General features: G+C 42.5%; 4 protein-coding genes across 5 annotated transcripts in view; 3 read left to right on the top strand and 1 right to left on the bottom strand.

Moving 5' to 3' along the window:
- tmem198ab (transmembrane protein 198ab) overlaps positions 1 to 20,094 on the top strand; it is a 22,924-nt gene extending 2,830 nt beyond the window's left edge. Inside the window, exons 2-5 of the mRNA XM_073462500.1 lie at positions 15,274 to 15,535; positions 15,615 to 16,196; positions 17,307 to 17,509; positions 17,852 to 20,094. Coding sequence (XP_073318601.1) covers positions 15,379 to 15,535; positions 15,615 to 16,196; positions 17,307 to 17,509; positions 17,852 to 18,004 — 1,095 coding nt within the window. The 5' untranslated portion in view covers positions 15,274 to 15,378 and the 3' untranslated portion in view covers positions 18,005 to 20,094. The remainder of the gene's footprint in view (positions 1 to 15,273; positions 15,536 to 15,614; positions 16,197 to 17,306; positions 17,510 to 17,851) is intronic.
- A 126-nt stretch (positions 20,095 to 20,220) lies between these two features.
- Positions 20,221 to 29,490, bottom strand: desmb (desmin b). Its single transcript, XM_073462406.1, has 9 exons — positions 28,904 to 29,490; positions 25,712 to 25,772; positions 25,105 to 25,200; positions 24,047 to 24,208; positions 23,840 to 23,965; positions 23,541 to 23,761; positions 23,375 to 23,418; positions 22,905 to 22,993; positions 20,221 to 21,417 (listed from the first exon to the last, which is right to left on the bottom strand). The coding sequence occupies exons 1-9, from the start codon at positions 29,488 to 29,490 to the stop codon at positions 21,376 to 21,378; spliced, it is 1,428 nt and encodes a 475-aa protein (XP_073318507.1). The 3' UTR covers positions 20,221 to 21,375.
- A 4,446-nt stretch (positions 29,491 to 33,936) lies between these two features.
- On the top strand, positions 33,937 to 41,771 carry dnpep (aspartyl aminopeptidase). 2 transcript variants are annotated; one of them, XM_073462613.1, is made up of 15 exons: positions 33,937 to 34,012; positions 34,497 to 34,587; positions 36,014 to 36,102; positions 36,351 to 36,464; positions 36,596 to 36,721; positions 37,132 to 37,256; positions 37,385 to 37,469; positions 37,691 to 37,798; positions 37,961 to 38,038; positions 39,005 to 39,085; positions 39,214 to 39,374; positions 39,684 to 39,723; positions 39,826 to 39,927; positions 40,474 to 40,641; positions 41,501 to 41,771. In XM_073462613.1, the coding sequence occupies exons 1-15, from the start codon at positions 34,007 to 34,009 to the stop codon at positions 41,549 to 41,551; spliced, it is 1,425 nt and encodes a 474-aa protein (XP_073318714.1). In that variant the 5' UTR covers positions 33,937 to 34,006; the 3' UTR covers positions 41,552 to 41,771. The 2 variants fall into 2 exon arrangements, with proteins under 2 accessions (XP_073318714.1, XP_073318715.1); XM_073462614.1 differs by lacking the exon at positions 33,937 to 34,012 and adding an exon at positions 34,055 to 34,155.
- Positions 41,772 to 43,190: 1,419 nt separating this feature from the next.
- ptprnb (protein tyrosine phosphatase receptor type Nb) lies at positions 43,191 to 70,259 on the top strand. The gene is made up of 23 exons (XM_073462543.1): positions 43,191 to 43,269; positions 49,888 to 49,938; positions 54,361 to 54,471; positions 54,550 to 54,646; positions 54,753 to 54,906; positions 55,006 to 55,444; positions 56,332 to 56,475; positions 56,841 to 56,875; positions 57,034 to 57,215; positions 58,962 to 59,041; positions 59,138 to 59,196; positions 61,286 to 61,495; positions 61,833 to 61,944; positions 61,978 to 62,138; positions 62,218 to 62,370; positions 62,478 to 62,561; positions 62,647 to 62,724; positions 64,357 to 64,476; positions 64,552 to 64,718; positions 65,402 to 65,455; positions 65,910 to 65,974; positions 66,570 to 66,643; positions 70,188 to 70,259. Exons 1-23 carry the CDS (start codon positions 43,191 to 43,193, stop codon positions 70,257 to 70,259), a joined length of 2,781 nt encoding a protein of 926 aa, XP_073318644.1.
- The last annotated feature ends 223 nt before the right edge of the window (positions 70,260 to 70,482 follow it).

The raw sequence follows: 70,482 nt of genomic DNA, 5'->3' as shown, positions 1-70,482 counted from the left end.
TTAGAGGCTGTTGTTGAAGCGAGGCCGAGCCGGTGGCCTCAGGAGAGTCTGGAGTCTGTAACGGATCCGGCTCCTGGATTATTCTTCAAAAACAGGATCCAACGCGGCCGAAGAGCATCGGTTTCTACTCACATGTGACTTTATAACTGTTCATGTTGGAGGTAACTACCAGTCATTTTTAATTATCGGTTAATCTGCTTATTACTTTCATGATTAATAAAATGTAAAAACATTCGATCCTAGAGCTCAAAGTGATTAACAAAATGACTCATCGCTCACCGAATAGTTGCCAACTCATTTTCTTTCTATTGTTTAATCGTTGCAGCTCCGTTTTTGACATGAAACAACCTTCAGAGTTTGTTTTGTGACCAACAAGCCCAGAAACATTCAGTTAATGACACAACGAAAGAAAGAGAGAGCTGCAGCTGAGACCAGAGATCGTTCGACATCTTTTGCCTCGTTAAGGACTTAAAAGATGAACTAATTGATTAATTGGCAAATCATTTCAGCAAGCAAGTTAAAAGTTTCCGCCTCAGTCCTGTTGACACTTTTCTACTGAATCAACCAACTTGTTAAATTAATCTTCCAAACATCTTCTCCTCGAGCTCTTTCCTCCAGAGAGGTCGACAGGAAGTGGACGTTTATCTCCTGCCACAAATATAAAAGCGCCGGTTGACTTTAGTTTCACCTCTGCGGCCTCAGCGGAGGTGAAACAGATTCTTTCGAGTGGAAAAGTGGAAGTTACACCGCTCAGGCCGCTTCATTAGTCTGTGCAGCTGAAGCTGGAGATAATTGGGTTGATGGCAGCTCCTCGCGGAGGAAACGCTGCGAGCGCCATCGACCCCTGTGAGGACACGTGGGTTGATCCTGCACGTGGATCGGACATCGATCGGCCCCGTTCGAACAGATAATTACAGCAGTCTTTATTAATTATTGAGGAGGTCTGGTGAGAGCTGATGGTTTGAGGTTGCTGTTGTTTATCAGTGGAGTGTTTTTATCCAGGTTATTGTTCTGCTCAGCGTCTTCTCCTTCCTCGGGATGTTTCTCTTACAGGTGGAGATTTAAATGTTTCCTTAACTTCTCCCCTCAGTTACACAGATTGTAGGAAAATATTGTGATATTGACTTTTTGTTTGGTGAGTTAACGACTTCCTAAAGATCGGATCTTTGGAGCTAAACTTGGTGTAATGGATGTCGTCTGTACAGAGTGAGACAGGACGAAACACCTGTCGCTTCAGGTGCTTGAGGGGAAATGTTACGTGAGACGCTCACGACCCCAGAAAAACATGAGGGAGGGAATTATTCTGTCTTTCAGAAGGTGTTTTTTCTCTGATTATCACAACCCCTGTTTTTGTTTCTGTGAGGAAAAGGCTGTTTTATCCACTTTAATCTCTGCAACAGACAGAAACAGATTAGAAACTGAAGCTTAAAGTTGTGTCTGCTGGAGGAAAGACAAGAACCTGAGGTTAGAAAGTGACTCTACTTATGTAAAAACATTAGTTTGTGTGACCAAATCCCACAGAAGAAGAAAATAAATGTTCCATTCATGAACAGAAAAGCGTCACGAGCTTCTCCTGACTCTCTCTCGTCCTGACTTCACACCTCAAAGATAGCGTGGTAATATCTTTTTCCAGCTGCTCACACTGGAGCGTTCTGGTTCGTCCTCCATGGGAACAAACATCATTGATATTCTGGAGCGGCTCCCTCAGGGCGGCGCTGGACGGGGGGAAACGGTTCAGTCATACTGAGCAGCAGCAGGATGAAGACAGTGTGAGAAAGAGGAGTCTTTGTTGTGGGAGGACGGCGCTGGCACTTATGTAAGAATGCTTTTAGTTCCTGGAAGTCCTCAAACATGCCGCTGCAGCTCAGGACACCTGAGAGGGACCTGCAGGTCGCTCAGGGGGAAACAAAGGTTTCACAGTTGGTGGTTTTTCTGATTGATCGTGCCGTCAGTAACGGTCCTGACCTCGCCTCCGGCCCCACAGCGTCCAGTTGAATCTCATTATCTTTATTTCTGTGGTGACAGACCACACAGGGATTATCGCTGCTGCTGCTGCCGCTGCCGCTGCTGCTGCTGCCGCTGCTGCTGCTGGGACCCTGACTGATGTCAAGTGATCAGTCAGACAAAAGAGGTTTATTTTTCAGTTTATTTGTCACAAGAAGTCTGACTCGGTTAGTGTGAAGACGGCTGTATGATGTCTCCTGGTGCTCTGAAGTCTGAATTATTAACTCTGATATGATCCCCTGATGAAACGGCCTGGTGAGCTGCATCATGGGGAATTTAGGATGCAGTTGTTTTCAGGCTTGATCCATTCGAGAGACTAAAAGTCTGTCATCATTAATTCTTTTCACGCTTAATCTGTAAAATGTCAAAACATGTGTGAAAACTGCTCGAAATGTCCACAACTTTCCTGAACAGCACCTGCCTCCACAAAAACAGCTGGAAATGTTTTCGGGTGAACTTAAAAACCCAGTTTTGACCCTTTCAGATATCTACTGGTGTGACTCAAACTGCTGTTTGTTGCCTTGTCGACTTGTGAAAATGAATGAATTTGCTGTTTTTTCATAGTAAACTGAATATTTGGACCATAGAAAACAAGATATTTAAAGCTGCTGGAACCTGTGACGTGTCTCTTTTATTAGATATTTTAGACTTAAATAGTTTGTGTCACAAACAGCCTGACGTGGACAAACACCTCCTGTCTTCCTCCTCCTCCTCCTCCTCCTCCTCCTCCTCCTCCTCCTTTCGCTGACGATCAGCAGATTCTCCACATTCTGTTCAATCAGGGCAGATGACAGCAGCCACACATGCTGTTGTAACTGGAGCAGCTCATTCACTCGCAGCCTTACGTAACCTGCTCAGCGAGTGTCTGAGGAGGTGTGAGAACGCCTCGGCCTCGTGGCGCCGGCGGTCGTGCCTCAGCTCACCGAGTCGTGCGGCTGTTTGTGGGTGAGAGCCGTCGACCGCTGAGAATAACATTCATCTGCACGAGTCACGTCATGTTGAGATGATGTTGAGTCACCTTCTTCCAGTGAAGATGACAAGTTTCTTGCGATATTTCAAATTTTCTGATGGTTTTGGTTTCATTTTGAGTTCAGCTGCCTCTCAGACAGTTCCCTTCAGACAGGGATGAACCATATTTGGCCACATTTCCAGATGCAACGTGAGTGATAACCTGATATTTCTGTTCCAACAGCCTCCGAGGTAACGTCACTGTTTGCTAGTGTTACATGATGCGATGTAAAAGGTGTAAATGAGCTCTAAAATATAAACGCACATCTTGGACACTTTGATTTGAGCCAGGAAGTGAAACTCGCTGTTGTTTTACCTTGAAACATGGTCTGATGTCCCTTCATGTTTTCTGTTGCTGATCAACTGGAAAGTGCAGAAAAAAAAACTGATACAAACTATATTTTACTAGATTTTAAGTCTCATTGGCTACATGATGCATCAATCATCTGGAGGCTGGCGTGTCAGGGTGGGCATATAGTAATTCCCGGTGTCTTTTTACAGATAAAAGCATGAAAAACCATCCGTGATCGTAGCTTTTTTGCCATTTTAACACCATTTAATGATGGAATACTGTGTCTTGGATCAAATATGTCACTGAAATGGATCTTGTGGACATTTTGGAATAAGAGAAGACACTTTTTGTTTGTTTGATGCTCTACTGAAACACACAGACACTAGTTTGTTAGCTTGTTTGTTTGTTTGTTTGTTGATTGTACCTTGCATATGTGGTTTTATCTTGAAATAGTTTGCATGAATCGAATCACAAGAATATAAACTATATATTACTGGATTTTAAATCTCATTGGCTACATGGTGCGTCAGTCATCTGGAGGCTGGTGTGTAAGTGGCTCAGGAGACAGTGGTCTACACGGTCACTCATTGGTTGTTGTAGGCTGTAGGGCGGGCGTAGACTCATCTCCGGTGTCTTTTTACAGATAAAAGCATGAAAAAGCATCTCCGATCACTCTTTGTTTAGCTGTGTTTGTGTTGTTTGGCAACACATTGTCGTCATTGCATCATCTCCCACATTAATTAAAAACTACACGAGCTGCCATCAGGAAGTTAAAGATCCGGTTTCCTTTTGGGAATCCTCTGAATTCCTTGGAAGGCTGAATATCCTCCGTCATGTCTTCAGCATGTGGACCTGTTCTGTCATGTCGTGTCCTCACCCGTCTGACTGAGACACGTGATGACACACACACACACACACACATCATTCAAACACACATGCAGTGATCCTGCCACCACGGTCACGTTTCCACTGCAACAAGTATTGATCGACATGTGCAGAGGGACGGTGGCGGCGGTCAACGTTTCCAGGCCGATTGATGGCAACCGTCTCTCTCCCGGAAGCTGACATGTAAAACCGGTCGGTGACACACTCGGTCTTCCGCTGCGAGCGGCGGGACGTTGGCAGCTCGCTCCGCGCTCGTCATGAACAGGCCTGTTTCTGGCAGCTCCGCCGGCAGCCTGTTACCTTGGATGGCTCGTGATCAACGCTGAGAGACAGAGAGAGGTCTGTGTGCATCATGTGCTCCGGCTCATTCTCTCATTAGACTGTCGGCGTTCAGACAGCGTGAGGAGGAGAGGGAGGCTGAGGATGAGGACGTGTCGCAGCCGCGGTCACACCGGCTCATTTCTCAGGTCAGTGATGGAGAGAGCAGCAGATTTAACATCAGATTGTGTCTTTGAGAGGCAGAAGTGATGTAACTGTGGACGCAGAGCTGAGTGATACGTCAATACGATTGATTATCAGCTTTCAGCGGAGCCTTGATATGGTTTTTTGTTTGTTTGTTGTAGAGCAGAGGCTCGCAAACGTTACACTCAAAGGTCTGTATCTGATTTTTATTTAAGATCAGGGGTCTGGTGGTTACAAAATAACATCTTTCACATCTCTGGTGTTCAGTAATAGTTATTAAAACAATCAGGCTACGTGGGGACCTGTTGTACGAGAATATGGTTGAGTTTGCTGATAAAAATGTGATTTAAGAGGATATTGTTCATATTTTAGCATCTGTTTATAAAACACGCTGCAGTGAAAGAACAGGAGAGTTTGTTCAAGATGTGTTTTAATGATGGAAAATAAGAAAGAAATGGAAATGTTCCCATTTTAAACACCTTCGTTGTCATTTTAGAATAGATTTGAGTTTATGTGGTGTTTTGTCTCTTGTTTGGCAAAGAAATGACCCTCAGAATAAGAGTGTAGGTGGAGAGACAGTCTGTGACTATAACTTTTAAATAACTACTAAAAGAAGAATTATTATCAACACTCAGATACTAGAAAAGACAAACAGTATCTTGAATATTGTGACATTGCGACACCTAAATATTTTCACCTGGATTTCTTCAGTTTCCTCACGTCAGCAGATGGAAACCAAAGATATTTAATTATAAGGAAAGATAATCACAGTTAAGAAGATGGATGTAGAGATTATTGATGACGAGTTACCAATCAGCTTTCTGTCAGTCAGGTAATTGATTAACGGACTCATTATTTCAGCACCAGTGAAGATAAGAGCCGGTCACACGTGAAGAGTTTGTGTGGTGTGAAGTATTAAAGGGACTGTTTTAAACAAAATCTACGTTAATATGTTTGTTTTTATATTTACTCAACTTGATTTCACCATTTTCATCGTAATCGTGTCGATATCCAAACTTTCATGCTGTTAAATGTAAAGTAAAGATGTGAAGTCATTGTGAAATTGAAAGAAACATTTTATAAACGACTGTCAGATTAACGAACATCTGCAGCTGTGAGGATCTGAACCTTCAGGTGAAACTTTAAAGGAGCAGTCCGTGTGTTTACCTGACGTTTTTTTCCACATCGATGCACCTGAACAGAAATGTCTCCGAACACGTGGACGTTTGTATTTTTCCCTCTTTTGACTCATCGTTGCCAGTGAAGCGGGTTGTGGAGGAGCTGAAGTGCAGTGAGTAATGCTTCATGAGGACGTTACGTAACAGCGCGGTGGGAAGGCTGCTGGCGTTTTTCTCTTTCACTTTGCGTCTCCTGTCCAGAGTTCATCTCTAACAGCAGATGGACGCAACACCAGTGTTTGTTTAGAGAAAACAGTTTCAGAGATTCAGGGAAGAAAATATGACTTTAAATCTTTGAAGGTATTTAGGTTTCTGGCGGTTTAATGGGAAGATGTCAGCTAAATATTGGGATTGTTGGTTTTTATTTTATTCCCACGTTTAGTTTGATACTTTACAGACTCCTTGAATATCCAGTTAAATGTGGTGAGTAACTAAGTACATCTACTTGAGTACTGAACCCAGGCTGCTTGAGTATTTCCACTTTTTCTTCACTACGACGTAGAGGGAAGTATTCTGCTTTTCACTCCCTTATTTGCCTCCTTCTTTGCTTCCTTACTTCCTTTCCCTCGTCCCCTCGTCCCCTCTCTCCTTCTCTGTTTTGTCTTCTGTCGTCTCCTGACATCAGAGACCTCCGCGTGTCTCTTGTCTTTAATATTTGTTGTGATTTGAGGAATTTATTTTTAGTTGTGTTTGTAGTTGTAACGACTTATGTTCGGCCCACGGCAGCAGGTCCAGGAACAGTCACGCTGCTGGTCGGTTGTGTCGTATCACTGCTGTTACTCACCTCCACGAGGCTTCACCGTGAGTCACGTTGTTCATGGTGGAGGAATCTGTTGTGTGACGCAACAACACTTGTTGCAGAGACGTTGTCGGCAGCTGACGAGGGTCGAGAACGTACTGAACTGAGTCCTTTTGGGCTTTACGGTCATTTTGTAGTTCGACAGAGACCTCTAATTTTTTATACACACATTTTTGGCAACGATTCCTCAAATGTGGATATCAAATGCATCTTAACATCTTTAACAGAGGCGGAGATATTTTACAGTTGTCTAAAATGACATTAGTATCAACTGTTATAATCTGTAAAAAGAAGGTTTGTCTGAAAGTGACGTCTGTAAACGTCTTGTTTCGTTCCACCAACGGTCCAAAACCCAAAGATATTCCGTCTAAAACGATATGAAACAGAGAAAAAGCAGCAAATCGTCACAAGAACATTTGACACTTTTGCTTTATTGTCAAAATTGTTGACTAATTGATTAATTGGCTAATCATTTCAGCACCGTCTAACTGCCCACATCAACAGAGCCGAGCGTTGATACTCCGGATTAAAACAAGCAGACAGAAACAGCTGAGCGTAGTAAACATATGGAGGGCCAGACGCTGGCCGGTGAGGTCACAAGAGTCCGGCCGTCTTATTGGCTGAAGCTGAATGACATACGAGTCCGACCCTGAGGGGATTAAAACAGCTGGGTGTCAGTCAACGCACACAAACACACACAGCTGTACAGTAATATGGTAACGAAGGAAATGCAGCATGTGTTTCCTCTGATTTTAAATGTGTTTGTTCTCAATCTGTGGTCTTTCTCCGGCACCACAGGCTTTTTATCACCAAACAGAAGAGCAGAGGAGAATTTCTGGAACAAAAGTGTTTTTAAATAAATGCATCACGAACAGATTTCATGAGTCACAGCTTTATGAAAACCTACACAGCCCTCTGAGCGCCGAGCACAGGCTGAAATGAGGTCGTTCGCGCCGAAAGAAAACGCCGAGCGCGTTGGGAAAATGATCAAAAGACAGAAACCAGGAGTGTGATGCTCAGAAGTCATCGAGGTGACAAAGAAGCTGACATCAAACACAGTTAATGAGTTTGATTCTTCTAACGAGGCCGAACAGAACGAAGGCGCAAATCAAAAGACTTTCCTGAAAAGGCGTCTTTCATCAGACGTTTCTGTGTCTGAGACGGAGCTCGTTAAGATGCATAAAGCTGAATGAATCATGTCTCATTGCTCTGCTTATGTAACGGCTGAAAACAGTTATTTGTTAATCTTGTAAGACGTGATAACAGGAGCAGAAGGCACATTTAATTAAGTTGGATACGATGATTATTGATCCTCCTGAGGAAAAAATGGGACGTTTCTGGCCTGTTTCCATGTTGGGAGTGTCTACTTTTCTCTGCCCAACATTAGCATGTTAGCATGTAGCACAGTAAAATGGCCTCCGTACAGAGGGTAAACCATTTTTAGCCATGCTAGCAGCCAGCTGGTTGAGCAACCTTGACAACTTCTTGATGAGTGTCCTTGAAACCTTCAGCGGCTGAAGTCTTTTTATTCTACCGCCACATAAAATCATTGGTTGTAAATGTCTCAACAACTGTTTGATCGATGTGTCACATCTCCATCAACTCAGCTGTACTTTGACTTTAGTGCTCAAAAGCAAACGTCAGTAGCTACGATAACACGCTAAACTAAGATGGTGAGCAGGTTTTTCTGGTGCAACGTTGATGTGGAGAGAATTAGCAGCATGTGGATTGTTAGCAGGAGCCCAAGTATAGCTGATTAGCTCAGCTCCACAGGTGCTTGTCTTGTTATGATGCACACAGCGTCGCTATTCTTCTCAGACTGACGTCAATGAGAGAAAACCCTCATCAGTAACGAGTTGGTGCAGCTCATTCTGCAGCTCGTTAGCTTTAAACACTGTTTTTGTAGTCTGCAGCACGATGTGTCACAGTTGCCATGATGGACTGTAGTGCTGCTGTCATTGTGGTCCTCTTGGATGAGGCTGAGTCACAGGCAACAGCTAGTGGTGAAATTTGGTATTACCAGTCCGATATTTAGCCAAACCGGTTTGAAAATGTTCTCATCAACCCAACACTGTTCTGCTCGGATATTCAGAATGTAGCATTTTCTGATATTATTCAGGTTTTAGGAGCATTCATTGGACATCTCAGCTGTCTGGTCGAAAGGCAAAACACACCTTTCTCCAGCATTTTGAGGTATTTGGATATACACAAATGTTGCAACCTCAACCTTTTCAAGAACGTGGTTGAAGAAATGAAGGAATAAACTGAATATTTGGCGCATGCACAGAGTCAACATGGAGTCAAAGTTGTTGAAACACAGTTTGCTTTCGATGCAGGAAACATTATGGCCTTTTCCTCGGTGCCAACTTTACCGGGCTGCTGAAGTGGCTCGTCAGTTTTAGGGACATGAAATGGACATGTTGTACAGACAGGAGAAGCTGTCGCAGTACGACATGTGTCAGTCTGAGGAGTCGTGCTCCTTTTCTGAAGCTTCAACGTGCATCGACACTGAGATGATGACAGTGATGTAACCTGATGGGCCGTCTCAACGCCCTCTCTGTGTGGGCATGTATAGAAAACAACAGGAGAGGGTGTCTTCAGTCCAGTGCTCTCAAAGTTATGTTGGTAGAAAGCTCATTTTAAACACAAAGAAATCACACAATCCTTCCACAGTGACCTGATGCATCATGTGGTTTCCCGCCTGTCTGTGTACTTGGTGTATTTATAGCCGCAGTTTTGTTTATTCATGAAAAGGCTTCGTTCAGACTGATGACGTCAGCAGTGGAAGTGTCTGCACATCTGTGTCAGTGTGTTCGGGTCTTCCTGACTGACCCACAAACTCTATGAACTGTCTTTCATTGCATTCCCTTTGTTTAGAGCGGACATTGATCGCTGTGTGGGGATTCATTGTCTGTTAACACAGCGTATCGACCTGCCTGTGCTCTGTGCAAAGAAAAGGTTACAAACAACTTTTAATTACATGGAGATGAGGAGTTGCTCATCAACAGCACGCAGGCTACATTTGGCATTTTATTTAACTTTCAGCCGAGAGCTCAGTAAGTCTTGGATTCTGTCTCTGTCAGATTTTCAGAGATGTCCGTTTATCTGTAGCTGGCGTATCCATCAGCACAAAGTCTGTGGTAGTGTTTGCCAGCAGCAGTGAGCTTTGTACCCTTTGTGAAAGTTTATATATCTGTCACTTGTCGCCATCTTTCTTGCCCACAAAGTTTTAAATGGTTTGGTAATTATTCTTATCAGGGAGCAATGAACACACTGCTCTTATGGAAGGTTGAGAAAGAAAGAAAAATGGAGATGATGGCAACAACTCAGAGGTCTGAGTCAGATTCAAGATAAAGACTTTTTATTTTGGGCAATTTATGCTTGTTGTTGGGTTGCAGATAGCCGAGGTCTACGGGGCTTCAACTGGTGATGTGTCACTTTATAGTTGCCTAGTGGAGTATGAGACTTTCTTGTCAAAGTGAAAAGTGAAAGCACATATCTGGCAAGACTTCAGATTTAAACCCAAATGCTAAAAGGGAACCTGATAACATCAATGCAGGAAAAAGAGTTGGTTACTTTACTGAGAAGTTGGAGGTGTGCCGCTCCTTCTTGTTCCATTCGTCCCACCTGTACTGTACAAAAACTACTTCCTGTTATATTTCAAACTAATCCGCTGTCAACAAAAGCCAAAAGTACAATTCAGTCGCCAGAATAAATGTTAGCAAAGTCTGTTTCTGTGAAACCAAAGATAAGTTAGAACTGAACGTTTCTTTATGTTGCAACTTTAGGTTGCTCTGGTCATGTTTAGGCACAAAAACCACTTGGTTAGGGTTCAGAAAACGTCATAGTTTGTCTTAAAATACCTGTTTTGGTTGCCATGATCACGGTTAGAGTTGGTTTGACTTCTCGTGAAAAACATCCGCTTTTGACTGCACAAATACAGCTGGAAATATCTTTAAGAATATCAAGTAATATAACTGCGATAGGCCGTTTGATGGTCAGGGAGTTTTTTTAACATGGAGACCAAAATAATGTTTCTTTTTTTCATAATTTTCATTTCTTCAGTCAGTTAAATCTGTTGTATGACCTGTTAACTGGCAGTAACTTCAGTCATTTACCTGTCATCCAAAATTGCTTTGATTACTTTGTCAAACACGAAGATTTTCTTACTTTTCTTTATTTCATAAATTCAGTGCTTCTGCCTCACAGACAGAAGAAGCACTTTGAAGACATCGTTCTGTGATATTTTATTTATAATTGCAAGGAGGTTAATATAGGAGCAGAGCTGCACACACACACACACACACACGCACACACACACTGACGTATATGAACACATTCAGGGGGAACATACGGGCCCATTGATTGGCTCTCCTGCTGTTGCTATGGAAGTTTAAGCTGCTCCTCCATTGGTCAGGCTTCGGACCGGGGCCAACTGCCGGCTGTCTGTCAGCATCCCTGCGTCGTCATGGCAACAGACAGGAAGCAGAGCGGGTGGAGGAGAGCCGTGTTGTTGTTGTTGTTGTTGTTGTTGTTGTTGTAGCTGCTGCAGATTGGGACAGCAGAAGAAGAAGAAGAAGAAGAAGAAGAAGAGTTTATTTTGTCTCTGTGCTTTTTTTTGTTTTTGTTTTTTTCCAGAGGATGATCCGTCTGCAAACATAAAAGCTGCACGTTTTGATCTGCAGTACAAAACGGCTTAATGCTCACACACACACACACACACACACACACACACACACACACACACACACACACACACACACACACACACACACACACACAGGGTCACTCTGCAGCAACCTGCTAATCCTCCATGAAAAGATGATTATTAATATGTCATGTTTGGATGAAAATGGGGATGAGGGAACATGTATGTTATTGCTCCATTCATCAGCCTCTTCCTACTGTTACGCACACACAGACACACACACACACACACACACACACACAGACACTCATTAGTCGTCAGAGAGGTTGAATTTGTTTATTTGTCCTTGTGTCGTCTGTGCAGCTCAGTGTGAGAGCTCGCTCCACCACATGTTAGGAGGAAGGTTTGTGTGTTATTGTGCAGATTAACGACAACAGAAGAAGTTCACTGTTCATAATGTCTGAAGACTGATTTCCATTTTGAACGTGGACTATAGTGTAAGATGAATATAAAGCAGCTAAATGTGAAATATGAATAATTTAATGCTTGTTTGAGGTGAAGAGTTGCTTAATTTATAAAGAGAAGAGGCAATAAAGCTGAACAAGCAATGAGAGTGTGGAAGATGCTTCTTTCTTTTTCTTCTTATCTGGAAACATTCTCCTAATTAGGCTTGAGAGAGAGGTCACATCACAGTCAGGTAGAGCGAGGGCAGATTGTCGTCATTCTCTTGAACAGATAGAAAAATGCTGAACTGTGTCTTGTGTGTAGAGACTTGATGTTATCTGCAAGTAGGGGGGAAAAAATCTGTGCGTATATCAGTGTCCATTAGGGAAAATGAGTTGGAAAATATCAGCAAAGCGAAAATTTGTATTTGCATGTGAGCGCTTGAACGTACGTCCCTGTGCCGGGTTTAAAAGCGTCCTCGTCTCTGCACCACATGTCCGTAACTTAGCTCTGCTCAGCCTCGTATGCATTAAACAACGTTGACCGACTAGCCGAGGAAGCTAAGCTAAAAAAACTGTGTTCAAAAACGTCACGACGGAGAGAAACAGCGGCCTGTGAGAAAAGAAACACTGCTGCCACAGATTTAACCGAGTGTCTCTGGTTCAGCTAACTGAGCTGGTTTAATAAGAAAATAATAAACGGGACGTGGAGACGTGATGTTAGCGCACCGAGCAGCAACATACTTCTTCCTCTCCACACATTTCCCAAACAACAACAGCTCTCGCCCTACAGCAACTCTGAGGGGACACGCCGCTTGATTGTGCTCTCTGGTGGGAGCCTTTTGAATCACGATGTAGTAGATTAGTAGTCGGTGCCGTCGTCCATCGGCCCAACCCTGCAGAGAAACATAATAAATAGGATAAAGGTCAGGATTTGGCTCTTTGTTCAACTCTTCAGGAGTCTGTCTGCTTTCCTTACGTATCGTCAAACATGCCAGACCAGTTTCAACCTCCATACCTGACACAAACAAATTATTACCCTCCCCTTCATGACTCAACCCTCGGGGGAGGTAATTAACTCGACTGAGGGAGAAAAGTAGGCTAAGTGACTGGCAGAAAGGCCGAGATCCAAGTCAGGTGAGCGACGGGAAGAAGGTGATTGTAGAAAGGTGAGGAAGTGAAGGGACTGAGACAAAAGAAGAGAAGGAGGGAAGGAAAGTGGGATGGAGGAGCTCATGAATATCAAAGTTCCCCCAGACAGACGTTGCATAAGCACATCTGACCCAGAAACCTCCCGCAGTCGAACTCAAGTCACCCGGAGAGAGAAAGAAAACAGCCAGCGGGGGGAGGACGGAGCGGCATGGGAAGGAGGTGAAAGAGGAAATAAAACTGTCCTCATCCAACTCGGCTGTTTTCTCTCATCAGTTTGGTTCCACTTATAGACATTATGTTTGCTTCCCTTTAGCTTTTCATCTTGAAAATCCAGTTTAGATCACTTAGGTCAGCATTTGAGGACAAAGGACATCAACCTACCTCCAAATAATGCATCTATTCCTGCGTATTTTTGTTAATTTACATGTGGACAGTCATCGTTTAGCAGTACACCTACTTTGCTCTTAGCTTGAAGGTTGCACCGAGCGAAACAGACGGATGAAAGGTTGAGAACAGTGTGAAGGAGGACAGGTAGGAAACAGGAAGACGTTTGAATGACGAAGGGCAGCAGGAAACGAGGTGAAAGACGAGGTGAGGTTTATCAGGGATGTCAGGAATGGCTGTGCCGCTGCAGGCCTCTGACAGCTGTACACTGGCAAAAAACACAGAAAATACAAACAACGGCTCAAAGAGAGTCGAGGCACATTTATTTACCAAGTGCTGTTAAGAGAGGACGTCACTGGAATATAGATGAGGTTGCAGGGAAGGAGGCCAAAGATGAGGAAGGGTTTCTTTGAGCTCAGGTTTTCTGTTTGCATTTTATAGCACATTTGTTGTATTTGTTTGCCTCGTGTGTAGTTTTGTTGTTTTCTGTTGTTTGCACATTGTAACTGTGGTTTTTGCAAGGCAAGAGCTGATGGATTGTTTTATCAATTATGGGACATTGTCATCCAAAAAATAAAAAAACTGTCAGGACAACGCAAGAAATTGCTTTTACAGCCGCCCCATTTACAGCTGGTATTAAAATGTGATCTGTTTTCAGACACGTTATCCAGATAAGGAAAAATGGAAGTAATTGAAGGTGTTTGTGCGTCTGGAGGTCGTCTGGTTCACATTGTGTTCGATGTAAACACAATCCGCACAACGTGGTGGCATCTAACATTGATACAGATACAAGTATTTGTTTTTAAAGTAAAAAGCTAAGAAAGCTGAACAACATAAATACTTTAAGGTCTTAACTCCAAAAAAGACTGAAGGAAGAGAAACGACGCAGATACAACTGCTACTAGAAACTACAGATGGCATCAGATGGAGAACGTAATCAAAGTGAGCAGTTGCATTGTGATGTAGACACAAAATAAGACGAAGACACATGGGCGGATGTGATAAAGCGTTGAATACAGATAATGTATGCTCACTTAAAATGGTGATTAATGAAGCTGCACAGCAGGAAGTAAAGAATAAATGACTGGTGGTGTGAGAGCTGATGTAGCTCAGGAACTTGAATAAACTAAAATACTTTGAACTACTAAAAAACCCTTCACACATGCTGAAAGTATGAATAGTCTGAATGAAACCGTAACAGTGCCTGGTGATAATACTGTGCACTGAACAAGGAGGAGAGCTTTAGGATTATAAAGGAGCATCTATCAGATATTCATCTTATACTTCAGATCAGATTGACCTCCTGTGATTGATGAAAGACTGAAAGGAGCCATTAAATAAATGTTTGTTTTGTGCTCGAGTGGCCTGAAGGACGTCATTTCTTGTTCAGCTCCTGATCAAACACAGAGCGAGTGGGAGGCTGTGATCGTCCTCGCTCCGCCCACCTGCTGTTTTCTGAGCTATTATTATCCACCGTTTCCGCCATCGGGGGATGCCAAACTGTGTGTGTGCGCTTTTGTGAATGTGTGCACCCAAAATAAAATCTGTTTAACGCTGCTGCAGATTTGAAAGCCACTTTATTAACAGGGTAACAGGGTTTGTGGTTGCTGGCAGTGTCGTTGATCCTTTGGATCATGCTGCTGGTTTTTCATGTTTTAGCTTATTGAATTTAAATCGCTTTGACCTGATAGACCTGCCAAGAATATTTTAGATTTTACCATCAGTTTGATTTATTGATTTCTAGCTGTCGAGGCAACCTTTTCTGAAAAATGATCAATCATTCTGAACATTTCCTGAGCTTTTATCTTTTGTAAAACTTCCAGCACTGAAGTTCATTCAAACTTTTCATGCCGATGCATTCAAGGTCTGCTCTTCATCGTGGATTAGAGAGAGGTCTGCATCATTGGAAAATCACTTCATATGAATGTGGCTGTTTGTTGCATCGTTGCTGGAATTCGACAACTAAGTCTGAATCTGTAAAACCTTTCAGTTAAAACTCCTCTTTCCTCTTTCTGCAGGTGAAACCATGCGGCTGGGTGGAGCTCCCTAGCCTCCCCCGTTCCTCGCCTCCCACCTGATCACCTCTCCTCCTTCGTCTAACCTTGCCACCTCTCCCGTTCACCATGACTACGACCCTGGAGACGCTGCTGGGCCAGCCGGACCAGGAGCTGGGCCCCGAGCGACTGGATGGCTGCGAGGAGGTGGCCGGCCGCTATAAGGTGGTTCCTTCTGTCGTCTGCTCCATGTGCTGCCTCTTCGGCATCATTTACTGCTTCTTTGGTGAGTTGGTTAGAAGAGTGATCAGTAGTTTTTGGTCATGAAGTTGCAGCCTGGTTAATGTTTCTTCCTCTTATTTCAGGCTACCGCTGCTTCAAAGCGGTGATGTTCCTAACAGGCCTGATGTTCGGCTCCGTCGTCATCTTCATGCTCTGCTACAAGGAGCGCGTTCTGGACACCCAGCTGAGCGTGGAGGCCTCGGTGGGCATCGGCCTCGGCATCGGCACGCTCTGCGGCCTGGTCACCATGCTGGTCCGCAGCGTGGGCCTCTTTATGGTGGGCCTGCTGCTGGGCCTGCTGGTGGCTGTGGCCACCCTGGTGGGCATGGAGGAGCTTTCCGACAGCCCGCCGCGCTCCGTCTGGGTGCCCCTGGGCGTGCTGCTTGGCCTGGGCATGCTGTTCGCCGTGCTCACGCTACAGTGGCAGCGACTCTTCACCACGCTGTCCACGGCGGTGTTTGGTGCGGCGGTCATCACTGTGGCGCTGGACTACTTCATAGAGCTCTTCGCCCTCGTGCTCTACATGTACGAGCGACTGAAAGCGGCGCCTGGAAAGCCGGTGTGCTGGCTGACGTGGGTGGTGCTCGGGGTGTGGCCCGCCCTCACCCTGCTGGGTGTCATGGTCCAGTGGAAGGTGACCGCTGAGGGATACTCCCATACAAAGGGTGAGGGTGGTGCATGTCTCTGAAACTATTAGTGTGTCTTTAATCCTTGACAGTTTATGAATTTGAGGAAAGAAATGTAAAAGATTTTGAAAGTAGACTGAAAGTTCATGAATTCACACAGTTTGTGCTCGTTTGTTTTCAAAAGCAAATATCTTTGTGTGCACGTCATGATGGAAAATACAATAACGTGTAATTTAACTTAACGGTTGTTGGATAAAAGCCAATCAATCACACAACGGCACAATAATCAGTTCTTTGGTTTGCAGCTTGCCTCAGGCCGAGTAGAGAAGTGTGTGATGGAGTTTGAAGGGAACAGAAGTGAAGACAGTCTGTTGGTTTTCTCTTCACTACTTGACTGACACTGTTGTTTGACAGATACTAAAAGGGACAACAATGAGGTTTCCAAATATGCTACAACTTTTGTCAACAAAAGTGGCAGAAGTTGCATATTTCACATTTAAAATGGTAAATAAGGAAAAAAAGAAAAAAGCTGCACAGAAGGAAATAAAAAAAGGAATGGCTCATGATGTGAGAGCTGATGTAGCTCAATAACTTAACTGAAAGTTAAAAAGTCTGAATGTTATTGTAATAACGTCAGGTAATTCTGTGTGAAGCATGAGGATTATAAAGGATCTCACATTATGGGCAACTATCAGATGTTTTGGTAGAATTTTATTTTTATTTTATTTAGGATTGAGCTTCATCAATTATGTTTTTCTTGACATTTTTTTAGTGATTTAAAGAGTCAAAAGTCTAAACGTCTTTGTTAAACCTGAGCTAAATATGTTTGTGACCTGTTTTGTTTTTAAAATAAAGGTTATCAGTGGAAATTTCTTACAAAATGTCATTTTTTTGGGAGTTTCTTAACATTTTCAACCATATCTCTAAATGTTAAATGTTACGTATTTAAGTAGTTTCATGAACCTCGAGGCACCTTCATGAAAGTTTAAGCATTATTTAGTTCATAATATGAACAATACTTGTTGTTTTGTGGTCGTTATTGGAAGAACTGGTTCTGGTGAGGAGGGGATGCTAACGTGCCACTAGCTCAACCCACAACATTACAAGCATACACTAGCTAGCTTCTGACTTTAGCTCTTCGCTCCGCAGTAATCATTAGCCGGCAGCAGAGGAGGATGCAGGTGATGCGGATTCGTCAGCGAGACGACCGCTATCGCAAGAAGAAGAAGAAGCAGCAGCACGGCTCCACCTCCTCCCACCATCACCACCAGGCCAAGCAGCTTCACACCGAACCCGCCTACCGCCGCAAACCCAACCCCATCCGCCGCTACGACACGGACGTCCTCTCGCCGGTGAGGAGCCGGGATCTCATTTTTCTTTCTTGTCTTTGTGGCCGTGGCTTCTGTTTTCTTCACACATCTTTTTTTTTTTTCAAGCTTCCCACAATGTGTTTGGTCATTTCTTGTATATTGTCGTGTGGGTTTTGAAATTCTGCTGCTTTTTCTGTAAACATTTGTCTGACGACGACGCCTACAGATTAGCGGAGTGGGTTTTGGTGATTATCATCAATGAGACAATTTTAAGCCTTAAGTCTTTGACAACTGTTTGCTTGTTTTCTATGTGTTAATGTGTCTGTTAACGACTTTCCTTCATCTGACGACCGATGTCTTTCTCTCTTCTCGTCCTCCGTCCAGAGCTACATCCAGAGTTTCAGAGAAAGGCAGGTGCAGGCGCAGCCCTTCCCGAGCCGGCTGGTCGGCAGACCCCACACTGTGGTGGATGTGGGCTACGACTGCGGCTCCACGACGCCCCTCACCGGAGCTGCTGGACCTTCACTACGGGTCTGACCACTCCCTCACCTCCCAGAGGCCTGAACACACCCCTTAACCAGGGAGACACATGACTCTACAATCACTCCCCCACCTGGGTGTAATCACACCTGTGCTAGAACAAACCACCGCGTCTTTCAATGCAATGATTCTGGGTTCAAACATGATCTGGGTTCAAGAGGATGAAAATATGTTGAGGGCTGGATTTACCCAAAATGCAAAATATGTTTAACCCTTTACAAAGTAAATTCTGGATCATAAAGCTCCGCCAGCTGGAGCCATCAGTGTGGTGCCGAGGTTTGACCTCTTTTCACAGTCTTCAACTCAATGCACAAATGCATGCATGCACTTACACAAACACCAACCGCAGCTACAATCGTAAGGGTCGACGTGGGAACCTGAAGCAACCTGCTGCACGTCACCATCTCAAGTCAAACCGATCAGGGATCGCAGATTCAGTGCAAACCCGCCTCAGGTTCAAACACAGGCATTGTATAAAAAAATCAAAATACAACTTCGCCCACGTTCAGCGAGCTGTTTCCACCGCTGCTGTCGTTTTTCAACTGATGCTGCAGAAGCAACTTCCTCAACCTGTAGACGTCTTAAAGTCCAACAAAGATCATCTATAAAGGGAAGTACGGGCCCTTAAATGCAAACCGAGATCTTTTATTTGCTTTCTGTGCCATCCGGACTACACAAACCGTCCTTGAACAGGACAGAGACGTCTCTAATGTGGTTTTTAAACGGGGAAACCCTTCGTCACCCTTGGTGCTGGACGATACACCTCTTCAAGCGTCAAACTGCTCTCCGATGGCCGGGGAATCTGTTGTTAACGGGTGCCTTGCCCCTCCACGGACTGAACCATTCAGCAACAGGAGGGGGGTTACTGGCAGATCTCCCATCGATGGCTTGTTTTTGAATTAAATGTGATCACAGAAGGATTTTTCAAAGGGGGTAGCCACGGAGCTACGATAAGCAGGGTAATATATATATATATATATATATATATATATAGGGAGTGGAGTTGGCTTGTAGTCTTCACAGATGCCTGGATATATGAGGACGATTTGCTTTTAGCTGACAGCCAGAGAGCCACATTTACACTGGCACCTCATCTGAGACTTGAAGTGGAAACCAGAAACCTGAATTTCATCCCTGCAGTGCGAACTGTTCGTTCTCCAAGACATTATTTACGCTCACTGGTAAAGTAGTTATTTATTCCATAAGAAAAGCTGAAAGATTTGTTTCACTTGTCTGCCAGGCTGTGAAACTTTAAACTTCACAACATGCTCTCGTTGTTCTGTGCTGCAAAACAATCCAGCAGATTTTCTCCTGAATTCGGTCGTTCAAAGTGTAAAGTCAGACTGAAATTAAACTAAAATCAGTATATACTTAACTTCTTGGAGTTTATTTTGACTTGAGAGCCTTGAAGCTTCGACACGCTTTGCACAAAATGTGTCCAAAAACATTTCTATCCTCGTTTAAAAAAGTTGAAAACTGTGCAACAGCTGCTGTTATTACAGTTTATATTCCCTCAGACTCAAAGTTTACTTAAACTTTAAAAATGTGACTGTGACAAACGCTGAGGTGCCAGTGTGAAGACGGCGAACAGAGAACGAACTCGTGGACTCGTGGCCATACCAACTTGTACTTAGACCAACAACTCCTTCCATCATGTGCATTGATTTTCTTTATTTGGAAGATTTTTTTTGTCGCCAGTGAAAATGTGAATATTATCGTCTTTATGATGGAGGCGAGGGGAGGGGGGGGTGTTTATGGTACGTTTTTACTCATCTGTGGGAAATGCATGATCTCACCCCTCCGTCTCCGTCCCCGATCCGCCCTGCGGGGCTTCTTTCTGGGCTCCCACCGAACACCCTCCACCCTCCACCCCTTCATGTGCATCGATGTGAAATTTGTACATAAAACACAGCACTTACTAACTTTATTTGTTATTTTTACCAGTTTCTTTTCAATTGTTTTTCATTTCTTAGGTTTCTAATTTGAAGTTCTTCTCCAGTGGGATGTATTTATTTGCTGATTTATTTATTTCTGTAAAGGAGAGTGCAATGTCATCACTGTAGGCCAGTAACGCCATGCTTTTTAAAAAAAACAAACAAAAATGAATTATGACTATGATTATTAAAGCATGTGTTCCTACGGGCCTGTATACGATCCATGTGTGCGAGTCGTCTTTGAGCTGGAGGACATACAGACACCAATCAGCTGCAACATGAAATCCACTTTACTTTATTAGCAAATAATGTTTGAAAGTCACAAGAGATTAACAGCCTCCTCTCTCTCTCTCTCTCTCTTTCTTTCCTGTGTTCTCTACCTCGCTCGACCTCTTCTCTCCCATCTCTCGCTTCATCTTTTTAATCTCCTCCTCCGTCTCTTTATCGATGAGCACAAACACACATACAGTTCACCTCAATCTCGTTTGGACAAACCTCTGACCTTGATGAACGGGATATAATCTGCTGCTTGTGGAAGAAACCAGAAGAAGAATCATGATGTAAGACAAAAAAACAGTATTGTTGCATTTTCAGTGTAGATTTGGATCCAGCTGCAAATATTTTGTGGTGTAACGTTGGATGCAAAAGCAGGATTTGCTCAGTTGATGTGAAACGGTAGATTTTCTGCAGTGTTTCCCACACGTGGACTTTACGTGTGCGGGCCACCCAGGTGTCGTTTACCACGTTTAGATAGTTTGGATAGGCTGGTGGTTGTCGTCAAATATCATCATCCACCCGCCGAAGGTTCACAGTCGTTCTGTGGGAAACACTGAGACATTTAACTTAAATTGAAGAACAGGAAGTGGAGACGGCACCGGAGTGTCTCAGTCAGCAGGCCGTCTGAATGCTTTTACCCTTCTGCAACCTCGTTCATCCGGAGAGGACTGAGAGTTGATGTGACAAACGATTCTTTTATAATAGTGGCTCTAATCTTCTTCCGTACTTTAGGGTCCAAAATATAATTATCTTATTATTTAAAAACTTCCATCTTCAGTCTTCATCACTATCTGTAATTGTGTCTTTTCTTTATTCCACTGCAGTGACTCACATAATCTATATTTTTCCGAGAGACAAACTGAGAAAATAAAGTTTTTTGGAGTCAGTTAAACAGAAATGTGGATGGTTGGATGGAGATGTTTTGCAGGGCAGCTTGTGCACCCACCTTTACTGTACGTGTGAAAAAGCAGAGATAAATAACTCTCAGTAACGTTAAAGATTCACATATGACGGTAACTTTAAAACAAGAACAGTACAGGCCATAATCTGAGTTTGTAAAGTCTTTTTACTTTGTTTTCTTTGAGCATCTTTTCTTGATTGTTGTCTTCATCCGTCAGTGAAGGACAGATTGTGTTTCTTCTTATCTTCTGCACATCGTTACATGATGTCCTGCTGGTGCTGCGTCGACTCGCTGACGACCTGCAGGACAGAAACACATGCAGTTATAAAGATACACTGAACATGAGATCTCTGTCTGTCTGTGTCCTGTTCCACACCACACACTCCACCACAGCGTGTCTGCAGTGTGTGACAGATAATTGAGCTGCTCACAGCCAATTAAAGATAATTGGATGGTTGTAAATCAGCTCCAGGACCAAGTGAAGTGTGTTGGTGCTTCTGTCGTCTTTCATGTCCTGGAAGTTTAATATTTTTTATAGTAGACTTCCTGCAGAACAGCCTGCAGGAATTTATCTTAAATCACTTCAAACATCTTCTAGCAAGTCTTTTTTTTGTCTCTAATTTTGTCCTACAGATTAATTTCTCTTCTTGTCTTTTAATTGTTTAATACTCAGTAGTTAGTTTTTACTCTTTACCTACAGATGTGCCCACAACCAGCTAAATTATCTGTGTTTGTATCCTCGGCAGAATCTTAATCCTGAATAAGTGTGAGATTAACTGGAAGTTGTTAAGTTAAGCCTGAAATTGATGATGATGGGTTGAGAGTTTTTTTTACAAACTTGAATAAACAAACTTTGCTCGGCTGCCCAACAAGGATTCTCCTTCCTTTTCCTTCCCTGCGGGACTCCAACACAGACAGAAATAACTGAGTAAGAGCCTCGCAGTGGTTTTGGGGCACTGAAAGCATTTCGTCTTTGCAGGAGGAGGAAAAAAAAGCAGCGTGTCGGCTTCAACAAAGTTATCAGGGAGAAACCAGACGAGACGGTACAGTGGGAACGAGGACAACAATGACTTGTCTCAACGCGTCTGGGACGTTTGTTTTCCCAGGAGGCTGCGGGTGCAGCGTGCCTCCACTCAGGATATTTGTTTGGCACTCGTTGGCTGAACAAGTCGCTGCATGTGTGTGTAGGTGTTCGTTTACGTAGAAGCAAAGCCTCCTGAATGAAGTGGAAAAGAGTCAGTGTGGTGCAGCTGTGTCCTCACTCTACCCTGCAGAGGATTATCAGAGCTGCAAGCTGGTAGCTCTGCTGGTGCAGCGTGTGCAGAGGCCGAGGGTTCAAACCTGACCTGTGGCTCCTTGTTGCATGTCATTATGTTTTCTGTCATCTCTCTAAGCTGTTCTGTCCAATAAAACCATGAAAATATTAATACAATATTAACAATAATCAAATCAGTTGGTAGAGCGTGTGCCACATGTGCAGAAGCTGTGTCCTCGCTGCAGCTGCCCAGGGGTCAGATCTGACGTGGCTGACAGAAAACGTTTAGAGGTAAAGAGCTGTTTCTTCAGTGTCGGTGCAGAATATTGATTCTGGATGTTTCGGGCAGAATGAACTAAAAGCGAGCGCTGACCCGCTCTGAATACTGATCGATCCTGATGTAAGCCCATTAGTTTAGGTTCAGAGACGCTAAATGAGTCAGTTTGTGAAATCCTCGTTCCTGTCAGGACTTTGTTGTTTGTAGTTTTGTCCTGTGGATGATGAGAGTCGTGCTCTCCTGTGAAGGTTTACCTCTCCGTCGCGGGTCTCGATGGTCTTGATGAGGACGGTTTTCTTCGAATGCGTCTCAGAGGAGCGCTGCTGGTGCTCGGGGCTGGTTTCTGTTCAAACACAGCCAGAAAATATCATCAGCATGAGAGAAGGTCAAACTACCGAGGGATTCTTCTGATATAATAATGATCATTTAACTTTTAAATGAATTTCTGACGTATTAGAAGCAGAATGTGAGACCGTGTGCAGCACATAAACTCCTGAAAACCACAGAGTGTCATCATGAATGAATAATCCAGTCTCTTAATCTGCTCATCATGTTATGGACTGTATGTCCATTTGGTATTTAAATAATGAAGCATCATAAATCAGGTTTAAAAGCTCCATCTGCAGGTGAACTGCATTATGGGTCAGTTCAGGCTCCAGACTGCTGTTTAAAGAAACGTGCGCCCTCTAGTGGTGTGTTCAGGGAACAGCAGGTGAGTTTGTACCTCTGAAGCTCAGGGTGGAGTAAGTCTGCACAGGCAGGGTGATCCTGTGGCACAAAGGAAACATAAATTAATATGCATCATATATTTATGACTAAATCTTAATTCACCTTCAGTTGGATAAAAAAAAGAGGTGTTTATATCCTTTAAAACCTTTCAGGCTCCTCACCTGCTCTCCTCCCCTTCCAGCAGCTTCCTGTAGGTGGCGATCTCCACATCCAGCGCCATCTTGACGTTGAGCAGGTCCTGGTACTCCCGGAGGTGCCGCGCCATCTCGTCCTTCATGTTGGCGATTTCCGCCTCCAGCCGGGCGATGGTGTCCTGGAAGCCGCTGGCCTCCAGTCCGTGACGGTCCTCCATGTCCCTCATCTGCCTCATCAGGGACTCATTCTGGATTCAAAGAGACGGGTCTGTTGAGAATCGGATCGAACAGCACGAGCTTCAAATCTTTACGTGTGTGAGACGTACGGTGCCTTTGAGCGAGTCGATCTCGCAGGTGTAGGACTGGATCTGGTGTCTGAACTCCATGGTCTCCTGCCGGGCCTGCTTCAGGGCCTCGTTGTTCTTACTCACCGCCTGGTTCAGGTCGGACACCTGGAGGGACAAAGGTCAAAGGTCAGGTATTACAGGTATGAATGTGATTTATAATCTAAACTCCGGTCGACCCTCTCTCACCTTCGACTTGTACCAGTCCTCGGCCTCGGAGATGTTCTTGGCGGCGATGCCCTCGTACTGGGCTCTGATGTCTCTGAGCGCCGCTGTCAGGTCCGGCTTGGACATGTCCATCTGGATCTGCACCTGAGTCTCCTGCATCTGCGCCTGCAGCTCGCGGATCTCCTGCAGGAGGAGGAGGAGGAGGGAGGTCAGGTTAGAGCTGAGGCAAACATCAGGAGGGAGGCTGGACGGGATCAAAGGGACTAGTTCTCGTACAGTATGTGCACAAGTCCGACCAGTAACAACTAAAACCCAATGAGCCCGGAAGTGACACCCACCAAGTCAGAACTTAAGACGCTGCGCACACGTTTAAAGTAGAATAAAATGGGAATAATCAAGTAAAGTACAAGTACTTCGACTTGATACTTGAAGTACAACTACAAACCAGTTGTCTGCACATTTTTGGACTCTGCTGAGTCACATCAACATCCACTTCACCACCCAGCAGCAGCAGCGCTTGTTGTCTCTGATGGCCTCATATCAGCCTGACAAGACACTGCAGCAACCACTCGGCTTCGGCGTCATGTAGCTTATCAGTCTCAGGATGGACACACACACACACACACACACACACACACACTTCTAAGCTTACAGGCCGGTGCTGCTCAGACTCGAGGACGTGAGCTGCTGGTACACGGAGTAATTTTAGCCGTACATCTGCTGAGGGAGATTTCAGCGCTGTGCTGAAACACTGCAGGCCGGCTGCCAGCACACAAGCTTTGTGTGTGTTTGTGTGTGAAACTGTGTATTACTAACCCAATCCTCTACACACACACACACACACACACACACACACAGATGTAACAACACATGCCAACAGACAAACAAAGACACAACAGACAACAAATGAACTCTTTGAGGTTTTGCATGAATTGAAATGTGTATCACAGTTAAACTGATTGTTCCCTAAACTTTGTCATTTTTACCCCTAAATTACTTTAAAATAACCAAAAATAATCTGAATAAACCATCATATGTGTGTTGTATGAACAGAGAGACAGAAACAGAAGAAGAAGAACCTCCTCGTGGATCTTCTTCAGGAAGGCGATCTCCTCCTGCAGCGTCTCGATGCGTCGCTCCAGGTCCAGACGGGCCAGAGTGGCAGCGTCCACGTCCTGCAACAGTTCAGTCAATCATTTTAAAAACTGTGGGAAATAAGATGTAGTAGTTTAATTTGTCAAACCTTTTATTTACTTTTATTCCTGAGTTTCAAAGATCATTGACATTTTTAGGTCAATTTTAAAGCCAACATGGACGAGAAGTTCTCAAACAAACTTTATCTGCTGAGAGAGATTGTTTAATACGATCGAAGGCTCCAGAACAGGTACCAACAGGACACTGAGGACCGTCAACTGTATCAAAATAGTTCATATCCAAATCTAAATGAACCTGATGGGAGTGGAGAAGATTCAGACTAGATTCATGTTTTATAAAGTCAAAAATCCACTGAATTCAACCCAAACCATCCCGTTATGTCACGATTTATTTATTATCAAGTACCCAAAGATAGTAGCGGTAATGTTCAAGCTTGTTTTTACAGAGAAATAGTAAAATATACATTATTAATGTCATGTAAATACCTTGTGTATTAACTTACAGTACTGACAGTAACACATGAGGACTCACCGCTCTGAAAGCAGCCAGGTTGTTTTCTGCTTCCTCTTTTTGCAGAATCTCTTCCTGAAGTCTGCAGGAGAAATGTGTGGAAATATAAATGTAATTATGTACTTGCAATGTATTATTGAATACATCAGATGCTCCAGTATATTCTCAGTATATACAGTATCTGTGTGTATATGTTGGTATATATATTTATATATATTGATATATTGACAAATTATACCAATAATTGCATAATATTACCATCATTACCAGAAATATATTAACTCGTATCATCTGCAAAATATATTTTAAAGTCATTTTGAGTTTTTTTGGAACAGGTTATATTACCAATGTATTATTTAATATATAAAATGTAACAGTATATTATCTATATATTGACAAATATACCACATATCGACATGTTTCATATATTGTAAAACATATTACCATAAATATATTATTATTATATACATATGCAAAATATATTTTATGTTTAAGATTAAAAAACACACATCAGTATATATTTCTAATGTATCCTAAGATAGATTTTGTTATATAATCTTAAAGCAATATATTGTCAAATATATGCAGACGTATTGAAATAGATTTTTTTTAACATATTACATTTTTCTTTAACTTAAAAACAGTTCACATAAAAAATAAAAAAGTCGCAGCCTCGGTGTTGTCAGGAGTTTCACCATTTAAAGTTTTAAACCCTTGTTGGAAAATGATTTTGCCTGTAAAACATCTAAAAACCAAAAAGAGAAAAGTGAGCGACACATTAACGGCTGTAATAAAAGCTCTCACGTAACACCAGATGTTATTGTAATCCTCTCCTGCAGTGAGCAGATGCTCTTTTTATTTGTTGAGCCAGAGTCACAAAAATCCTGACAGGGAGTGAAGGAGATAAAAGCTCCATTTATGTTTTATTCTAATAAAAAACTATTTAAACGTCTGTGAAGACATCTCCCAGTTATGGTTCGATATTTAAACTGTCGTCTCTCTGAATCTGACACTCGACATGTAAACCTCAGAGCCAGAAAGAGAAAGAACAGGTCGTTAGAGATGCTGCAGATATGTGGGAGCTCTTTCCTCTCCTTTTATAGAAGACCACAGCGTAAACATGGTGTGTGTGTGTGTGTGTGTGTGTGTGTGTGTGTGTGTGTGTGTGTGTGTGTGTAATGAGCTCTAACTTTGGTCAGATCGAAGCAGCAACACACACAAACGTCATCCATCGTTTTTATAGTCCAACACCCCAGAGATCAAATCAAGTTTAACAACAGAGACGACACTTTCTGTGACATTTGTGTTTTTTGCAGTTTGGGATTCAGCGTCTTGCTCATGGGCACTACAACAGGACAAAGCTGATCATGTGCCTGCTCCAAGCTGAAGCTCATTGTCAGGTCTACATTTAAAGCTGTGGCACTCGTGTTATTTATAGCTGCAGACTTTGGAAATAATAATAATTAATAATAATCATCAGACTATTTTAAATCCAATTCTTCATGCTGAACTTTGAATTCAATAAAACATGTTTTAATTATTATTTTAAATGTAAATAAACTGGAAACATTTTGGTTTGTTTTGATGCGTTAATCCAAATGTGTCACATTTAAGGTCAGCTGAGCAATAGTATCAGGAGGAGTAATCTTTCAAAAATAAATGAATATGAATGAATGTTTCTCTCTTAAATGTGGTGGAGTAGAAACATAAAGCGATATATAATAGTTCCTGAAACTGTAACGGGGGCAAAAACTCTTTATTTCCTTATTTACACTAAATTTGTGTTTACACGATCACTCATTGGCTGTTGTCGGCTCTAGGGCGGGCATACGCTCATATCTGCTCAAATGAGCTGTCAATCAAACAGCAGACATCTCAGGATTGACAGAAATACTAGTTTTAATGTTTAATAACAGTATTTTTTAATATTGTTGGTATTTTCTGGTCCAGTAGAGGGAGTGAAGCTGCTGTCAGTGACACCCGGTGTCTCGTTATGTAACCGTCCAACACCTCCGTGTTTCTGTTGCTGACCTCTCTCAGTCTTGAGTTTATAAGTCAAATAATCTTAATGATCCTCTGCATCATTTCACATAGTCTTCCTCCCTCCTAAAACACAGTCTATAAGAAGCGTGTAGGCGAGTTGAACCTCAGCTTGTTTAAATATAATTCTTGTCCCACTGCATCAACAATGAGTCATCCTCCACCTTCTTCCTGTGATGTGGGGAATATTTTGAGATCTTATTTATGATAAGCTGAGACACAAACTCAGGATAAAGACAAAGACCAGTAAAACTTCCAAAAAACTGTCCTGCAGTGTGGTAGAATAATAATAATAATAATAAGAAGAAGAAGAAGAAGAAGAAGAAGAAGAAGTAGAAGAAATCCTGAGAGAAATATGTCTCTAATGCCTCGATTAGTCTGTAAATCTAAAAATTGAATAATATACAGTCAGTGATTGGATGTAACTAAATACATTTACTCAAGTACATTCATTTAATAACTTTAGTTACTAGTTACTTTGTAGCTAACTTTAAATTCACCATTTATTAATGATGCTTTTTAGAAAGGGAAATAATAATAAATGCCCAAAAAGTACCCAAAAGACACACTCGAGTAAAAGTAAAGATACGGTGTTAAAATATCACTTTGGTACAAGTGTAAGTCGACCATATGGATAGTACTCGAGTAAAAGTCTTAAAGTATCTGAAACTGCATGAAATTAACTGAAGTATCAAGTACATTTCTGGCAATAAATGAACTTAAGTATCAAAAGTACAACTAAAAGTAAATTATCCTGCAGCAGTGACACATGATTCACTAATATTAAGTCATTTTCTTCCTCAAACTCGGTCTTTACTTCTTGTGTAGTAGAGATGTAAAGTATGTGAGTGGTCTTTAAAGAACAAACCCACCAGTCAGGCAGTAAAGACGCTTCCTGTAACCACAACAAACAGCTGATAATGCGACACTGACTCGTCTGTGTGTCATCACAGCTCTTCATCCACACGATCCTACATGTAATCTGCGTAAAATCAAACGTTTTTATCATATTTATTATTTTTTTCTCCCTCTGAGCTCCACAAACTCTTCTGTCTTTCCTGTTTTTCGACATTTTTGTCAGTTTTCACTCAGATTTTTCTTTTTCCGCCCGACGACACATATACTCACACTTCCTCTTAAAGAAACACACACATGCCGTCTGGCCCCTCCCACCTGAGTTTCAGCTTGTCCAGGTCGTCGACCAGGTTGTCCCGCTCCACCTCAATGCGCGACCTCTGATTGGTCAGGATCTCCACCTGCCTCCTCAGCTCGCACATCTCCTCCTCGTACAGGTCGGCGATGCGCGTGGGCTCGCGGCCGCGCAGACGCTCCACCTCCACCGACAGCGCCTGGTTCTGCGTCTCCAAGTAGCGGACCTTCTCGATGTAGCTGGCGAAGCGGTCGTTCAGGTGCTGCAGCTCGACCTTCTCGTTGGTCCGCGTGGTCAGGAACTCCTGGTTGAGAGCGTCGGCCAGGCTGAAGTCCAGCGTCTCGCCCATGCCGGCGTAGGAGCGCCCCATGGAGACGCGGGAGGCCGACAGGGGCTTCCCATAGTAGCCTGAGGAGGAAACGCGGTAGGTGGGCGTCGCGCTGGTCCGGGTCACCTCGTAGACTCTGGAGGAGACGTGGCCCCCGCCGCCGCCGCCGCTGCCCCTGTGGCCCAGCAGGGAGCGGTTCAGGGAGGGCGAGGCGTAGGCGCCTTGGCCGAAGGCGCGGCGGTAGGAGGAGGCGGTTTGGGCGGAGGAGCTGTAGGAGGCCATGTTGGAGGACGAGGAGAGCCTGGAGAGGGCTGCAGCAGAGGGAAGCACTGAGGGAGGACTAACTGCCCCGGGCTATTTGTAGTTACCCCCTCCCTCGCTTCTTCTCACCCCCTCCTCCCTCTCAGCTGCCCTCCCTGTCTCTCCTCCATCGACGCCTCATTCTCTCATTTTCTATCACTCGTCTCCTCTTCCATCCCTCCTTGCCTCCTTTCCTCACCCCTCACCTTCTCCGTCTTTCATCATTTTCCATCTTTATGTCTTCAAAATCATCTTAACGATCTGTGATGCTGATGCTTTGCACACAAACTGATAGAAGCAGCTGAAACATGACTCAGAACATCACAGATTCATGTCTCTGAACATTTGGATTTTAACCCTTCAGGTCCAACCCAACACAAAAGCTGGATAACGCTGGAAGAAAAAGGTTCAAAATGTAACTTTATTAAGGGAAAATAACCAGAATTACAAAAACTTAAGTAGATTATGGAATGTAACTAAGTATAAGTTTGAGGTACTTTTTACTCCACCACATCTATCCAGTAACTTAAGTTACAAGTTACTTAGAAAACATTCAGAATAAAAATGGTGTTATTGCAGCCAAACGGCCGACCTCAGTTTGAGTCACACCACTGGATATTTTAAGGACACGTGGAGACATTTCCAGCTGATTCCTTGGCTGCCAAAACCGGCTTTTTTTCACGGGAAGTCTGACCTTCTCCATCCGTGATCGTGGCGAGTAAAACAGGTATTTCATGCCAAACCACGGCGTTTTATAACCCTGACCAGAGCATAAGAACAGCGTTGTGACAAGAGAGAAACAGAAAATTCAACATCAACAAACATAAAGAAACGCTCAGTTCGAACTTATCTGTGTTTCTGCAGAAACGAACTCAGCTAACATTTATTCTGGTGACTGGGTCGGTGCTTGTGGGGGAGTATTGCTGCAGGAAGGCTGCTGAAAAGGCGTTTCCTTGAGTTTGAAGGCTTCTCAGACACCAAAACACTGCACAGAAACAGAAATGTGTGCATGCATGTTCGATTTGACCAGTGTAGCAGCTTTTCCTGCACCGGAAACTGAGCTAACACAGCATCTCATTGAAGTGAATGAGAGGAGCTGAGTTTTTCGTCGGGGTCGATGAACTGATCAGCAAAGCGTGTGATTGTCCTGTTTTCTGTCATGATCACAATGTTTCTGCAGCGTTAACCAATTCATTTTTGTTCCTAAATCCTCCTCCTCTGTGATCTCACGACATAACGATGTGAGGATGCAACGACGGACGGTGGCTTTCAGCCCTCTGCGTCGTCCTCACATGGCGAGGTGGCGCAGGTTGTTGATGACGGCAGGCGTGGGGGGAAGAGCTTCGACCAACCTGCCTTTAAAAGGAAAACTATCCCATCCCGAGAGACACACAGTGAACAGCGTGTGACTGCAGAGAAGGAGAAAGCCCACATTCCCAAACAATATGTGCTGTTAATGATGATATCATTAGTGTGTGTGACAGTGAAGTGGATTTACAAGGAGGTTTCCTCTGCCAGCAGACTCACTGGAGTCCTGTTGGAAACATGTTTAAAGGGAAAATCACTTAAAAACCACTGATAGAGGTTTTTCAGGAATATAATTGACCTCATTTTAATCCTGGAAGATTAAGTTTTTATACTTTCTTTGATGCAAACATCAGCCTGCAGATGAGCGGTAGCAATATCTCTGAAAATCAACACTTAACACCAGGAAATATTCAGGCACCTGGCAAAAAATGTAATTGTGTGACCTAAAAATACCCTTAAACTCATCATAGTTCTTTATTTCTTTATTTACACTAACTTTGTGCTGATAAAAGAGTCAAAAACAAGTGCTGAGGTGGAAAAACAGCCTATAAACTTGCATAATTTCCAAGTTCAGGGCTTTAAAAACTGAAATAAACTATATATTACTGGATCGGGAATCTCATTGGCTACATGATGCATCAATCATCCGGAGGCTGGTGTGTAAGTGGCTCAGGAGAGAGGAGGAAGAAGAGAGAGGGTCTCCTGTCTACGTGATCACTCATTGGCTGTTGTAGGCTGTAGGGTGGGCATAGAAACTGCTGGTCCCAGTGAGAAAACATCTAAAACGAGTCTGAGTTTCAGCCTCGAGAGTCAACTGGAGGCACAGAAAGGTTTTAGTGTCTTTAATCCTGCGGCTCTAAAGGATTAACAGACCTCTCTACCTTGATTAATTAAGGCTGCAGTTCATTGAGGTGCCTCAGTTCCAGCTCGGTGCTGTGACTTACACTAAGTGCTGCTAAGTAGATTTTAATGAGCCATTGTTTGTTTTATCGGGGCTCAAACACCTGCGGCAAATGTCAAACGTCAACCGTGAGAAGCATGGATGGATGACTGAACAGGTATCTGGGCCATAACGATATACGAGTGATATCAAGACAATGTAGCTCCATTAACTCCAAAACTCTGCAACTCACTCCAAAGTTATCTGGATGGATGAATAACAGGTGAGAGGAGGATGTGTGTTTTTGATTTTGGGGTGAACTGTCCCTTTAAAGTGACTTTCAAAGGAGATGTATTATGCTTTTTTATTTTTTTCCTTTCATCGCTGTGATGAAGAGGTTCTTGTGCATGTAAACGATCTTCAAAGTTCAAAAGGTCAAAGAAGCTCCTCTCTCCCGCAGAAAACACTGCACCTGAACGCCTCGTCAGTAGTCCCGCCTTTAATTCTGTGACTTTGTGACATCATACTCAGTCACTCGGTCACACATTTGCAGACATTATGCTAGTCTGGGGCGTAAGCATTGATTTAGCACAGCTGCTCTGGTGTTGTTAGCGGTGCTGGCTCAGGCGTGTGTGAGCCGACCAATCAGAGCAGACGGGATGTTCAGGAGGCGGGGCCTTAAAGAGACAGAGCGTTTCAGACAGGAGGGGAAGAATATAAATGAAATGATGAGCCTGAAAATGAGCAGAACGTGTCTCCTTAAAAGCTTCTTGGAAAAATATAATCACAAACACTGTTTCCTGTATAAGACCTCGTGGTTTGGACACTTTTTTAGCTTTAATTTCACAAATTTTGACTTTAGTCTCGTGCATAAAACAGAACATGGTGTTGTCTGCAGGACAGGTTCTGGTTCCCAGTTGGTCGGACCACTGAACCATTAAGATGCTGTTTTATCCCAGTATGTTCAACACTCTGCAGCCTGTTGCTCTCACATCTATTATTAGAGAATGACGCTAACGTGTGTGTGTGTTCGCTCCCCTGGGCTTCCTCAGCAGCAGGACAGACGTTGGGAGCTGACAGCTGATATAAACATCTCTTCATCGTCTTGTGTCTCTCCTCCTCCTCCTCCTCCTCCTCGGTCCCCCTCCTCCCTCGTTGTTCAGGACTATATATGGCCGGTTCCTGTGGTGATAAATGTCTTCATGGGAAACGGAGAGTAAATTTACATGAGTGAGTCAGAAGGAGATAAGGAAGGAAAGGTCCTCAAACAATACAGTGAAATCAGGAGGAGAAAGAGGTGGATTCAAAATAAAAAGCAGAGTTCAGCCCCAATGTTTCACTTTAACACATGATGGAGAACTGTGCAGTGTGAACATGTACATGACTCGTAAACGCCTGAAAACATTCAGTGAATGCACCTTGACTACCTAATATTTCTTGGCTTTGCATGTTGACAACGATCACGCAAACTCCCCAATAAACAAATGAATCCTGTGCAAGGAATTGTGGGATATCAACAGCTGCAGCTGCGTTTGAAGGAGCCTTTAACATGTGACACATCTGGATATTGAGAAAATGTCTGTGGCAGGAAACAAACAATCAAGTAGTTGTCTTTGATTTAATAATTCTGACTTTCATCATAACTTTTAATGTTTATTTCATAATTATGACTTTTTTAATCATAATTTTGACTTTTTATTTCACAATTTTGACTTTTTTATCATAATTATGACTTTTTATCATAATTTTGACTTTTTATTTCACAATTTTGACTTTTTTAATCATAATTATGACTTTTTTATCATAATTTTGACTTTTTATTTCACAATTTTGACTTTTCTATCATAATTTTGACTTTCTATCTCATAATTTTGACTTTTTATTTAATACATTTGACTTTTTATCTCATTATTTTCTTAAACTGGCAGGAATGTGCTTCCATAGTTATGACAGGGGGCTGCCACCATGTGAATCTCTCCCTCTTTCTTTATTGCTTTTTATTTATTTATTTATTCATTTATTTATATCCACCTCTAAAATCACTTATTTCTCAAGGCCCTCACAAAGTTAACTAAGACTCATCAGAAAGAATAATGACGTGAACATTCAGGATTATAATCAGATTAAAATAAATGAAAAGTGTCTGAAGCTCCTGTGATGACTGATGGAGTTGCAGTTGCACCGCCCGGCCGCTGCGTGTCGCTGTGGCGCCGCGGCGCTGTGTGTGACAGCAGCTGTCAGCTGCTCCGTGTCTTCCTGTCAGCTGTGTTCGGTGTCTGGACTTCAGAGTTTGATCAGAAAGTGTCATTAATGCAGGTAAGTGTCATAAAAACGACCAGAGCCGCTGCTGCGTGTGGAGGTGCTGCTCCGGCGCTGACTGCTGCTTTGACTTTAGCCAGAAGAAGAAGAAGAGGCGCGAAGAAGAAGAGGCGGAGAGTTGTCGGGTTAAGCTAGCAGAGGTTAGCTAAGTAGCGCTGCGTCCTTTATCGGACAGGTGTGGCTTTTGCGCGGTAATGTCGTGGTTATAATAAAGTTTGTGGGTAATTTGTCATTTTATGATTTATGATTTTGCCCGTCGTTACATGTTGACTCTCTCTGTCCGGCGTATCGAGAAGTCGTAAGTGTAAAAGGCTGAAATCTCGCGATTAGTGTCCGAAGTTTGAACTCGCCGGCGGGGTCGCGAGCTGCCGGCGGTGCTGAGTTTGTGCAGCTGAAGCGTTGTTGTGATTGTTTGTGATTGTTTGTGATTGTTTGTGATTGTTTGTGATTGTTTGTGACTGTTTGTGACTTGTGTCTTCAGTCTGCGGCCATGAAAAGCTCCAAGGAGGCGGTGCAGGCTGCAGCCAGGGAGTTCCTGCAGTTTGTCAACAGAGGAGTGTCTCCATATCACGGTGAGGGCTGAAAAACTGCGGGTTGAACCTTTAATGTACCAACATTTCCTTTATTCACTGTTACGACCACAAACACTGACATTTAATACAGTAAATGAGGTGAAATGCACCTTATGCATGAGATATAACATGTATTTTACATTTTTAAAGTGTATTTTGTGCTGAAATCTCAGTCATGAATATAATTGTAGGACAAACTAAATAAAGATGAGCCAGACTTTATCTTTAGGATGAAGTTTCTGCCTCTGATTTACATTTCTGTACATTTTTTGTTAAATTTAGAGTCACTTTTTTTCCTATAAAACCCACAAACAGTCCAGATTTAACATGTTCATTGTCTCTCTGGTTCACTCACTTCACAGAAATGGTGAATTAGTAAATAACTGTAATTATAATAATACAATAACAAATAAAGAGTTTGCAGAATAATAATACAGGACAGCAGGGTGGTGCATGTGAATATATCTGTACATGTGCACATGAGGCGTAAATATAATTACAGAATGTATTGTGATTGATTGATTGATTGATTGATTGAAGGTGCAGCAGCGATGGCGGCAGTCAGGTGCATTAAAGTCGTGACAACATTTGTGTTTTTATTCTAAAACTGAGCTTTTACACATTTTGAACTTCTGCTGAAAGAATCGCACGTCTTTTATAATTTCTACTATTTGAGGTGAAGCGTTCAAACAAAGGTTGTGTGTGATAAGAGAGACGGCAACAACGCTGCAGCTGCTCGGAGTTTAATATGAGAACAAAGTTTAAGAAGATAATCAGACGACTTTGAGCTGGAGATAAGATAACGTCTGCAGATGGAGCGGAGATTTTATAATGTCTCCACCTTTAGACTGTGATCTCGAGCACGAGAGAGACAGAAAGACTTTAATTTGTTCCAACAAGTTATATGACTATTTCTTAAAAGTGACAACGAGTGGTTGGAGTAAAAACAGAGAGAAACACTCAACGTTTCTGTTAAATAGCCACATAATTAACAATCAGACGATGTTTTCTGCAGTGAAAGTGTTTTTATTTGAAGACTTTGCTGCTGTAAAATGTTATTTGTACAAAAACAGATGTAACTGACTCAGAAAAGCATCAGGCAGCTTTATTATACGTCCATTATACAAACTAACTGAATTAAAAAAATCAAAACGGTTACTGCAGTGCAGAAATATGTACAGGTGCATCTCAAAAAACATTATAATATCATGGAAAAGTTCATTTTTTCCCTGTAATGTAATCCAGAAAAAAATCCAGTATCTCAGTTACTAGTTACTAGTTACTAGTCCTGCTGGAAAAGGACAGCAGCATCTCCTTTTCCAGCAGGACTAGTAACCGGTTTGCTGACCATGATGTTAATAAACGTCAGTGCGGCGGCGAGCAGAGAGACTCCAGCCTCAGTTTGTCTCGTGTGTTTCGTCCGTAGTGGTTGAAGAATGCCGGCGGCGTCTGCTGGAGGCGGGTTTCATCGAGCTGAAGGAGACGGAGCAGTGGGACATCAAACCGTCCACGAAGGTCGGTCGGAGTTAACGGTCCTCCGGTTCCCTCGTTTCAGCTGCTACATACAGATTTTATCACAATGTCAGAATATTAAAGCTGAGATTTCAAGTGTCATCAGATTCTTTAGACGTATTTTTTCAAATGAAGTCAGGAAGTGATGAGTGAAGGATTTAAAAATGAAAATATATCACCTCCTTTTCTAAAGCTGTGCACATGAACATAGAATATCATCATTTATTTAAATCCCGTCCTGCTGTTTTCAGTACTTTGTGACCAGGAACTTCTCCAGCCTCATCGCCTTCGCTGTGGGAGGCCTCTACCTGCCAGGAAACGGCTTCTCCATGATCGGAGCCCACACAGACAGCCCCTGCCTCAGGGTGAGAGCCCGCCCCCTCCCACCTGTCCATCACAGTTTGCCTCTTGACGTTTCTTTACATCCCTACGAAGAGACAGAGTCCGGCTGTGTGTCACCGTAGATCGCTGCTGAGGTGACGTGTGTGTGTTTCAGGTGAAGCCGAGGTCGAAGAGGACGAAGCAGGGCTGCCTGCAGGTCGGGGTGGAGTGCTACGGCGGCGGCATCTGGAACACTTGGTTCGACCGCGACCTGACCATCGCCGGCCGCGTCATGGTCAAGGTACCAGGAGGACTGACGGTGTTCATTAATCATTTACAGATTTAACAGCTAATGTTCAATCATCACAGTCGTAGGAGCTGAGGTGTTGTTGTTGAGACTGATGTTAGAAGGAGATAAAATCCTGTTTCCACTCTGTAGTTCATGTATTTATAGTTTTCTGCTCTGATGGAAGCTGAGTGCAGTTTCTGGGCTCATTTTATTATTAAAGACAGATGAAACAAGACAGTTACATTTAGAGTTTACTTTGGTTTTAATGGGAAATTCTTGCCTTTGCTCTGATGTTCATTGACAAATCAGTCACATGTCTTTAAAGTGAACGCATCATCCAGACTTCATCTCATTGTCTCACATTAATATATGGGATCAACAGTTGTCCGTCCTCCTCATCCTCCTCCTGTTTGTGTCCACAGAGCGACAGCCGGCTGGTTCACCGGCTGATTCACGTGCCCAGGCCTCTGCTCAGGATCCCTCACCTGGCCATCCACCTGCAGAGAGACATCAACGACTCGTTCGGCCCCAACAAGGAGAACCACCTGTGAGTGACACCTTAAACAGTGTTAGATTTAGATACAGAGTTCAGACACACATGAGGCGTCACAGAAGGAAAACACGATCCAACATTTAACAAAATCATACTGAAGTTTGTGTGTGTTTGTGTCTCAGCGTGCCGATCATCGCCACCGCTGTCCAGGAGGAGCTGGAGACGGGCTCTGCGTCCTCCGGAGACGCCAGCTGTGCCACCAACACGGTAAAACACACATCTGATTATCTGACGTCTCAGTTTCACCGTGGAAACTATGAAACACTCGTCTCTCTTTACTTTTTCACAGATTACTGAGCCTCTTAAACCCAGAATGCAGAATATAGAGAATCAAGAACAAAATGTTTAATATCAGCTTAAATTAACACCAACGAAGGTGATCGAATCAAGCGACTTCAGAATGACAGCTGTTGTATTTCCCTCCTCAGGCAGAGAAACACCACCCGGCGCTGGTGAAGGTTCTGTGCTCAGAGCTGGACGTCGAGCCCGAAGCTCTGCTGGACTTTGAGCTCTGCCTGACCGACACTCAGCCCGCGGTGAGTCTGAACATCAACCACTGACCTCCTCCACCTCCGAGTGTCGTATTATGAATGATGCAAAGCTTGTTTCACTGCTGAATGCTTCAGTGTGTCCCCCTCTGTTGTAGATTAGCAACATGTATCTGTGTGTCTCACGCTGGTCTCCTGTCCTCTCTGCAGGCGCTGGGTGGAGTGTACGAGGAGTTCATCTACTCTCCTCGCCTGGACAATCTCCACAGCTGCTACTGCGCCCTGCAGGTCAGACTCCTGTTTTATCTGCACTGTCAGAGAAGCGACAGTCTGCTCGTTTCTCCTGCATGATTCAGTTTCTTCTTCTGGTTCTTTAGTCTGTTTTCTTGTTTTCACCTTCGCCCTGTGTTTCGCTAAGATTTGAGGATGTCGGTCGACTTCTCTGCCGACTGAAAGTAAAAATAACTGCCAGTTAGTGGAAAGTCAGGAGCACAAGTCACAAATAATCACTAAGATGTCTCACTGTGTCGTCTCTTCCTGTCTCACTGTGTCGTCTCTCTTCTGTCTCACTGTGTCGTCTCTCTTCTGTCTCACTGTGTCGTCTCTTCCTGTCTCACTGTGTCGTCTCTTCCTGTCTCACTGTGTCGTCTCTCTTCTGTCTCACTGTGTCGTCTCTCTTCTGTCTCACTGTGTCGTCTCTTCTGTCTCACTGTGTCGTCTCTTCCTGTCTCACTGTGTCGTCTCTCTTCTGTCTCACTGTGTCGTCTCTCTTCTGTCTCACTGTGTCGTCTCTCTTCTGTCTCACTGTGTCGTCTCTTCTGTCTCACTGTGTCGTCTCTTCCTGTCTCACTGTGTCGTCTCTCTTCTGTCTCACTGTGTCGTCTCTCTTCTGTCTCACTGTGTCGTCTCTCTTCTGTCTCACTGTGTCGTCTCTCTTCTGTCTCACTGTGTCGTCTCTCTTCTGTCTCACTGTGTCGTCTCTTCCTGTCTCACTGTGTCGTCTCTCTTCTGTCTCGCTGTGTCGTCTCTCTTCTGTCTCGCTGTGTCGTCTCTTCCTGTCTCGCTGTGTCGTCTCTTCCTGTCTCGCTGTGTCGTCTCTTCCTGTCTCGCTGTGTCGTCTCTTCCTGTCTCACTGTGTCGTCTCTCTTCCTGTCTCATTGTGTCGTCTCTTCCTGTCTCACTGTGTCGTCTCACTGTGTCGTCTCTTCCTGTCTCACTGTGTCGTCTCTTCCTGTCTCACTGTGTCGTCTTCAGGCGCTGGTGGAGTCCTGCTCTGGAGACTCTCTGGCCAAAGATCCCAACGTCCGCATGATCACTCTGTACGACAACGAGGAGGTGAGTTGGACTGAACTGAACCGCTCAGTAATGAAACCATCCTGGAGCAGAAACACTGGACTGATGATCTGTGTGTGTTGTGTGTTGTGTGTGTTGTGTGTGGTGTGTTTGCGTTGTGTTTCCTGTAGGTGGGCTCAGAGAGCGCTCAGGGAGCTCAGTCCAACCTGACGGAGCTCATCCTCAGCCGCCTCGCCTCCTCCGCCGCCAACCTCACCGCCTTCCAGCAGGCGGCGCCGCGCTCCTTCATGATCAGCGCCGACATGGCGCACGCCATTCACCCCAACTACCAGTCAGTACCAGCACACACACAGTATCTGATGCCGCAATATTCACGATAACGAGATGTGTTTTCATGATACAGATATGATGTGAGAGGACAAAGTGTGAGGAGTGAAGTTTTATTTATGTAAATTTGACGTCTTCTTTTTCCAAAATGTTAAAATTTTGTTTGATAAACACTGAAGTTTGAAATGAAAAGTTACATTAAGATGATTTTATGTAGGAATGTGACGTTCTCTATTGTAAACTTTAGCGTCTTCAGCAGAGTTTAGCTGATTTCTGTCTCATATTTTATCTAAACTGTTGATTTTCTTCTCAGAGAGAAGCACGAAGAGAACCACCGACCGGCTTTCCACAAGGTGAAGACATTTCTTTATTCATCCCTTCATTTAAAAAAGTCTAAACACAAAATCACAAACCTGTTTTTCTGTCATTTATCATTAAACTAATTCTCCTCTCAGGGTCCAGTGATCAAGTTCAACAGCAACCAGCGCTACGCCACCACCGCCGTCACCGCCTCCGTCGTCAGAGAGGTCGCAGGCAAGGTCGGGGTGCCTCTGCAGGTAGTGTGTGTGTGTGTGTGTGTGTGTGTGTGTGTGTGTGTGTGTGTGTGTGTGTGTGTGTGTGTGTGTGTGTGTGTGTGTGTGTGATAATAGATGAGTTGTTTGCAGATGGAGGCTCGGCAGCTTCTCGTCTGTTTTGTGTGTCTTGAGTCACTCGCTGGCGAACACAGATCTCCTAGCAACACAACGTGTCGCTGCTCCAGGACGACACAAAGAGGAAAAGAAAATAATTCATGTTCAAGATAAGAAACATATTTTTGTTTCCAGCTGCAGAAGAGGACGAAAATACACAAAGAAAAGATTTGTATCATGTGAAAGATAATCTGCTTTTGAATAATTCGGTTTCCATCAGGATCAACATCACATTTCATATCTAGTCGATGAAAAGGAGCAAAAATCTTAATCTCAGTTGTTAGAAACACGTCTGAAACAAATAACAAGTGAAGCAAAACCATCCAAGTGTGAAAGGGAAATCATCATCTGTAAATAATTAAAGGAGCAGTTACACCATCAGGACAGTTTGACGTGCACGTCCTCCTCCTGCAGGACGTGATGGTCCGTAACGACAGCCCGTGTGGAACCACCATCGGACCCATCCTGGCCGCCCGCCTCGGCGTCCCCGTGCTGGACATCGGAGCGCCGCAGCTCTCCATGCACTCCATCAGAGAGATGTGCTGCACCTCCAGCGTCCTGCAGAGCACCACCCTCTTCAAGGTAACCCCGTCTGTGAAACAAGCGCACCCTCCCTCTCAGACACGTCTCTGACAGTCAGGAGGGTTTGAGCAGTAAATCATTAACCAGGTTTTGAACTGTTGGTCAGACAAATGACTCTTAAACTCTGTAGTGGCTGAATCTCGACGCACTTCAGGATTTGATTCAGTTTAATTCAATACGATGATGAAACGATTATCGCTGCATCTTAAATGACGACTTTTATCCACTTCTAAGTGATGCAAACCAGTTTTTATGATCTGATGAACTTTATTTAGAAACGAACTGAACTAAACAGGATGAACGTGTTACGTCAGCTGTGAGCAACGTGCAGCTTCGTCTTACAAATTATAAGAAGTGATCGTGGCAGGAATTGGGATTTAATTTCCTGCATGGAGACAAAATCATTCAGAGGAGAATCACTGCAGCTAAGAATTGATTATTTCCTCACTCTCAGCAGCCTGTTGAGTTTCTGACCTGGACTACGAAATGAAACGTCCCCTGTTGTGTTTCTAACGTGGGTGGTGTGAGTCACTCGCTGCGACTTGTTTCACACTATCCCATTGTTCTGACAAACGGAGGCCGGCGACGACGGAGGATTCAAGATTAATACTCGGTTAACAAAACTCGTGTCGCAGGTTTTCAGATTTAACATGTAAAACATCAACATTTGTGTGTTTACGCTCATTTTCATCAGAATATGTCGGCTTGTATCTGTTCACACGTTTTCATCCCTCTCTCCTCAGTTTCTCAGGAATTACACACTCGGCTGACTCGGTGTAAATTCCTCCACATGAGTTAGAAGTAGTTTGTTGTTTTCATCCCTCATCTCATTTTTCTTCCTGTGTGCTTCCTCCTGCAGGGTTTCTTCGAGCTGTTCCCCACAGTGAGGCGCTCGCTGGTCGTCGACTAGAGCCGCAAGAACCCCGACGGGACGGAACCGAGGATCTCGCGTCGTTTTCAACGTTTCAGGAATCAGGAAAAGTGTCGATCGAGACTCATGTTGATGTTGAAAATGACTGAATGATGTCGTCACTGTGCCACCAAAGAAGAAGTCACATCACAGCTCACGAGCACTTCTTGATCTTTCTTAAGAACTGAAATTGTTTAGAAAATAAAGATACTGAAAAGTTTTTCCTGAGTCGTCCTGTTCATTCATCTCTGGTCTGCGTGGAGCTGATGTGCAGGTTTCATCCTGCAGGAGAAGCTGCTGTAATTGATTTCCTCCTCACTTTTAATAAAACGCTCTCAGGGGCTCTGCCAGAGCGTCCGGACAGTTTTTTGGCAGAATGAGTCGACTTCTCATTGTCTCGAACACGTCATGATGCAGCGAGAGAGGGCGACTCCTCCACACTGCAAGAAATGGCTGTTATCACACTTAACTTTTGAGTTTTATCACATTATTTATCTGAAAGTATCAGACACATTTATTACATCAATAAAAAAAACAAAAGGAGGCAAAAATAACAGAAGAACTGACGAGTAAATACAGGAACTTGTTCTTGTGTGTTTCCATCTTCTGCTGCCTTCTTTATCCTATTTTTTCATGGCTGTAGATTTCACTTTTAGAAACATGACGAACCTTTTTAATGGGATAAATTGTCAAAGATTAAACCAGTGACTCCCAACACGTGTTGACCTGTGACCTCTTACAAGGAATCTGTCTTGTGCTTCATTGCATTTCAGATGTCCTCGATGTTAAAGAGATATCTGCCGTCAGATAACTGATCAAATCCTTCAATATGTCTCATAAAGGATGTAAAAATGAATCAGATTTTTTGTTTAGCTTGAATCATGTGAGGACCCTCAGATGAACCTGGTGTCAGTCTGGAGGCACTGAGCCCGAGGCCGGGAACCACCGGACCAAACATAAAAACAGTTAATCTGGTTTCAGCTTCAGCAGCTGCTGCTGTCGGTGTGATAACGTTGTTGTGCAGGTGTTTAAAAGACTCATCAGCCAGAACAGGAGACATTTTGCATTGATTTTTTAGAGTTACACACTTTGGATTAAAAATATTAATACAAAATATTTTTAAAAAGGTGACGACACCACAGTCAAGTAGTTTATACACACACGTAAACTTCAGTTTCATTTACTTTTGATACTTTAATGCATTTAAAGACTTTTCCTCCAGTACTTTTCTTATAGGTGACTTTCACTTTTACCAAAATAATATTTTAACACGACATCTTTACTTTGACTCGAGTGTGACCTTCATGTACTTTATGCAACACTGATTTTAATATTTTAATGCAGGTCTGTGCAGACTGATCTGTTTCCTTCCTCCCCCTGTGTGAAGCTGAGTCTCTGCTCAGCTCGTGTTATTTCTTGCAGTGTGGCGCCTCCTGCGGTTCACCGACCAGCCCTCCTCTCTCACACACACACGCGCTCACACACTTCCTCTCCATCAGTCCCGAGCAGCAGCAGCAGCAGCAGCAGCAGCAGCCTCTCCTCAGACATGGAGAGCTGCTAGAGGCGCAGCAGCTCCTCCTCCTCCTCCTCCTCCTCCCGCGCTGCGCTCCGCTCCGCTCCGGTGGGTGTTGGATGTACCATGAGGTCTCCGCGGCTCCTGGCAGCTCTGTGCCTCCTCCTCACCGCCTCCTGTCGGCTCTGCGCGGCCGCCCGACACGGTAAGAAGGCGGATCAGGTTTGATCCGGCGCTGATGGAGACGGATGCGCCTCTGCCGCGTAATGAACCCGCTGCATCCAGGCGGCAGGGCGGCGCGTAAATCACGACGTGCCCGGCGACAAGCCGCTGTAGCCGGGTTCCTATAGTAACTGTTGGGCTGAGCAGTGAGTTTGAAATGACCTTACAGCACTTTATGTTTCTGGTCGTTTCTTCTTTACAACATTTCTGGAGTAGATTCTAAAATCTGCAGTTTTTCTTATGAGGTTTGGTTGTATTTCTGTTTTTTCTTAAAAAAAAAAAAAAAAAAAGCAAGATTTGTGGAAAATTAATGCTTTAAAGTTGCTTTAAACTCTTTTTTTATCCTTCAAATGGAAGAGGAAATAGTTTGGATGTAATAATCAAACAATAATCATACACTGAGTTTCATTTTGTTGTCACAATTAATGCACATCTGTCTTCATGGTGCAGCAGACACACGGTGCTGTTTGGTACATTCAGAGCTCTCTGACCTGCCACACTTTATCCTCTATGTGTTGCATTTCCTGCGTCCTCTGATCTGTTTACATGGGGCTAAATTGCGTCACTGATGCAATCGCTCTGACCGCGGGTCAGCTCGGATGTGTCTGTCTGCCCGAGTGAATCATTCTGTCGTTCAGCCTGCAACACAACAACAAACAGCAGGAGAGCAGCCCTGGAGAGGACGCTTTGGTTTGTTGTGGTTGGGAGGTACTGTGAGCCAGCGTGGAGCCGACATGATCCAGACACAGACACGTCTGAATGATGCACATTGAGGAGATTTTTAGGCTACAAGGGCTTCAGTTTACAATTATTCTCATTGTCAAGCTGTCTGTTGTTTCTCGGTCGACCGGCTGGTTGTTTGATAAAATATAAAATGGTGAAAAACGTTGACGAGTGTTTCCCAAAGCACAAGAAGACGAGTAGAGACACTTCAGCTGCAGACGTGTCGAGGACTTCTTGAGGTTCAAAATGAACTTAAATATTCAACCACAAGAATTTCTGTATGACGGCCAAATTTACTTCATGCAGCAAAAGCTACGGGCGGATCTGAAGCCTGAGCCTCAACCTCAGTAGCTGCATGAGGCGTGAACTTTACCTGGAGAGCTGCTCATCAGCTTTATTAAACATCGTGTTGTGGTCATCCAGCCGTCATCAGGCGGGCTAATACCCCACGGTTGGATATGACTTAAGATATTCCCAGTGATATTTTATTTTATTTAACTGACAGTCTGTAGATTTATGTGAAATTATCCGATATGTCTGTCTCAGTCCAGCCCACAACTGAAATCACTGAAAATGACACATAACACATGTTTTTCTGAGGAAATATTCAGACACCTGGGGAAAAAAAAGCTGTTTTATGACCTCAAACCCTCCCTGTCTGAGAGTGACAGGAGCAAACACTCATTATACTTCTTTATTTCCTTATTTACACTAACTTTGTGCACAGAAAACAGTCAAAAACAAGTGCTGAGGTGGGAAAACAGACTATTCAAAGAGCAAAATGCGTAAAACTACATACATTTCCAAGTTTAGGGCTAATACTGAAATACCCAGACACTTTGTGTGAGTATGTAGTAGTTTGTTTGTTGATTGTATCTTACTGGTGTGGTTTAATCTTGAAATAGTTTGCATCAATACAATCATGAGAATCTAAGCTTTCTAGCAACGCGTATGGTGTGGAGCCTCTGACTGGTTTGGTTTGGCATTACAGAGCGGGAGAGTTAATCGAGCTCTGTAGCGAGCTGTGTTATAAATGTTTTCACAATAGCTCATAAACTGATAGATATAATAACGAATAACAGAAGTACAGACGGTCAGTAATGACCTCTAATCACTCACAGACTGTAAGATCTCACCTGAGGGTTTGGTTTAACGTGGCAGTTGGATACGAGGGGAAAGACAGATTTTTGTTTCCAAATTAAATCAGGAAACGTCACAGAATCAGAATTAAAGTACCTTCAGTTATTCCTCCCTATAGTGAGATAACGGCACAGTATAGTGAGTCGTACGCACAGTTATGAGTCATAACTGATCTCCGGCTTCCTGTCTCCAGTGTTTCAGCACCATGGAGAGCGAACAGCAGAGGATATTAAATCCTGTTACAGATTTTTCTTCTCTAAACATCGTTAGAACCGAGAAACAAAGGAAAACATCACTCACGGAGACTCCTGAGGGACTCCTGCGGGCTATTATTGGTTCAACAGCGGCTTTATAGCCGACTTAAAATGGTATTTTAATGCTCTGTGTGTGGAAGTTCAGTGTACTGCTGTGATATTTTTACAGGGATTTAAAGTTTCCTGGTGTCATACTCGTATATCTACTGCTGCTGATGAAACAAATCATCGATTCATCGACTGAATAGGTGATAAAGTTCAAGTTTATGCTTTATTTAGAGTATTTTCTCTGCTTTACCTTCCTGTCCGACAGCACTGTCTGACAGGAAGTGTATCCATTTATGCTCTATTCACAGCCACCAGACTCCATTGAGAAAAGCAGTAATTTTACTTCCACAGAGTGCAAGTTGCTGGTCTTCTGCTACCTTGATCGGTTAGTTTGTTTGCGTTATTGTGTGACTTTGGTGTCCGTACTAACTTGTGTAAGCATGAAAGTCACACAATAACACAAGCAGACTGATGTATTGCTGCAAAGGTGAACCAGCACCTGCGAGGTAAAATTACTATTTTTGTCAAGGGAGTCTGGTTGTTTTGAAGAGTGATATAACAGTTTTAGTACCCTGTCTGAAAGGGCTGTCTAACAGAACGATAAATCAGTGAAAATGTTATAAATATGCTCTCTTCACAGCCACCAGACTCCATTGAGAAAAGCAGTAATTTTACCGCCACAGTATACAGGAGTTGCTGGTCTACTGCTACCTTGATGGGTTAGTTTGTTTGCGTTATTGTGTGACTTCTGCGTCTGAACTAGTGTCTTTAAACACCAAAGTATCAAGAAAACACAAATAATATAAGTGATCACAGCAGCACACGACCAGCAACTGCGAGGTAAAATGACTGTTTTTGTCAATGGAGTCTGGTTGCTTTCAAGAAAGCATTGTAGCAGCTTCAGTTCACCGTCTGACAGCAAGATAAAGCAGTGAAAATATTGTAAGTATAGCTTCACTTTCACTGATATTAAACTATAATGTCCCCGACAACCTCTGTAGTCTCATTTAGCACCTTGTTAGCAACCGCCATTTTTAAAGACACGTAAGAGCTGTATGATTAAAACGTGTGGTTTTTACTGGTGCATTTTATGTCACAGAACAAAATGTGTAAATATCTGAAGCCTGCGTTTAACCACAGACCTTATTTACGACATTTAACTGAGAGAGACGAGGGAACAGGAAGTGATTATTTGCTAACTGACAGTCCTGTAGTCAATGGAGGTCGAGTCAGAGCCTGAGACTAAACACAAATCAGCCTGAGCTCCACTTTATTATTGGATTTGTTGATGAGAAGGAAAATAGAAATATCACCAGACTTATCTTCCTGCATGTAGCCGCAGTGAGCTCCAGTCAGAGAGATGAGTGCGAGTCGGTCTAAAGTTAAAGGTTTAGAGGTTAACCGAGCTGAGGAAGGCTGTGACCTCGCTGCCTCCGCTGCCACTCAGCGACGCCGCGGCCCGGCTGACTCACTCCACCTCAAACATCCCCGTCAGCCTGCAGGCCAGAGGACGAGCTCACACTCAGCAGCAGCAGCAGGCACAAATGCCAGCAGCACCATTATGAAAATGACACTGGATTCAATCTGGCGGGGCAGTTAATGGATGATAAAAGCGAGACGCGGAGGCTCTGATGATGATGACGATGGGAGGATGGAGTTCAGTTTCAGAGCTGGTGATGAGTCAGCCTGATTTTGTTCCTATAACAAATATCAGAGCGGGAGTGCTCCTTGTTTTTATCCCGGAGGACGTCTGCGGCTACAGGACACAGGAAGTGATTCTCTCCAAATTATGTTCATTTGCTTATTTTTCTGTCCGGTGAGATTTTAATTTAAATGTTTAAACTTTTCTTTCCATCAACCTGTGACCTCACACAGTCCCTGGTTTTGTTGAAAGGTGTCAGGAATATCAGCAACCGCTAACTTTAGCTGCCGTTAGCGAGTTAGCTCGGTTAGCCCTGCATCTACCAGCATAGGAGTGTTGGACAGGGGCAGCTAGCTCACAAATAACTGATATGAAATAAATGGCGATTAGCAGGCGACTCTGCAGCCGATCACACAGCGATGCAGCTCTGATCTTGTTCTCCCGAGCCGACACCTGCTACAAATCATATTCAATTTACTGAAAACAAGTGAAAAATCTGGCAAAAATCAACTTTTCTTGATAATTTTTTAATTAGTGTCTTGAAACAAGGAAGAAAAAAGAAATGTCGCTGCTTGATTTCGTAAAAACAACTAAATTATTGTTCCTGCGTTGGCTGAATTTTTTCATGTTTTGAGAAAATAAGACTTTAAAGCCTCATTTAAAGACAAAAGTGACTCTTTTCTTCTTCTGTTTGATTCAATTTCACCATAAAAACACATAAAAACACTGAACTCAGAGGTGTTTCCAGCCGCAGCAGCAGCTCTTTATGTTTCTCGGGGGAAACTCCTCCAGCGTTTCACTCGCAAACTTCTCTCTAACGAAAACTAATGAAAGAGAGAGAGTAGGTGGTGTGGAGAGCCTCCGTCTGGCTCTCCACCCTCCATCACATATCAAGTTTCCTCTGTGGTTACACGCAGCGCCGGCTCCATTTTGTTTTCTGTATTTCAGTTCATTACATCATTACCATGGAGAGGCTTTAGGAGGCATTTTAAAGATCTGATTTGCTGTAATTGTTTTTTCTTCTTCATCCTCCGCTGCCCGAGCGAATCCATCCAACGATCACTTCCTGTTTCAGTATCTCCGTTCACTCCTGCACAACACTCAGCGACAAGGATCTTTAAGATAAATAAGATAAATCAGCTGAAAACAGGCATGAAACTTTTTTAGAGACATGTGGATCTCAGATCTTATAAAGGTTTCGAGCCGCTGCATCCATCAGTCTGCTCGTTAGAAACTCAATCACAGGGAAACGTCTTGTAATGAATCAGTGATGTGTGTGTTAGCAGACGTGATTGAATGTGGTGTGATGATGACAGTGATGGACAGTCTGCGGGAAGATGAGATCTTCTGGAAACAGACAGTGGAGAGAAGAGATAACAGAGGAGGGAGGAGGTCTGTGTGGGTGGAGGAGAGGACAGAGCGGAGATTAGTCATCATGTGGAGTTTGGACGGAGGAGGCGACGGAGGGAGGGATGGAGAATCTCTTTGGTTCTATGTTTAGCAGCTCGCTCGTTTAATGGAGATTCCCCCTCTGATAGCCGCTCGCCGGCACTTTGTTTTGTCGTCATGTGGTCGATAATCTGTCCGACTGTTTTATAGATTTCAGGTAAAAGAAAAAAACATCAGTTGAGTCGTCCTGAGGCTTCGAGCCGACTGTTCGAGGAGGAGAGCAACAGAAACTGAGACATAGCTGAAGGATGCTCTGGTTTACTGACATCAAGTTATTTTTGTCTCCAGATTGTATTTTTCTGCAACGCTGTCGACCGATCTGCGTTTGTATTCAACTCTTTTGAGTTAATTCTTCTATTAATCAAAGATTGACAGGAAACACCAGTTTTCAGCTTCAGTTTGGCACACGGGCTGGGGCTAGCTAGTTAGCATGCTAACTTCAGTTTAACGTCAAAACTGTTGTTTCTTCACATTCTGTTGTTGTTATGTTTTTTATTCTTACATATTGCACCTTTAATGTCTTTACAGTCCTACAACTGTGATACTTTTTATAGTTATGATTTTTTTAAGTTTGGCCTTCAGAGCTGAATTTCATCAAACTGCCTTTGGATGGAAAACAGGCTCAATAGGTATCACACAAAGATGAACAAATTTGAAGTAAACACAGGGTGTTTACAATAATTGAGCTGGATCTTAACTCAATCATTGTGAAACTGACCCGACATAAAGGAGATTTTTGCAGTTTTCTTGTGCTTGAACATTTTGCTCGGCCACGCCCCACATTAGTGATGTCACAGTCCCACTTCTGAGGACTGAGACCAGAGTAGAAACAATCATTAAGGTTGAACAAGAAGCCCGTTCAAACAGCTCAGGTGAAGGAAGGTGTGTTTCCTTAAGATGTCACAGTAAAAATGAGTAACAGCAGCGTTATATAAATCCTTGATGAAAACCAAACAGAGCCGAGCGGAGGGCTTCACATCTGCTGCTGTTTACTGCCTCGCAACTGATTAGGACCTGGGAAAAGGTCAACTGTAACACACACACACACACACACACACACACACACACACACACACACATATATATTCCCATCTCTTAGCAACAACGCATTGACATCCAGTGCTGTAGCCTGTTCTGATGGGGTTTCCCCGGACTCATTTCTACCTTTGTGTCCTTTATTTAACTTAATTCGTACGTTAGGTTGAAGTCAAAGGTTCATAAGGTGCAAGTAAAGTGTTCAAAAAGTCAAATAATGAGACCTTTAGGTGTCAAATTAAGACTCAAAACTGTTAAATGTAAAGAAACACTGTCTCAGGTTTTCTCTGTGTGTTTGTTGTGTTCGCAGGTTGTTTGTTTGAGAAGAAGCTCTGTCCCAGAGATCAGCTGTGCAACGATGGTGAGTGTTCAAGTTCGACCTGTTCTGTGCGAAAACAAAAACACAAGCTCAAAATGGCCGCTGTCACGGGCAAAATAAACACATTCAAAACTGCTTTAACAAAAGTACAGATTTTGTGGTCTTAAATAAACTATATTTAAGTGATAACAGTCCAGTTCCAGATACACTACAAAAACACTTGTTTTGTGTTTTATGATCTTTGTTGAACCTCTAAAACATTTCACTATACACACTTTGATTCCAGGCTGCATTAAAAAACGAATAATATTCATCGTGCCATAACGATGTAAACCACTTTTCTAAATTGTCCAGAGGACGTTTATTTCTCGAGCTCTCAGCTTTGATGTCTTCATCAACATTTTAAATCCTCACAGCAGATTCTGCTAATTGGGACAAAAGCAACAGTTTGTTCCACAGAGAGCCGTCGATAGCTTTAAAAACAAGACTGAGCTGAATGCGAAGAAGGGATGAACGTCATTAGTTTCTGAGCGTGTAAGAGACTGAACACCGAAATCACACAGTTTAGAGGAGAACGATGTGGGAAAGGGAGATGAGCAAGGAACAAAGATTAATGACATTTTAAGAGCTTATTTACAGGCAGAAAACTACGTTCAAACACAAATATTCAGATAAGAAAATGAAACGGATTTGAAACATTTTATAACATAAAACATAACATTTTATTTCAGACGCTTCGTCTGACCGACTCGCTTCACGTCCTTGAACATCTGTAATCTTGAATATTTGGTTGAAATCATTTTAATTGCAGACTGCATTAAAAAAACAGCTCATTTTGTGTCCTTGAACATCTAATCTGTGTTGAACCTTTATAACATTTGGGTTCCTTTAATTCCAGACTGCATTAAAGAAAGCGTTAATTTTCCTTGAACATTTGCAATCTTAAATATTTGAATAAAATATGTTTACACCAGACTTCATTCAAAAAACGACCCGTTTTGTCCCTTCAAATATCTGTAATGTGTTCAAGCTCAAAATAAACACATTCCAGACTGCATTAACAAAACTACTAATTTAGTGTTCGTAAACATCTACGATCTTTGTGAAGCTCTCGAACATTTGAGTAACTTTCATCAATAAATAAAAAAGAAAGAAAAAAAGGAGAAGTTTCAGTTTTATCAGCCTGTTTCAACGGAGGTGAATGAAATTTAATTTGAGCTGTTGACAAGAATGACATTTAAAAACTCCACCATCCTCAGTGGATCTAGTTTGTACTGTGACTTTCTGTGGGAAAGGCCAAACAATCACAAGAACAAGAAGGAGAGAAAAGATTTTTTGATGATTTGTTTCCTCTCGAGTTAAAACGTCTCAGACTCCTCTGAGAGACTGACGTCAACGCTGTCTTCCCCCGTATGAAGCTCTTATTTACAGTGCCTTGAATGCAACGTGACGAGACTAGTAAATCGACCAATAGCGAGCGACCCCAGGGGGCTCCAGTTGCAGCGACACGCTTCGGGAAGCCGTGACGTGTCTTCTGTCCATCACGCAGTCAGGAGCTGGCTCTTCGTCACGGCTCAGCCTCCGTTAACGCAGCCGTCTATAATCCCTCAGTGGGTTTCCTGCTTCCTTCCTGCTCGTTCAAACATGGTTAGGATGTCATTACAGGAGCGTGCACGTGTGTGAGCGTGCACCTGTCTCAGCCTTCAGAGGCAGCTGTATTATTGATGGATGTGTGTTTGTGAGTTTGCCTTGAGGATGTTTTGTTCCCTGTATCCAGGGACGGGAACAGGAGCTACGTTCAGGCCTGATGACGCTTTGAGGAAGTGAATGTGCTGAAATGCAAGAATGAGAGTGTGTGAACGAAGGCAGAGAGAGTAACAGGCTACATGTCAGACTGTATTACAGCAATATGTCGCCTGAAACATCTGGAATCTGTGTTAAACCTCAATCCAACTCCAGACTGCATTAAAAAACAACCGATTTGTGTGAATAAACATCCAAATATTTGCATGAGAACATATTGAATTCCAAACTGTAGATAAAAACTAGAGTAGAGTATTTTATTATATTGAATTTAATTCCAGACTGTTTTAAAAAAACAGCCCATTTTACGTCCTTAAACGTTTGTAATCTTGAATATTTGAGTAAAATAGGTTTAATTCCAGACTGCATTCAAAAAACTGCCCGTTTTGTCCACTTAAACATCTGTAATCTGTGCTCAACTAATTAAACTAAACTTAATTCCAGACTGGGTTTAAAAACAAAACATTTCGTAGCCTCAAACATCTGTAATCTGTGTTCAAACACTCGTGATACTGAGCAAAATAAGCACATTCAAGACTGCATTAACAAAACTACCAATTTTGTGCCCTTAGACATCCAGTCTGTGTTAAACCTCTAGAATATTTGGGTAAAATCAATCCAATTCAAGACTGCACTTCAAAAACAGCCCATTTTGAACATTTGTAATCAGGAATATTTAAGTAAAATATATTTCTACCAGACTGCATTCGAAAAACTACACGTTTTGTGTATTTAAATATTTGTTATCTGGAATATTTGCATACAAATTTTTATAAATCCAGTCTGCACAAGAAAATGACTGATTTTGTAGCGTCAAACATCTGTAATCTGTGTGTGTCCTCTGAGTCCTCGTGCTACAGGTGGAGTGTGTGTGTCACTATGACGTGTGTGTAATTGTGCTGAAATGCGAGTGTGTGAAAAACGATTGGTTTGTCTATGAGGTTCTGCACAGCGGCGGCATGAAGGAGACAAAAGAGAGAGATGGAGTCGAGAGTGCAACGTAAACAAGGTCTCCCTCCGTCAGCCGCTCTCGGCCAATCGCAGCTCGCCCTGGCCGTCTCTATGACAACAGTGACATCACTTGCCTGACGACCGTGTGTCTCCCTCGTGTGCATGTGTGTGTGTTTGATTAGAGACTGAGGGAGACAGAGGTGATGACTCACCACGGCCCACGCACACACACACACACACACACACACACACACACGCACACACAACACAGTGCTTCACTATGTGTGTGTGTGTGTGTGAAGTTGAGTGTGTACTTGCAGGCCTCTCTATATGATTATGTACATATTTCTGTGTGTGTGTTGTGTTTATTGTTTGTGTACGTGTGTGTAAATGTACACTGTGTGTTTCTGGTGTGTGTGTGTGTGTGTGTATGTTTGCACACACTATATTGTACATGAGCCTTTAAATAAGCGTGTTGTGTGATTGTGTGTTGGTCTTGTACATCGTGTCCACATCCGTGTTCATGCGTCTCCTGGTGTGTTTTTGTGTGTTTTTGTGTGTTTTTGTGTATTTTCTTCTTCTTGGTTTTTCCTTCAGTGAACATCAGCTTTGTGCCGGTTCGTGTAAAATAACTGAGCTGCTATTTTGGTCAAAATTGAGTCAGGACTCAAAATATGACGTGTGTGTGTGTGTGTGTGTGTGTGTGTGTGTGTGTGTGTGTGTGTAAATGTTTCTATTTATTTACTTGTTTGCTTGTTTTCATGTGTGGCTCTTTGAACCAGAGCTCTGAGGACAGCTTGTGTGTTTTCACCTGCGTCTGGTGGATGTTAAGCTGCTTTGGGTTTTCATTTAAAGGAGCAGTTCACCCAAACAAAAAGTTAAAAAGGCAAATATCACACAAATATAAAGATAATGTGTGTGGTAGTGATTGTTTTATGTCCTTTATGTGTTTAAACACTGGAATATTTCAACAAAAGAAACATATACCAGACTCCATTCAAAAAAAGCTCGATTTTGTGTCTTGAAACATTTGTAATCTGTATTGATACACATTCCAGAGCACATTCACAAAACGACCCGCTCCTCTTGGAAGACATGAGTCGAAAACTTTGCACTGCATTTAAAGACTGAATTGAAACGTCTGTAATCTGTCAAACCTGGAACATCTGAGTAAAATAACACATTCCAGACTGCATTGAAAAAACAGCGGATTTTGTTTCTTTGAATTAGTTGTGTGATGATGGACAATTCTTGGCTTGTGACTGTTCAAAATGAAGCAGTGACACTTTGAGGAGGGAAAACTATCAAGTATTAATATTAAAGAGGCAAATATCAAATAAAACATAAACATAATTTGTGCAGCAGAGATTTCTGTCTTATTTTTGAATCATATTGCACCTCGTCATCTTTATCTCGGGAACCCTTGTGCAGTGTGAGACCACAGACGTCTGTACGTGTATCACAATGTGTGGTTTTGTGTTTCTGAACAGGACGTTGTGTTGTGTTTGACAGAGCTGCAGCCTTCTTCTCCACTTCATTCACACTTTGCTGTTGCAGACGTCTCGGCAAAGACAACAGAGTTGAAACTGACTCAACTTTTGCCGCAGTGCAGTCAGACGTCATCCAGACACATCCGTTCAGATCAGGTTATACTTTAAAGTAAACTTAAGTTTCAGCGCTGTTCTGACTCGTTGGTCTCTTCCTGTGCAGACGGTTTGTTCGGACAGTGCCAGTCTCCTCACCAGGAGCCCGTCCAGTACCAGGTGTCTGTCCAAGTCCTGCACAGACTGCAGGAAGTCCTCAAAGACCTGATGGTGCAAGGTGAGTCTCCTTTACAGTGACATTTGAAGCTTCAGGATAATTAAGCCGTGGAGGTTCTGGCTGACGTTTCTGCCGCAGGTCTGACCTGGAGGGACGACGTCACCCAGGAGATCATCAGCCGAGAGCTGAGTCGCGTTCCCACCGTTGGCTCGTCCTCCAGAGTTAACGAGAATTCGCCCAGACAGTAAGAAAACAGTCCTGTAGAGAACAACACAAGAATTGAGAAGAATCTAAAGGAGGTTTTGAATTGAGTGAAAAGTCTTATTTCCCAGGATGTCCAGGCTGCCGGGCCCCACTCAGCGGAGGGTTCAGGGGCCTGAGGATCCATCTGACCCCGAGATGATGCAGCAGTATGTGGACTACATGATCCTCGACCCCTCCCGGTCCTCCGTGCACATGCAGACGCCCCTGCTGGACCCTTACACCTACCACCAGGTGGGGCACTTCTTCTTATGTCAGAGATGTGTTTTTCAGGTAGTTGTGGAGTGTTTCTGCCCCCTAGTGGTCATAACGCTTGGTTTGTTGTCGTTGCAGCAGCAGTATGGCTACCAGGAGGAAGAGGAGCGCTCCCTCAACTCTCTGGATGATAATCCAGCCTTCCCGCTCCTCGCTGCCGCCTCTCGCTCCAGATCCCGAGGAGACCCTTTGGACAGAGACCGGCAGCTCCTCCAGGACCTGGTCTCCTTTTACCTCACCTCCCCTTCTTCTTCCTCCTCCTCCTCCTCCTCCTCCTCCTCTTCCTCTCCTGTGCAGTCCCTCACCCGCCACAGAGGGGCAGTCGCTGCAGGATTCCCCTCCTCCTCGTCCTCCTCGTCCTCCTCGTCCTCCTCCTTCTTCCCGGACCTGGACTTCCCGCTGGACTACGGCGAGGACTACGTTTCCCAGGTGGCTCAGCTCAGAGAGCAGCAGCAGCAGCAGCAGCAGGCGGAGAAGAAGGCGAAGGAGGAGTACAACGCCCTGTCAGGACTGGATGGTGAGACAGGAAATAAAGATTAATCTCATAATTTACATTTTTATCTCATAATGTTGGCTATTTTTCTCAGAATTTAAACGTTTTTTCTCATAATTTAGATTTTTTATATCATAATTTTAACTTTTTATATCATAATTTTTTTCTCAAAAAAAATATTTTTGTTCTCATAATTTTAACTTTTTATATAATTTTTTTTCTCAAAATTTTAACTTTTTATATCATAATTTTTTTCTAAAAAAAATTTTGTTCTCATAATTTTAACTTTTTATATCTTTTTTTCTCAAAAAAATTTGTCATAATTTTAACTTTTTCTCAAAAAAATATTTTTTTTCTTATAATTTAAATTTTTTTCTCATAATTTTTTTCTCAAAAAAATATTTTTTTCTCATAATTTTAACTTTTATCTAATTTTTTTTCTCAAAAAAAAAAGATTTTTTTCTCATAATTTTAACTTTTTATCTCATAATTTTTTTCTCAAAAAAATATTTTTTTCTCATAATTTTAACTTTTTATATCGTAATTTTTTTCGCAAAAAAATCTCATAATTTTAACTTTTTATATCATATTTTTTTTCTCAAAAAAATATTTTTGTTCTCAAAATTTTAAATTTTTATCTCATAATTTCAACTTTTTTCTTTAAACAATATTTTTTTCTCATAATTTTAACTTTTTATATAAATTTTTTTCTCAAAAAAAATTCCCATAATTTTAACTTTTTTCTCAAAAAAAATATTTTTTTCCTCATCATTTTTATTTTTTTCTCATCATTTTTCTCTCAAATTTTTTTTTCTCAGAATTTTCATTTTTTATCTCATATAAATTCTCATGTAATCTATAATAAAGATCCAGTAAAGACCAGAGTCAGTGTGTGTGTGTGCTGTCTTCAGAGCGCTCTCTGCACAGACTGGCTCTGCTGCTCGATCACTACGGCCTGGACATGAAGGATCTGTCCCCCGAGCAGAAGGACAAGCTGCCGGCCGCTCTGAAGCAGCTGCAGCTGGAGGGCTCGTACGCCTACAAACAAACCAAAGGTCGGTCGTCTTCAGGTCGCAGACAAACATCGTTTTTACTGCTGCTGTTAACCTGATGCCTGCTGCTCTCAGAGCTGTCTCCTCACTCGTCTCTCAGGTTTTTGGTCCTTTATTCTTTTGTGCCGACAAACATTTGATCTCACGTGCACAAATTAATAAAAGCAAGACAGCTGAGGTGAAAACAAGTTCTTAAAATCAGCCATGTCTCTTTAATGTCATACAGACAAGACACACACTTCTTAACAAGCCCCTCAGTCTCTGCACAAGACCCAAAATTATACAACAAAAATGTCATTTAATGTACATGTAAATATAATTTGTCTTGAATTATTGATAATTAAATTCTGTTTGTGTTTATTGTTCAGATAAATATGGAAGTAATGCTGCTCCAGGGAAGAAGGTGAGCGTCGTGACAACACAACACAAACATCATGACATTTATTCTAAAAGTACAAAGTAGCAGCAAAGAAATAAGTAAAAGTACTTAGTTACTTTCTGCCACTGTTCGCCACTACAATACAATTTAATCTAAAGTCTTAATTAATGTTCTCCCGTCAGATCACAGAGGGCTCCATGGCGTACAAGATGGCCGCCCCCGAGGCTCCGCCCTCCTCCGTCAAGACCCCCAAACCAGAAGGAGTCCAGAAAGACTCGCCTGCAGCAGCCAATCAGGACAAACTGAGGAAGACCGAACCAGCGGCCAAGAGCGAGGAGTACGGATACATCGTCACCAATCAGAGGTGCAGTGTGTTTGTTACTTCCTGCTGCTCGACCAATCAGGACGTCCTCGTGTGTGAGTGAATGAGTGAGGTTTGTTTGTGTCGTGTGGAAGGAAGAAAGGAAGGAAGGAAGGAAGGAAGGAAGGAAGGAAGGAAGGAGGGGAGGAAGGAGTGTGTGTGTGTGTGTGTGTGTGTGTGTGTGTGTATGGTTTGTATGTATATTTTTTTAAATGTTCGTGTTTTTGTTTTTCTTTAAGTTTGTGTCTGTTTCTGTGTGTGTTTATATGTGTGTGTCTGTGTGTGTGTGTGTGTGTGTGTGTATGTATGTGTGTGATTATGTGTATGTTTATGTGTGTGTGTGTGGTTGTGTCACTCCAGCCCCCTCAGTCTGAACGATGGGGTGCGTCTGTTGCAGCGTCTGTCAGAGAAGATCGTTCTCTCCACCAGCGCCTTCATCAACATCAGGTATACAGACTGTGACCTCCCTGAGCTGCAGGCCTGAACATCCTCCTGCTCCTGCTCCTCCTGCTCCTCCCTCTCCTCCTCCTCTTCCTCCTCCCTCTCCTCCTCCTCCTCCTCCTCTCCTCCTCCTCTCCTCCTCCTGCTCCACCTGCTCCTCCCTCTCCTCCTCCTCCTCCTCCTCTCCTCCTCCTCTTCCTCCTCCCTCTCCTCCTCCTCCTCCTCCTCTCCTCCTCCTCTCCTCCTCCTGCTCCACCTGCTCCTCCCTCTCCTCCTCCTCCTCCTCCCTCTCCTCCTCCTCCTCCTCCCTCTCCTCCTCCTCCCTCTCCTCCTCCTCTCCTCCTCCTGCTCCACCTGCTCCTCCCTCTCCTCCTCCTCCTCCTCCTCCTCCTCTCCTCCTCCTCTCCTCCTCCTCCTCCTCCTGCTCCTCCTCCTGCTCCTCCTCCTCCTCCTCTCACTTTAAACCTTTGAGGCCATATTAAATGAAATACTTTATTGAGGAGAGCTGATCTGCAACTTTACACAAACAGCTTATTCATGAACATAAAAAGTAAATGTAGACAAACCTAAAAAACACAAATATGTTCGTGTAAAGATGTAAGAGAGGAAAGAAAGGGGGGAAAAAACACATTATCAAACAAAACAGGAAGTAAGTGAACTGATTTTACTTTTTTTTTTTTTAAAAAAAAGGGGAGGCAGCAAAGAAAAAGAAAACAATAACAAAAAACAGTTCAAATTAAAATATCACATAATAATAAACAATAAAGTACAATAATTTCAATCCAGTTCTGTTTACTTTATTTGTTCCACAACGCTGCTTCACAAACAAACAAAGGCACATTTCTCACAAATATAACAGATAATCAAATATAATAATAAAAGATGATAATGATAATGAATAAAATGACACAGTGTCAGTGTAGTAAGAAAATACAGAAAGGTTAAAAAAATGATGAAGCTAAAACAAAAAACATAAAAATAAATAAATAAAACAAAATTACAAAAAAGCTCAAATAAAAATAGTTAAAAAAAAAAAGGTCTGCAAGTTTAGTGAGGAAAATGACTTAAAGTATTAAAAGTATTAGCAACAATAAAAACTAAAGCAAACAAATAAATATTAAAGATAAATTAGAAGAGTTAAAAGATAAAAGCAGCAAATCTTCACATGAAAAACAAAACAATGAACACAGCTCCTATAAACTAGTGTGTTGGTAGTTTAATCAATAAAATCTTAATTTGTAAAGTAACTGGAGTACTTTAAATGTAAAGTAAACTCTCCTGTGGATGTGTTCTTGTGTCTGTCTGCAGTGTGGTCGGACCCGCCATCACCTTCAGAATCAGGCCCAACTCCAACAACATGACGGCCGGAGACGTGGCGGAGAAAGCCGGTGAGGATTTACTGCTTCAGATACAAACAGCCAAGTAATCGATTACTGCTCCGAGCATGAAGTACTTTATTCTTCTGTTTCATTCTGCAGTCGCAGAGAAGAACTTCCTGGAGTCTGAGACGGGCCTGAAGGTGCTGCAGGGCGGTGATGGAGAGGTGGGTGCTGCTGGTATATTCATGGTATACTAGTGTTAAAACTGGTTTATTTACTGGTGTACTGTTAAAAAGACGTCACTGGTTACTGTACACACTATTAAATGCAGCCAGATCATGATGTGAAAGACCACCCTACAAAATAAGACTTTAAACACTTTTATTTTGAAAGTCAGAGCAGGAAGTCCGGTGTATTTGAAGTTAGTCTGACCTGACCCAGTTGAGCTGTGGCTCTGGGTCCATGTGAGTGCAGCAGGAGAGGAGAGTAGCTCTGCAGCGTGTGTCTGGTGAGTGGAAACATTCAATCAGCTCATTAACACTTTATTATTGTTATTAATCAGACAGAGTTTATTATTATTAACTGAGTTATAAAGTTATATTTGTTTATGGAGTTTTATTCTTATAAAAATGACTTAATAACAAGTTTATAGTGACATTTTATGGACTTAATGTGCTTTTTCCCACTTATTCTCTTATATTCCTAAAATATTATAATTAATTTAAGGTCATTTCTACTCAAAAGACAATTTATACATTTTGTCATGATAGTTTTATGATTCTTACTTATTATATTAACTCGGTCGCATGAGTTTCTTAACACGCTTTATATGTTTATTACAGTTAAAGTACCTGAATATCCAGTTAATGTGGATCATTTCCTGTTTAATGTTCTTTATAATACTGCAGTTTTAGTGTGTATTTTCTTTAAACTGAGCATAAAAGCAGACGTGAAGCTTTCATGATATCTCTGACACGTCTCACGAGGTGTCGGCAGTGATTTTAAAGAACGTTTAATGTCCTTTTTTGATGAGCGGTGATAAATGAACTGTGTGGCGGCAGCGTCAATTAAAGAAATGGAGGAAAACTGGAGTGAAGCTCCTTTAAATCCACCTCAGTCCTTCACCCACATGCTGCCCGGTCATCCATTTTCTTTTTTTTCTTCAGTTTCACTCACACTGAACCTCATCGGGGCCCCTTTATAATAGCAGGTGAAGTTTCTACCCCCCCAGCTTTAATGTCTTTCAGATACCACACACACACACACACACACACACACACACTGGGAGAGAGAGAGAGCGCCTCACATTCCTGAGGCCCACGGAGAGGAAGGAGGAGGTCCGAAGGGTCAAGAGAGACAATTCATCCGGGGAGAGGAGGGAGGAGAAGAAAGAGGAGGAGAGGATGATGAGAAGGAGACGAAGAGAGAGTCGAGGGTGGAGATGATGAAGCACATGTGGTGATACGTGAACGTGTTGAAGTCATTAAAACATTATTTAAATTCATCACATCAGTTAAATTTAACAGGTTTAAATGGATCCATCATGTACACAGAACATAAATACAACCAGAGATGGAATATTATAGATTTAAATTTAAAAATAGGAGGACACTCAGTGTAGTGGTCCATGAAGCAGCCTGCTGGAGAAGCTAATGTTAGCCTGTTGGAGAAGCTAATGTTAGCCTGTTGGAGAAGCTAATGTTAGCCTGCTGGAGAAGCTAATGTTAGCCTGTTGGAGAAGCTAATGTTAGCCTGCTGGAGAAGCTAATGTTAGCCTGTTGGAGAAGCTAATGTTAGCCTGTTGGAGAAGCTAATGTTAGCCTGCTGGAGAAGCTAATGTTAGCCTGTTGGAGAAGCTAATGTTAGCCTGCTGGAGAAGCTAATGTTAGCCTGTTGGAGAAGCTAATGTTAGCCTGCTGGAGAAGCTAATGTTAGCCTGTTGGAGAAGCTAATGTTAGCCTGCTGGAGGAGCTAATGTTAGCCTGTTGGAGGAGCTAATGTTAGCCTGCTGGAGAAGCTAATGTTAGCCTGCTGGAGGAGCTAACATCATGTAAGCCTGTTGGAGAAGCTAATGTTAGCCTGCTGGAGGAGCTAATGTTAGCCTGTTGGAGGAGCTAATGTTAGCCTGCTGGAGAAGCTAATGTTAGCCTGTTGATTCACATTCTTGTCCCATGTTCCTGCTGAGATGGATAAAGGAAGAGATACCTCCTCCTCCTCATCATCATCATCATCATCTCCACCTCATTAGTCGACCGTGTGCTCAGATTTGAAGTTATGTCATCCTCCTGTCCTCTCTCTGTCTCCACAAACCAGAGAAATGATGCGAAGGCGTTGCCCCTGGCGACCCGAGTCCAGCCCAACTCCCGCTGGGTGTTCGCCACGCTGGTGGCCATGGCCTGCATTGGCAGCATCCTGGTGGCGGCCATGACCATCGCCTGTCTGCGTCACCACGCCCACCGGCTGGCTGCGAAGAAGCTGGGACTGGGACCAGAGGGAGGCAGCTTCACCCACCAGGAGTACCAGGTGAGGGGGTCAGAAGACAGATAGAGGACAACTTTACGGCCATAAGACCGTTTAAAATTTGACAAAGGTTAGCTGGTGAACATAGTGGAGCATTGAGCAGCTAAGAAGATGGATGATAATGTTATCAGGAGATGGTGGAGACCAAAAATAGAGCTAAAAGAGAGTTTATTGAAGAAGCTGATGTTAGCCTGTTGGTGACCATGCATGAACGGGTATTAGTTTTCTACCTCTGAAGCTTAAGATAGGACAGGCAGTAAGGATCTTTTTCTTTAATGAGGCCTGACACTAAATCAAACAGTGTATTAAAGCAGTGTAACTTGCATAACTGGCTCACCAGGACCTGTGTCGTCAGCACATGGCCTCCAAAGGCGCCTTCGGACGCCTGGAGGCTGCCGCCCTCGGTGCCGTGGGAGGAGCGAGCGGAGGAGGAGGTGCAGGAGGAGGAGGAGGTGGCGCCAGCATCGCGGGAGGAGCAGGAGCAGGAGCAGCAGGAGGCGGAGGTGCCGACTCGAGGGTGAGCAGCGTGTCGTCCCAGTTCAGCGACGGAGCCCAGCCCAGTCCGAGCTCCCACAGCAGCACGCCGTCATGGTGCGAGGAGCCGGCGCAGGCCAACATGGACATCTCCACGGGTCACATGATACTGGTCAGTAGAGGAAGCACTGATTGTTTTTAAGGTCAAGAACTGGAGTGTTTTGAGTGACCTTTTTGCTAACGTCCCTCAGGCCTACATGGAGGACCACCTGAGGAACAAGGACCGTCTGATGAAGGAGTGGGAGGCTCTCTGCTCCTACCAGGCCGAGCCCAGCGCCGTCTCCGTGGCTCAGAGCGACGCCAACACCAAGAAGAACCGCTGCCCCGACTCTGTGCCCTGTAAGTTATTCATTTAAACCTTCAGGCACATCACAGCGCAAAAAAACCCAGCTCTGATTTCAAGATGCCCGGCTGGGCAGGAGCTGGATGCTGAGGGGTTAAATGTCACTGTTGTTCCACAGATGACCACTCGAGGGTGAAGCTGAAGGCGGAGATCAACCCTTCACGCTCCGACTACATCAACGCCAGCACCATAGTAAGTCTGATCTCATGTTTGACCCAGAAGATCACCACTTTCTGGCTGTTTTCTGCATCTGTACCTTGTTTTGACCTCCCTTCAGATTGAACACGACCCCCGGATGCCGGCCTACATCGCCACCCAGGGCCCTCTGTCGCACACCATCTCTGACTTCTGGCAGGTCAGTGAGACACAAACCAAACAATCCCTTTACATTAACATTCATAAAAAAACATTTTCATTTAGATTCAGATCTTAATTTTGTATCTGTCTACTTTTGTCCTGATTCTTACCAGAGTTACCAGAGTATTAGGAGAGGTTGTAGAAAATGTCTCTACACTTCAAGATCCAATTATTTTTCAGGGTCTGGTCTGGGTTTTGTTTGGTTCAACAAAACTGATTTCTCTTTTTTGAGCCCCACCAAAAAGGCTGTTTTTATGGTGATGATGATTTGTATCACCAGAAAAAATGGCACCTAAAAAATTTGTGACAAAAAGAACACCTAAACTTAGGAAGTCTAATTGTTTTTCTCTGTCTTTATTTCTGAGCAAAAGTCAGAATTCTTAGAAAAAAGTCAGAATTCTTAGAAAAAAGTCAAAATTAAGAAAAAACTCAGAATTCTTAGAAAAAAGTCAAAATTAAGAAAAAAATCAAAATTAAGAAAAAAAAGTCAGAATTCCAAGAAAAAAGTCAAAATTAAGAAAAAAGTCAGAATTCCAAGAAAAAAGTCAAAATTAAGAAAAAAGTCAGAATTTTTAGAAAAAAGTCAAAATTAAGAAAAAAATCAAAATTAAGAAAAAAAAGTCAAAATTAAGAAAAAAGTCAAAATTAAGAAAAAAAATCAAAATTAAGAAAAAAAAATCAAAATTAAGAAAAAAGTCAGAATTCCAAAAAAAGGTCAAAATTAAGAAAAAAGTCAGAATTCTTAGAAAAAAGTCAGAATTAAGAAAAAAATCAAAATTAAGAAAAAAAAATCAAAATTAAGAAAAAAGTCAGAATTCCAAAAAAAGGTCAAAATTAAGAAAAAAGTCAGAATTCTTAGAAAAAGGTCAAAATTAAGAAAAAAGTCAGAATTAAGAAAAAAGTCAGAATTCTTAGAAAAAGTCAGGATTCTTAGAAAAAGTCAGAATTAAGAAAAAAGTCAAAATTAAGAAAAAGTCAGGATTAAGAAAAAAGTCAGAATTAAGAAAAAAAATCTGATTTCCAAGAAAAAAGTCAGAATCAAGATAAATAGTCAGAATTCTGTCAGAAAGAGTTTAAAGTTCTTCTTTTCTACTTTTTTCATGATTGTGAGACTTTTCCCTCTGTCTTTGTTCCTGAGAACAAACTCAGAATTCTGAGAAAAAACACACTGGCCCTAATCCTCTTCCGTAGTTTATTACTTGTAATACATTTTTAAAAAGACAGTGGAAAAGATGAAAATGATCTAAAACAAGTCCGGTTATATCACTGAAATACAGATTTGCAGTGGTGGAGGAAGTCTTGAGATCCTTACAGGAGTCAGTCTATATAGTGACTGTGTGTGACAGTCATGTTTTCTATTTATTTGAAAAACCAGAACAATTTATATGTGATAGTTGGTTTTATCGACTTCTCAACAACTTGAGAACGTTTTGCACAAACACAAACACAACACAGCAGGGAGATGAAGAAGGAGAGAAATCCCTCAGACCCCCAGACTCCATTTTAAAATCACTCCACTTTGTGAGTTTTTGGGTTAGAAAACACTGTCTATGATAAATGAAGGTGAGAGATGTGGTGACGATGTTTGTTTGACAGTGATGTGTCATGTGAACGACTTGTGGTGGTGTAGATGGTGTGGGAGAACGGCTGCACCGTGATCGTGATGATGACGGCTCTGGTGGAGGACGGAGAGAAACAGTGTGACCGCTACTGGCCTGACGAGGGCTCGTCCCTCTACCACATCTACGAGGTGAGGACACAGTGAGTGAGGACATGTCTGATCAGTGTCAGTCCATCAGGAGCTCAAGGTTTTGTCTCCGTCCAGGTGAACTTGGTGTCGGAGCACATCTGGTGTAACGACTTCCTGGTGCGAAGCTTCTACCTGAAGAACGTGCAGACGCAGGAGACCAGGACGCTCACTCAGTTCCACTTCCTCAGCTGGCCGGCTCAGGGCATCCCCACCTCCACACGCCCCCTGCTGGACTTCCGCAGGTACTGCTGCTACCTGGATATCCACACAGAAAGTCAGATGCAGGAACAGCAGGACAGGAGAGCATCCTGTAAACCTTCAGAATAAAAAGAAACTTTTCCCCTCCATCCCTCTGTCTCTCCTCCTCCTCCTCTCCTCCCGTCCTCCCACCCTGTGCGATGGAGGTCAGCTTCGTTTAATTTTGAACATGTCTGTCTGTGTCATTCTTGTGGTTTGCAGCTAGTAGTCTGGCTCCAGTTGCATAGTCACAAAAATGATCATGGACTGATGTGGCTGCAGCAGGAGGTCCATCGCCGAAAACCCCTTTAATCCCCCCATCTATCCATCTGTCTGTCTATCTATCTATCTATCTATCTATCTATCTATCTATCTAAAGATGTGCTCTACCAAACAAAAAAAAATTCTGAGAAAGAAAAAGTCAGAACAATTTTAACTAATCCTCTAAAAAGAAAAGACAACAGAAAAGATGAAAATGATCTAAAAACAACATGTTTTTCTGATGCATATCAACATTTTTGTCAAGCATTTTTTTTAGTTTTTCACCACGCAGACAATAATTTATAGAAAATATGTACATTGAACAGCTGAAATACATCACGAATACGTTTCTAAATATACCAGCACTGATTGAGACAGTCATCAGTTTTTCACATGTTCTTCATCTTGTCATGTTTTCTCTCTTCAGGAAGGTGAACAAGTGCTACCGAGGACGATCCTGCCCCATCATCGTTCACTGCAGGTAAACCTTCATCAGTGTCTTCATCAGTGAGATCAGAAGAATGACGACAGTTCTGCAGATATATACAGATTAACACTTCAATGAACTTAGTTTGCAGTTGTTTTAATAATTATTTAAGTCACTTTTCATGTAAAAACATTTCACGTTTTCAATATAATTTACAAGGTTTTCCAAAACTTAATTCACACATGAACATTCACTCCATTGTAGTACCACATAAGTCCACTTGGTGGCAGACAAATGCTAAACAACAGGCGGTCAAAAACTGGGACTTCAGACTGTTTGCAGTTTAGTTAAGAAGCACAAACTGAAATGTTTGTTTTCAGAAACTCTCATGTTTGATCACAGCGTTTCATTAAAATACACCAAGTGTGTTCTTAAGTTAATGTCTCCAGTTAAATGTTTTCATTAATTATTTGTATTTATTAAAGTTTGCTTCATGTTGTTTCCATAGTGACGGCACAGGCCGGACTGGGACTTACATCCTGATCGACATGGTTCTCAATCGTATGGCTAAAGGTGAGCTCACTAAATGTTACTGGGTTTAAGGCAGATCCAGTAGTTATCTGTCAGACCGGGTCTGGTCCTGTCCTTTACCTGATGATCTGTTACAAAATGGATCCATGGAAAATATTGATGTTTGACATTCTTCTTTTATTTTTTTATCAGCATGTGTTTATTGATTTTATATGTTTACAGGTACCACAATGTGCGAACATAACATAACTTTCCCTCAAAGTGAACATATGGCAGTATACAAAACTATAACAGAAGAGAAGAAGAAGAAAAATCAAATAAATACGATGAAAATGAAATAAAATAAAAAAGATCATAATAAAATAAATAAATAGGTTTATGTACACAAGTGTTGATCAAAGTAGAGCACACATTCCTCACAATACATTTGATATTTTCATGACTTCACATTTCCAATGCTTCTTCAATATCACCATTTTATACCAACACCAAAACATCTCCCACGTTGTTAAATTCAGTAGCTTTCTTCCTAATCAAAGAAGCTGGTTTATGTTTGACATTCTTTTATATATAAAGATATTAAAAACCATCTCAGTTGTTTATTTGTGCGTTCACGCGACCACCTGTTCTCCTGCAGGTGTGAAAGAGATCGACATCGCTGCTACACTGGAGCACGTCCGAGACCAGAGGCCTGGGATGGTTCGCACCAAGGTCAGTCACACTAACGGGGCTTTTCCATCAACATGGAACCAGAAGTTCAAGAAGCAGAGAAACAAGGAGTAAAATAACAGCTGCTAGTGCTGCTGTGACCTTTCCACCTGCATCACGTCATTCTCTTCCATGACGCCTGAAGCTATTATGTTAAAATGCCACAGTATTGACAACAGCTGGTCTTCCAGATTGAATTATGGTAAATCTCCTTAACTGAGCAGAATTGGGAGTTTAATGGAAATTTGACATTTATTAAGTGTCTAAATGACAAAAGAAAAAAAAAGCTAAGAAACATTTCCATTACTCTAACTTTTTTTCTCCAAAATCTGACTTTTTGCTCAGAATTCTTAATTTTTTTCTTAGGGAAAAATTCCCTTTTTCTAAAAATTCTGACTTTTTAAAATCAGAATTCTGAAAAAAGAAATAGAAAATTCTGAAGAAATAGAGACAAAGACAAAAAGTCAGAATTTGGAGAAAATAGTCAGAATTTAAAAAAACATCAGAATTAAGAAAAAAAGTAAAAATTTTGAGAAAAAAGGCAGAATTCAGAAAAATATCAGAATTGAAAAAAAAAGTCTGAATTAAGAAAAAAGTCTAAAATGAGAAAAAAAATCAGAATCCAGAGAAAAAAGGCAGAATTAAGAAAAATGGCAAAGTTTTGAGAAAAAAGTCAGAATTACATAAAAAAAATCTGAATTAAGAATAAAAGTCAAAATTATCAAAAAAGTCTTAAAATGAGACAAAAAGTCAGAATTCTAAAAAAAGTCAGAATAAAAAAAAAGTGTAAGTTAAGAAAAAGAGTCACAATTTTAAGAAAAATCTTAAATCTAAAGTGAAAAAAAGTCAATTTGGGGGAAAAAATATCAGAGTTTTGAGACAAGTCATATTTTTTTCTGACAATTTTACTTTTAAAAAAAGTGAGAATTCAGAAAAAAGTAAGAATTACAAAAAAATGAACAAAAAAGGTCACAATGAAGCAAGTCAGAATTTTGACATAAACGTCAGAATTAAGAAAAATGTCTTAATGAAAAGAAATCAACATTTTACGAAAAAAGTCAGAATTCTGAGAAAAAAGTTGAAGTTACGAAAAAAAGTCAGAATTTTGAGAGAAGATTCAGAATTAAGAAAAAACAAAAACATTGTGAGAAAAAGTCAGAACTTGGAAAAAAGTCAAAAGTTAAAAAAAAGTCAGAATTTTGAGAAAAAGTCAGAATTTAAAAAAAAAAACAGGATTTGGGGAAAAGTCAGAATTAAGAAAAAAGTCAGAACTTTGAGACAAGTCAGAAAAAGGTGAGAATTAAGAGGAGGTCTAAATTTTGAGAAAAAAAGTCAGAAAAGTCAGAATTGTCAAAATGTCACAATGAAGCAGAAGTCAGAATTCTGAGAGAAGAGTCAGAATTAAGGAAAAAGTCTAAAATGAGAAAAAAAAGTCAGAATTAAGAAAAAAGTCTAAAATGAGAAAAAAAAGTCAAAATTTTGGGAAAAAGTCATAATTTTGAGAAAAAAGTCAGATTGGAGATAACTCTGTTTACTACTTTATATTCCAGGCAAGGTTCTCAGCATTAATAGCTCAGCATGATAAGCATCTCATGCCACATACCTGAGGTTGAAGGATCAAATCCAGGCTCAGCTTCTGTGATTTTACAAATTTTCTCCTCAGTAACATGAACAATAAATACAACAATGAACTGAAGGAGTTCAGTCTGCAGGTGTAGCTCAGTGAGATAGGATGATGATGCAGGGATAAACTCCAGGTTGATTGTTTTCCACTTTTGCTCTCAGTAATGTGGAACACAACTGATACAACTATGTGTTTGTTAGCAACCTCGGGAATAGCTCAGTGAGATGAGTGTCAGGTTTGAGTTCTGGATATGTGAGTTCAAGACCTGGTTGGAGAACAAGTGTAAACATTTGTTCCATAGTGCTGTAGTCATGCCGACTCCTGTGAGCCACTCAAAGACACACTAAGTTGTTGGTCTTACTGAGGTAATAGTTAGCCTCAGATATGGGCTCCACTTAGTTGCAAAATCCTTAAAATGTTTTGCATCATCACACTTCAGTAAAATGTTGCTTTTAATGGGTTTCAATCCCATTATGCCCTGGTGCTTCTGAAAGGCCAAGGCTTTGAACCCAGTCACTGCACCAGTGGCAGCTTACAGTCACAGCACTATCCCACCGCTCCACCAAGGACCGTCACACTTGAGTTTTCTCTCTGAGCACTTTTAAGTCTTTATTTTGGCCTTTGGCCTTCAAAATTCACTGTTCCTCAGTAGGATTGAACCCACAACCTAAGAAACTCCAGACAGCACTCTTACAACCTGAACTACTGGACCAGACAGATGGCTGTAGTTCCTCAGAGGTTTTCACTTTGTTCTTTGGTACCCGGGCTTTCAAAATTCACTGAACCTTATAGGAAGTTGAACCCAGATGATGCACCACTGACTTCTTACAGTCAGGTACCACCATGCCATCCTCACACTGTAGTCTTCTCTCTGACCACTTTCAAGCCTCTACTTTGGGCTTTTGCCTTCAAAAAGCTGAGCATTGTGAGAATTGAACACACAACCTCAGAAACTCCAAGTAGTGCTCTTACAACCTGAGCTACTGGACAGGACAGTTCAGTTTAGTTTCTCAGATGTTTTCACTTTTTCTCTTGGTGCTGTGGCCTCTAACATTAAGGTTAAACTCAGAGCTTCTGGTCAGTCCTCAAACATCCTGAACTGCTATCAAAGAAGGCTTCTGTGGTGTTTCTTAGAGCTTTTGCGTCTTCCTCTTGGTGTTGAGTTTCAAAATGTGCTGAGCCTGATGTAGGATCAATCCTACAACCTCAGAAACATGAAGCAGTCCTCTTATAGGCTGAGCTACTAGACCACAAGGTTTTGATTTGTTTCTCAGAGGTTTACACTTTTTCCTTTGGTAACGCAGCCTTCAAGATTCACTGAACCTTGTAAGGATGCAAACCCAGATGCTGAACCACCGGCTTCTTGTGGTCCAGTAACAACCCCAATACACCATGCTCACACTGGAACCTTCTCTCCGACAACTTTAAGTCTTCACTTGTGTGTTGGCCTTCAAAATTCTCATAAGGATTGAACCAACAACCTCTCAAACTTAAAGCAGTCTACTTACAAAGTTGGCTTCAAACACAGAAAAAAAGTCAGAATTAAGAAAAAGTTAGAATTTTGAGACAAGTCAGAAAAAAAGTCAGAACTAAGAAAAACGTCAGAATTCAGAAAAAGAAAAGTCAGAATTTTGAAATCAAACTTTAAAATACACAGATGTGCTCCGGGATCGAACCTGCCAAATCAAAAAATCCAAGAAGATCTGGGTCAACTTGTGCTATTTAGTCTGAAGCTTTTGATTCTTGGAGTTCAAACCCGTGATAGCAGCTGAGCCGAGCCACAGGGTCACATCGTCAAATAAAACATTTTTTTTATCTTAACTTGAGTTGCTAACTTTCAAACTTTACTGATTTAACAGGTTACATGGCAGACTTTATGTGAAGGAAACTGTAAAATGTTCTTGTCTTTCTTCTTGGTTCCAGGACCAGTTTGAGTTTGCCCTGACAGCCGTCGCTGAGGAGGTCAACGCCATCCTCAAAGCCCTGCCCCAGTGAAACCAGTACGACCCAGACCGGCCTCCTGTCTGCCCCCCATGACTCTCAGACTCCTATCCTACCTTGCCTTTTCTCTCTACGATGATCGTCATGATGAAGACAGACGTCATGAAGCGTAATCGTGATATCAAGAAATTTAAAAGGATTTACGCAGGCATCATAACACCTGAAATCTGATTTTTAAGTACGTGTGGCACAGATATGATGTGTTCAGGGACATTCA

The sequence above is a fragment of the Pagrus major genome, chromosome 24 (genome assembly GCF_040436345.1).
Source record: "Pagrus major chromosome 24, Pma_NU_1.0".
NCBI lineage: Eukaryota > Metazoa > Chordata > Actinopteri > Spariformes > Sparidae > Pagrus > Pagrus major.
Note: the sequence above shows the minus strand (reverse complement) of the source record. Positions and strands in the feature narration are given on the sequence as shown.

Bases quoted from the DNA above. Each gene is read 5' to 3' on its own strand.
- desmb (XM_073462406.1), bottom strand. From the start codon at position 29,490: ATGGCCTCCTACAGCTCCTCCGCCCAAACCGCCTCCTCCTACCGCCGC. The intron at 24,209-25,104 runs GTTCTTCTTCTT...CTCCTCCTGCAG, and splicing joins TGAAGAAGATCCACGAGGAG to GAGATCCGCGAGCTGCAGGC. The intron at 22,994-23,374 runs GTACAAACTCAC...GTGTTTGAACAG, and splicing joins CTCCACCCTGAGCTTCAGAG to AAACCAGCCCCGAGCACCAG.
- dnpep (XM_073462613.1), top strand. The intron at 36,722-37,131 runs GTACCAGGAGGA...TTGTGTCCACAG, and splicing joins CCGGCCGCGTCATGGTCAAG to AGCGACAGCCGGCTGGTTCA. The intron at 39,928-40,473 runs GTAGTGTGTGTG...CTCCTCCTGCAG, and splicing joins AGGTCGGGGTGCCTCTGCAG to GACGTGATGGTCCGTAACGA.
- ptprnb (XM_073462543.1), top strand. From the start codon at position 43,191: ATGAGGTCTCCGCGGCTCCTGGCAGCTCTGTGCCTCCTCCTCACCGCC. The intron at 57,216-58,961 runs GTGCAGTGTGTT...GTCTGTCTGCAG, and splicing joins TACATCGTCACCAATCAGAG to TGTGGTCGGACCCGCCATCA. The intron at 61,945-61,977 runs GTGGCGCCAGCA...GAGCAGGAGCAG, and splicing joins AGGTGCAGGAGGAGGAGGAG to GAGCAGCAGGAGGCGGAGGT.